We start from the raw sequence: 72,089 nt of genomic DNA on the forward strand, positions 1-72,089 counted from the left end.
GTGAGGGGAAGGGGTCCAAAAGGGAAAAACACAGGCCCAACCTAGAAAATTGCCAGGTTGTAGCAAGAAACTAGGGTTTGCGCGAAAATGAGAAATTTGGGGGATCTCAGTGATGAGAAGCATTTGATAAGGTACTTTAAGGATAGGGGAAAGTGTATGAACATCAAGATACAAGTTTTGCCAATGATTTGACCGTCCAAGAGAAATTGCCTTCAAAACCCTAGGAGAGGGAAATGACCTTAGCTAGGCGCAACTGAAGCATGAACAAGGTGTAAAATGTCTCATTAGACACTGACATGATAATGACAACGCTATGAATGATGATAGACTCAGGGGAACAGTGACATAGATTGGCATTTGGGCAATTTTGAAAAGAGTGAAAGCAAACCCTAGACCTAATGCATAGTGACCAAATTTTGCTTGATAACGCTTTGAGATGACAAAATTTGACCTGGACACTCTGAGACCACTTTGTAAGAGCATATTTGATCACTGGAGGAAGGCTGGAAAGACTGACACTAACACAGCCCACCTCGGTGACCCGTTGGCCCGTGGGGGTGGTGGGGTGATTCCGGGAATCACCCCGCCCTCCACCCCACCCCGACTGTTAGGACCTGCGGTCTATGCGACGAGCAGGGCGACTCCACCATGTGAAGGACATGTGAAATATGAAATGAAACGAACCTTGGACGAGTTTATAAGGTGTTGGGTGAGTGATGAGGGGGAGGTCCCACGAGTTGGGTGGGCCGACCTACCTCATGGGCGAGAGTTCTCATTATGAACGAGTCAGCTGGGCGTTTGGTGTGGGTCAGCCGGGTGACATAACCCGCCACCCGCCTGTATATATTGGAGGGCGTTTGGAGGCAAACAACCATCATTCGATCAACACGAGTTTGAACAAGGAGTTCTATATTGTGTGGATGAGCCCGCACGATGGGTGGAACTTGGGTGTAAAACTCGTTCAAGAAAGTCGTTCAGAAAAGTCGTTCAGGAAAGTCGTTCAGAAAACTCGGGCGAGGTCATCGGGCAGAACTCGGGTGAGGTCGTTCAGGCAGAACTCAGGTGATGTCGTCGGGCAGGAAACTCGGGCGAACCGGGTGAGGTCGTTAGGGCAAGCCGGGTGAGGTCGTCAGGCGACCCAGGTGAAGTCGTTCGAGCGACCTGGGTGAGGTCGTTTGGGCAACTCAGGTGAAGTCATGTGGTGACTCGGGTGAGGTCGTTCGGGCGAACTGGGTGAAGTTGTGTGGCGACCCTGGTGAAGTTGTGTGGCGACTCGTGTGAACAAGTTTGGGTGGACGAGTTGGGTGAATGGGTGAACGGGTGGACGTGCGGATGGGCGGCTGGGCGAGGGCGCACCGTGCACACCGAAACGAAGAATCGTGCAGATGGGCGACCGGGTGAGGGCACGCCGTGCACGACGAAACAGTGGAAACAGTGAAGTGTTGAGATTGTGAACGGAGGTGTGACTCGTGCGGAGGTGCCCATGTGTGGCGACTTGGTTACGACGAGGCACGCCCAAGTTGGGCAAACAACACGATCATGCGACAAGGTGAACAAAGGGTTGGTGAGTCGTGCGGTGACCGTGTGGAGGCACCGACGAGCTGGGCAACCGAGTTTGCTGAAGTTGGAAAATTGGCTAAGTGTAAATTTGGGGTTTCCCAAGATTTAACTTGTACTTGTAAAAGAAGATTATATATATTGATTCAAGTAGACTCATATTGCAAGGAGTTGCCCCTCCCTTTATACTGTTGTGCATTTCTCTTGTATAATGTTGTTTATGTGAATGTTATGGGCTTTCACTTGTATAAAGGAAACATAATAATACTTGGTAACGAAAATAAAACTAAGTATGGAATGTTAGGTGTAGTCTACAATCGTAAGTATTGGTGAAAAGAAAACGATTGGTAGTGCCGCACCTCGCTATAAGTGGTTGAAAGACTACCGCAGGTGTAGGGGCGTGACACCGACGGCCCAACGTCCCGCAGGGGTGGCGGGGTGATTCCTGGAATCACCCCACCCTCCGCCCCAGCCCGGCGGCCTAATGGCCCGCGAGGGTGGCAGTGTGATTTGAGGAATCACCCCACCCTCCACCCCACCCTGGCAGCCCAACGGCCCTCGGGGATGGTGGGATGATTCTAGGAATCACCCCGCCCTCTGCCCCACCCTGGCGGTCAAACAGCCCGTGGGGGTGGCGGGGTAATTCCCGGAATCACCCCGCCACCCCAGCGATCCGTTGGGCTGCTAGGGAAGGGCGGAGGCTATTGGTGCGACAATTACGAGAATCACCTTGCCACCCCCATGGGCCAGTTGGCAGCCAAGGTGGTGCGGAGGGCTGCAGACAGACTCTGCCCCACCCTGGCGACAAAATGGCCCACAGGGGTGGCCGGCTGATTTTGGGAATCACCCTGCCACCCCTGCGTGTCGTTGGGCTACTGGGGTGCGGTGGAGGGCTGCAGATAGCCTCCGCCCCACCCCGACTGTAACGCCCTACGGTTGTCACAACGGACGGGCGACATGGGCAACCTGCAAGGCGAGCTGCACAATGTGCGGACGAGCTGCGGTTGGCGGTGAGCGAGGGCAACCGAGCGAGGGCGCGGACAAACAAGCGAGCTGCAGGTCACGCGAAGCAAAACAAAAGTTATGCGATGGAGTTTAAGTGGTGAAACAATTATACCCGTGAGGGCGGTCCTAGGTGCCCCGACGGATGGGCGGGCCGATGGGTGAACCGACGAGCAGGCAGGTAGTCACACGTTATAAGGGTGGGCTGACCGTGATAAAACGAAGTGAAGCCGACAGAGTCGCATTTGGTGGAAGTTCGGCTGGGAAACCATACAACGAGCAGGCAACCATATATATGGGCGATGGCAAGTTAGATGGAGTCATTGAACTTGGAACTCGCAAGTCATACAAACACAAGTCTGAAGTGTGAAGAATAGGTGCGAAGTTCTGTGGTGCGGATGTGCCCGCACGACGAGCAGAACAGACGAAGGTAACTGGGCGAACAGTGCGTGCACGGAGGGTGACCCAACTTGGGCGTCAGGTGAACGATGGGTGGCCGGGTCAGAAGTGTAACCGGGTGGAGGCAGGCATGAACGGAGGGCGACCTGGTAGGGCATCGAGTGAATGCGGCAGCCGGGTGGAAACGCGCTGGGCATGTAGAGTCGAACCGGGCACGGGCAGGGCTGCAAGACGTGTGCCCCCGCCGAATGGAGGTACGACCGGGTGAACGAGCGACCCACAGGTGGGCGCACCCTGTTCGGGTGAACAATCGTGCGAGGCGACATGGAGGTGTGCCCGCCAACCGGTTGAAAGAAACGGAAGTGTTGTGCTTGGTGAACGAAGGTGTGACGAGGACGTGCGAAGGGCACCAACGCTGGGTGACACGGACATGGCAAGCATACCTGAGTTGGGAAAATGACACGGTTCATTCGAAGAGCTGAATGAAGTCCTTCGGGAGTAAACAGAGAGTTGGGTAGAATGTGCGGCGACTGTTCGGAGGTGCCAACGAGCTTGGAAACCGAGTTTGCTGATGAATGGAAATTTAGATAAGTGTAAATTTGGGGTTTCCTCCAAGATTTAACTTGTACTTTGAAAGTTGAAGATTTATATATATTGATTTGGGCAGACTCACATCAGGGAGTTGCCCCTCCCTTTATACTGTTGTGCATTTCCATATGTTAATGCTGTTATGATGAATGTTCATGGTTTTCATCTTGTATAAAGGATAAACTTAATACTTGGTAACAAAAAATAAACAAAGTACAAATTTTAGGCATAGTCCATGACCGTGAGTATTGGTGAAAAGAAAAGGGTCGGTGGTGCTACACCTCACTATAGTGTGGTTGGAAGATTACCGCCAGTGTAGGGTTGTGACAGTTGGTATTAGAGCTGATTCAGGTGAAGTGCAAGTGAAAGAAGCTGATCTCACTGTTACTTTGTAACAGGTGGTATCAAGAGTTGATTCAGTTTTGCAGGTGAACCTGGTGAATGGTGAAGAAATTTGAAGGGTGATTCAGGTTTGCAAGAAAGTGAATGGCAAAGATGGTGGAAGGACCTATGGCAGGTGAATCTAGCCATGATGCAGGTGAAGCTTTCCGGTACAAAGTGTTGGAACAGATGAGTAGATGGAGTTCTAAATGGGCTTCGATGAAGGCCGAGAATATAAAGATTCAGGAAGGCTGTTCGAAGATCAAAGAAGAGCTTGAACAACTCATGGACCAATGTGGAATTATGATGGAAGATGATGAACTCAGGAAACTTTATGAAGAGATCCAACAGAATGGTCTTAGTCTTCAAGAACTTTTGGATGAGAGAGTTCGACTAAGGAAGAAAAGTGCCATGGTGGAGACCAAAGTCAAGCAGCTTGAGGATGAGATGAAGAAGGACTTTCTTGGTAAGAAGGTCATTGTAATTGAGCAGGATGAGCTCGACTACATTGGCAGACTAGGGGACTACTACCAAAATAATCAGGAAAATGTTCGGAAGCTTAGTTCGATGGAAGCAATTATCAATGGGCACTTGGTTGGTGCACTTGAGCAGAATGCGATGGAGGAAAAGCTTGAAGGGAGTCAAGCTGAGCCAGGATCGAGTTGCTTAGAAGAGCCAAACAAGGAAGAGAAGTACCTTAAGAGAGATGTCGGGTTGGAACATAAGCCAATGGACACTTCTAAGGCTGAATTCTTGAGGAAGGTTGCTGATGTGAGACACAAGATAAAGCCGATAGAAGGAGGTAATGCCTTGAAGCTGAGTTTTGTGTAGGTAACTGTGAAAGGCCAGAGATTTGCAGCTTTGGTAGATACGGGAGCTACTCATAGCTTCTTAAGTAGGAAAGCAGCAAAGTCTTTTAGAAAGAAAGCTGAGATGGGGAAAGAGTGGAGTGCTTTCGAAACAGTCAACTCTACCATGAAGGCTGTTAGTGGTGTGATGGAGAACACTCAGGTGAGAGTGGGCTCGTGGTTTGGAAAGTTGGACTTGAGGATCTTTGACATGGATGATCATTCTATGGTGCTAGGGTAAGATTTCATGAAGCTTGCACAAGCCATACCAATGGTGGATCGGGACATTCTCTTGATCACAGCTGAAGGAAGAAATATGTTGGTTCCGATGAATAGGAGGAGTTGCTTGGGGTATAGAGCAAGGATGGCTTCTATGAATTTGTATCCCAAAGATCCAAATGTGAAGTATGAGGATGTGGAGCAAAGAGGACTTGGGAGTATGACTCAAACAACGAAGGAAGAGAAGTTTATTGACTTCATTGCAAGAGCAAGAAAGAAGGAAGGAAGTGGGAGATCAATCTCACAAATCCTGGAGCACTTGGCAGAGACATCTTCTACTGAAGATCTTCACAATGGAGTTGCAGATGAAGGGAGTGCGAATACTTCTTCAGAGGCAGTGGTTGGAGAAGATTATGTAGTTAGAGATCCGGCTAGCATAGCGGAGTTTTGCAGGTATGCTATGGGCATATATGACTTTCAGTTGACGAAAGATAAGCTCGAGAAGCTTGGGTGTACATGTGAGGAGGTTGAGGCTGTGCACATATACTTGAGGACACAACACCAATCTGATACATGGGTGGATGAGAGTCAGGGAGGAAACTTCCTGGCCCTTCTCTCTCAATAGACAACTTTGAAGATGGTTGGTGCAAGGACCTTGAGTGGAAGGGGCTGCACCACCTTGACAAGGGACCTTGGAGGAGGCTTCTTTATGATGATATATTTTCCGACTTGGATGCAGATGACCGATTGTTGTGATGGATAGAATGGACAACTTGAGTCATGGACATCAGGTTGGAGACATGGGGCATGGCAGTCTTATGCAGGGACATTGTGCAGGAGCACTTGTAGAGGTGCCACTCATGGGCATCCAATGAGGAGTGCCAAGGCAGGGATGTTGTGCAGATGGAATTGCTGGTGTGACATGGAGATGTTTTGTATGAGCCGATGGAGGTGTTGTGCACTCTTGTACAACAAGACCATGGACTGGATGGACATGTTGTAGATGGGATGGAGATTCCATGGACCTGAGCATGGGAGCGGATTCTTGTTCGATTCGATGTTGTGACAGAGGTCTAAGAAAAAACTGGTGATGGCATAAGGATGTGCATTCTTATGATTTGAGCATGACAGTTGGACTGATCAACTGACTAGTTCGAGTCATGGGGGTCGATAGTGTGCAGAGATGTGTTAGCATTATGTTGGAGTATCATGACATCAGTTCACATGATGGTGATACATGGTGGAGACTGTCATATTGTATATGTTGCAGGGATGTTTTCAATATATGGACTGGTTGATATCATGGATCAGGGATATGACTATTCTAATGGATTATGAGACATTGGATGGAAGCTATGGTGGATGGCCGGATTGTTGAGGATGACAATGACTTCTGGTGGGGGAGGATGTAACGCCCTGCGATTGTCACAACAGACGAGTGGCACAGGAGACCCGTCGAGCGACCTGCACGACGTGCGGACGAGCTGAAACAAGCAAGCTGTAGGTCACGTGAAGCAAAACAAAAGTTATGCGATGGAGTTTAAGTAGTGAAACACTTATACCCGTGAGGGAGGTCCCGGGTGCCCCAACGGATGGGCGGGCCTACGGGTGAACCAACGAGCAAGTGGGCGGTCACACGTTATAAGGGTGGGCCGATGGTGATAAAACGAAGTGAAGCCGATGGAGTCATGTTTGGTGGAAGGTCGGCTGGGCAACCATACAACGAGAAGGCAGCCATATATATGGGTGAGGGTGAGTTAGATGGAGGCATCGAACTTGGAACTCGCAAGTCATACAAACACAAGTGTGAAGTGCGAAGAACAGGTGCGAAGTTCTGTGATGCAGATGTGCTCGCACGACGGGCAAAATGGACAAAGGTAACCGGGCGGATAGTGCGTGCACGGAGGGCGACCCAGGTTGAGCGTCGGGTGAATGACGGGTGGCCGGGTGAGAACCGTGCAGAGGAAGGCATGAATGGAGGGCGACCAGGTAGGGCGTCGGGTGAACGCGGCAGCCGGGTGGAAACATGTTGGGCATGTGTGGTCGAACTGGGCTCGGGCAGGGCTGCATGACGTGTGCACCCGCCGAACGGAGGTGCGACCAGGTGAATGGGCGACCCGCGGGTGGGTGCACCTTGTTCGGGTGAACGATCGTGCGAGGCGACACGGAGGTGTGCCCGCTAACTGGTTTAACGAAACGAAAGTGTTGTGCTTGGTGAACAAAGGTGTGACGAGGACGTGCGAAGGGCGTCCAAGGTGGGTGACATGGACACGGCGAGCGAGCCCGAGTTGGGAAAACGACATGGTTCATTCGATGAGCTGAATGAAGTTGTTCGGGAGAAAATGGAGATTTGGGCAGAACGTGTGGCGACCATTCAGAGGTGCCGACGAGCTAGGCAACCAAGTTTTCCGATGAATGGAAATTTGGCTTAGTGTAAATTTGGGGTTTCCTCCAAGATTTAACTTGTACTTTGAAAGTTGAAGATTTATATATATTGATTCAGGCATACTCACATCGGGGAGTTTCCCCTCCCTTTATACTGTTGTGCATTTCCATATGTTAATGCTGTTATGATGAATGTTCATGGTTTTCATCTTGTATAAAGGATCAACTTAATACTTGGTAACGAAAAATAAACTAAGTACGAATGTTAGGCATAGTCCATGACCGTGAGTATTGGTTAAAAGAAAAGAGTCGGTGGTGCCACACCTCACTATAGTGCGGTTGTGAGATTACCACCAGTGTAGGGGCGTGACACCGACAGCCCAATAGTCTGCAGCTGTGGCGAGATGATTCCCAAAATCGCTGCACCAACCCCGCGGGTCGTTGGGCCACCAGGGTGGGGTGGAGGCTACCCGTAGCCCTCCGCTCGACCATGACGGCCCATGGAACCGAAATCACCCCGCCCTGTGCATCACCCTAACAGCCCAATGGCTCGCGGTGGTGGCGGGGTGATTTGGGTAGCCGGGTTGGGGCGGAGGTCGGGGTGATGTCGCCCCCACGAACCGTTGGGCCGCCGGGGTGGGGCAAAGGGCTACGGACAGCCTCCGCCCCACCCTGCAACCCAACAGCCCGCGGGGGTGGTCGGGTGATTCCAGAAATCACCCCGCCCTCCACCCCACCCTGGCGGCCCAACGTCCTGTGGGGGTGGTGGGGTGATTCCGGGAATAACTCCACCCTCCGCCCCACCTCAATGGCCCAATGGCCCGCTAGGTTGGCGGGGCAATTCCGTGAATCACCCCGCCACCCCCGTGGGTCGTCGGGCTGCCCGGGTTATTGTTATTGTCAATCTTCAAGGGGAAAATAACTTCAAGGATGAAGCTTACATGGTAAGACGTTTAAAATGTATATTTGATTAATGTTAAAAAATTCATTTATGTACAAGTTAATTGAAATTTTACTATTGCATGTTACAGGCAAAAATCAAATCTTCTTAACCATGAAAATCAACTATTTATAAATGATTGTGAGTTCATCCATATTGATAGTTGGGCAAAAGATGATAACTATATGTCTATGATTTTTAATCGGGTAGATGGAAAGAGTCATAGCCAAATACTGACTTATGATGTTGTTGTGAGAAAACTATCATATGAAGACAAAGAAGAAAAAGGAGAGATAGTTAACATTTATCAAAAACCATGGTTATTGATTAACTATATTATAGACATATGTTCAAATGAAGGAGATTAGGTTCTGGATTTATTTATTGGTTCAAGTAAGTTTTATTATATGGAATTGAATTTCAATATGTTATTTCTTAATTTATATGTCATTGTACTAATGTACTTCACTATTTCTTTTGTGCTTGATAATTAGGTACAACACTAGCATGTTGCCTTCAAAAAGGAAGAAATTGCATTGCCATTGAAAAAGATCCAATACAGTGCAATTTTATTCAGCAAAGAATTAATGCTCTTCAATTTCTTCCAGATGCAATGTAAGAAATTGGGTTGAAGAAAGGGGACTTTAGTGAATCACGTGTGGCAAAAAAGGCAAATGAACCCCAACCACCATTACACGGAATGATTGGAAAGGCATACATTGGGAGATTCACAGACATCAAAGATCCATTAGAAGAGGAAAATGAGCAAAATGAAGCAGAAAATATTGTGGAAGAAGACAATGGTGAAACTCTAGAGGATGAAGAGTTTGAATTACATGACATTGTTGATTAAATTTAAGTTATGCTTGGAAATCAAGCTCATTATTTGTAACTTTTGATTAGTTATACTTGTAATGTTTTGACTTTGACATTTTATGAGAAGAATAAGCACTCAATTAAGGTTGTTATGCATTCAATATTTGTATTATGTGATTTTCACATTAATTTTTATGTTAATCATTATTTAAAAAAAAAACAATGATTATTATTATTTTTTTGACATGAAATTCATAAAAAAAACTATTATTTAACCATTTTTAGTTAAAATTTTCCTATAAAAATTGTGATTTGGACATGTCATTTCTAGCAAAAAAATTGCAAAAAATTATCAAAACGTGTAGTTTTTTAGTTATATTTATGTTAAAAATGGTTTTTTTTGTCAATTGTTAAAAATTATTTTTTTTAGAGATAATTATTTCATGTGGATTAAAAAATTAATTAACGATGAATGAATATGTAGAATATGAAAAATTCAAAATATCGACCTTCTTTAAATATGCAAAACAATAAAAACCTCACTACAAAGAAAAATAAATAAAATAAAAACAAGAAAATATGAAAAAGAATACCACTTCAAAAATTATTAAATTTAGAAACAAATTATTTACATTTCATACATTAGAAAATTTAAATTCAAAAAATAGGTCTTTTAAAAAAGTGCCTGATGCAGAATACCACTTTTTTAAATCATCATGAAAATCACTACCATTCTAAAACACAATGTACATAGAAAAATTTAAAGTGCCAAAAACTATGCTTTTAAAAAAAATGTGTGTGTTCTGCATCACCCCTTTTAAAAATCGGGTCACTTTTTTGCTATCTCTAGGAAACGGGTAACAGTATCAGTTCCCATTTCAAAGTTTACACTGTTCTATTCTTATGATTGTCTTGCAGGTGAAATTAATGGCTTAGGCGGCTTCAAGGCTAGTTGTTTCACTGCACTACCTAAATCCGGATATTGATAAACCAATAAGTGCTCTCTTGTTTCAGGCTTTTGATGTCCTCCTTCAGTTTCCCCTTGTCCCTCGGTCCTAAAGTTCTGGTTACTAGTTTCCCCCTGTTGTTCTTGAATTAGATACTTAATATTGGGAGTACTTTTGCTAGAGTTAGAATGGTATGGCGCTGAGATAGAGGAGTCGGAAGTTTCTTTCCTTGTTATGGGAGTAACATCTTTTTGTGGCCCTGTTTTCCTTGCATCCCTTTGAGAACTTGATTGTTCTTTTTCTGCCTTTGAGATCAGTTCCTGGATAAATGTTTTCCTTTCCAAATCTACACTCTTCCTTTCCTTTTTATGACCCGTTTTTCCTGTGACTAATTAGAGTGGGGGGGTATTTTGGTATTTCTATAATTCCTACAGCTGCACACATGGACCCTATGTGTATTAATTCACACCCTAAGTGTCTTAGTCTTCGACAGTGGTGATCCCGCCCAGGTATGTGAGAGTGATGTGCAGGTTATTACCTCTCGTCTTACCACCCAGCAACTGAAGAGCTAAAGATATGCTTTAAGAAAACACCAAAATGCCACACCCTAAGTGCCCTAGTGATCACAACGATGATCCCTCCTAGGTATGTTAGAGCGATGCGCAGGTTCTTACCTCTCGTCTTACCACCCAACGATTATGGGCTAGGAGAACTCTATCATCAAACAAACAACTTGGTTGATTGTATCGTCAATTGCCATCCCCGGCAATGGCGCCAAAATGTAGTTTTGTTTTAATCAATCCTAATTGAACAAGACTGCAACCATTTAATTGTCAACCCAGGGTAGGTCTTGCTGTTTCAATGGATTTTGCACTATATGTGCCGATACACTACAACCAAGAATGAAAATAGAAAGAAACAGTAAAGAATGTCGCTAAATCAATTGCAGAAATTAAATCATTCATGCAAAAATTAAAACACTCTACAGAAATGAAATCACACTTCACAATTACCAGAGAAAGGGCGCGCCACACACTAAACCAATGACTACACCAACTAGTCAACTACCATTCTATTTAATCAAACCAGTGTAACAACATAATATAATTCTAGAACTGAAGCGAATATATTCTACAATTTATACAGAAATAGTAGAAAACCATACACACAATAAAAGAAATAATAATATATAACTACTTCTACTACTGCAGTCCCTGTTAAAGAGGAGGGCCCTTCCTCCCTAGCAAGGGCACAGGAATGGACACGAGATTAGTTTAAGAATCAAATGAGAAACAATAATAGCATCACCGCAGTGCCTTCAATATTAAAAATAATTAAAAGTTACAAGATTAGAGTAACGATGCTTTTCTCCATGACATTCCCATACATGAGAAATCGAGTTTCTTTTATAATTATTACATACCCAAAATTAGGAATAGATCGGTCATGAGAATCTCACAATTCTCATGCTGATCACAAAATAGAAATTGTTATAACATATTCCTAAATACAAATGCTATTCAGATACATTGGTTAAGATCTCAACTGTGTGGATCTATTGCTTCTAAATAAAAAATTCATAACTACTGACAGCTGTGTGTGGAATAGTACCCACGACTTTGCCAGTTTCGTTGCAACAATGTCCTACGGTTAAATGACGGTTTTGGGTGTAACAACAATCACTGGGTAACAGCATCCGAGGTGTAATAGCAGTCATCTTTAACATCACGTGGTGTAACAACAACACTTGTAACTACATACAGTGTGTAACAGCATACAGGGTGTAACAGCAATTTGCTCTACCCTGCTCTGAAACCAATCAGCGTGGCTTGTTCACTCCATAACCTCATTCTCACAAGCAGCACGTGAAAAACAGAATAGGATACAAAATACTTCTCCAATGCTTACCCCAGTTAGCCACAAAAAGGAATATTGTATTGTTATATTCAGCAAAACATGGCAAAATAACATGACGACGAAATAAGTTGTATAAATGAGAAAAAGGGTGATTAACATGTGAAGTTTCATTGGTCTGGAGGGAAAGAGGATCAAAAATGGGGAAAGAAAGTGTAGGAAATAGGTGTAAAAACCACACCCAACATGTGCTCTTCTTCATTTTTAGAATATACTAAAATGCCATCTATGAATACTAACACAAATCTATCAATATATATGTGGAGTACATTGTTTATTAAACCCATGAATGTTTTTGATGTAGTAGTGAGACCAAAGGGTAATAATACGAACTCATAGTGATCATATTTGGTTATGAAAGATGTCTTATGAACATCTTCATATTTTATTCCGAGTTGATGATAGCCGGTACTTCAATCAATTTTTGAAAATATAGTTTCTCCCCTCACTTGATCGAACATATCATCAATTCAGGGCAGTTGGTATTTATTATTTACAGTTAACTTATTAAATTGACGATAATCAATGCACATTCTAAAAGTGCCATCCTTTTTCTTAACAAATAGTACAGGGGCCCCCCTGTTACAGGGAAAAGTGTCTACACAGAACTACTTATCCCACTAAGGTGTGGTAGCTACCTTAGAAACAAACAAAGTAAAGCTACTTTCGTTTTTCCTTTATGAAATATAGATGAGAGAAGAACAAAGAAGACCAACCTCTATCTTGCGCTAATCTCTTAGTTTGATTCCTCTCTCTCTTGATAGTCTTTCGCTACTCTCTCCCTTTTACGCCCAGCTTCACAGAGTACCTATAGGATCACAGTAGCATAAAACTATACAAGAACATGGATCTATAATAATAAACAATCTAGGATCAAATGTAAATTGACCATACAAATGCATAAAACATAAATGACACAAGAGTATGGAGGAAAACTTGAATAGCTTTTATTGATAAACAAGAAAGAGACAAGGGAGTTACAACCAGTTGTTCTGACCCAACATCATCCTCTCAGCAAGTAAGCCCTTCTTCACCTCATACAAAGCTTAGATCACCCAACACTCTGATGTTGTCTCAAGAAACCAACAGCAATTCCTTACAATGTGCAAAATTCCAGCCTCTGGATCTCTGGGATGAGGGATCCATATATAGATATCTGAAGGGGGATGAGTCAGCTTGTGATTTGATTAGTGTCTTCCCTCTAATAGTTCTTGCTTCCACTTGGAGATTGTTGATCTCTTACTCATCCTTGGTCGAATTCAGAGAGGCAAGTGTCACAGGAGAAGTTTCTAGAAGATTCCATGCCTCTCCACCTCGCGGAATGACACTGCCATTTGTCATTTCTTGCCCATCGCACCCCATAGAAGGGCTTTTTGAAATGCAACGCACCCAAACAATGTATTTAGGTGAGATGCAACGCAATTTGCCTATGGAGCAGCTGAAATGATCCTGTTTTGACCAATTCTGAGTAGTTTTTCATGGAGAACTTCTGGGAGAAGCTATAATCAGTTGACCTTGTTCCTTTAGGGGTTAGAACAACACTTTTAGGGACTTAGGATTCCTTGGTTTATGGACATTTTATGCCTGGGGTTGCAGTGCCCAAAAATGTCTATAACAGTTGCCCCCTAAAGCATGAGGTCATTAATCTTTTGATGTCGGGTGAAATGCTTTATTATGGGGATCCGAAGTTCTTTCAAGCTGAGAGGAGACCTGTAATAAGATACAATACAATACATTATCTTCATAATATTTTCATGATCTAGCTGAGGCGGGCATTCCCATGCTCAACTTTATAAATTCATTTTCATGTACATAGGACAGACAATCGTCTGAGTGTAGACTAATGATTCTGGTAGAGTCATCATCCCTTTGATTGGATGATTATCTGTGCAGCAATAATGTACATTTGATGTCTTTATTTCCCTGAATATATATATCGCAGCCCGGATGGATGAAACTAGATCCGGGGTCTTCAATCTCGTTCGATCTTCACTCGAAGTACAAGTCTATCCATGTGAGAGATGTTCTGGAGTCGAACATGGAAAGACATCGCCTGATTACCAGCCAATGATGTAAGTTGTTAACAGGCATGAGAGGAATCACCGATAATGATAATGACCCTCAAGGTACTGCAGTACAATTCACGTGGTGTGAATAAAGGACTTGGCATCGAACACCACGCAAAATCTTTCGGTCGAAGGCCATTGATGTAAACCTGTCGCCGGAAGTGAGAAACTTGCCATTGAGGCATGCAAGCTTCAAAGTACTGAACGGGGTGTTCCTAGATCGACTTCTTGGATAATGAGCTGATGTCGACAAGAAGCGATCCGTCATAGGAGGGCCTTAATGAATCCCACATCAATGACACGGAACGGAGCAAATGATTTTAATGGAGGTGAAAACGATCTGATGACATAAGGTTCAGGGTGGCGGTCATGAAAGAATGGAGTGTAAATGTATTGTAGCGGGTGAGACACAAGTGAATTCTCTAAATGACTTCTCTTGAACATATCAGCGACACTGACATGATGGATTGGTAGCATTAACCCCAAATGTGGATGGTGTGATGGGACCATGGTGATGTGACCGGTGAATGAAACAACCCAACCCGACTTGGATGCGGAGTGAAAGTGTCATGTTCAAGAGCGATTTGCTACCAACAAAGTTTCTTCAAGTTTTCTTCCCAATTTTTCCCCAGTCATTGCTGACCAGTACCTCTTTATTTTTGTCAAGCTTGAGGAGGATAACATATGCTTGTTCTATAATTTGCCCTTCGGGCAAACCCATCACTATGTTTTAACGAGCCTAGCGATAGTGAAACTCGTTCTTGTCTATTATGGACAAGTTTGTCGCTATTAAGTTTTAACAAGTTTAATGACAAAGATAACTCGGTCCTTTTCAATTTTAGAGAGTCTGAAAAGGGACGTAAAGTAAACTCCAAAATTCCTTTTTCGTCATCTAATCCCTTAAGTCCGAAAAAGTATAAAACAATACAGAAGGGATGAATTTTCGATACTTTTAACGAGCCGAACAAAGCAAGCGCTCGATCTTTTTGTGTAATAATCCCTCAGGTCCAAAAAGATTAGAATTTAGAGGAGGGATAGCACTTTCGATCCCTTTAACGAGCTGGAGAGGCCAATGGCTCGACAATCTTTTCATATTTTACGAGTCAGTTGAAAAGAGCTTAAAGGAGACTTGTCTTTTGAGGAACGAGTGATAAAATTGGGTAGCAGCTGATTCCAGGTAAGGTTTGGAATTTTCCAATCACGGCAGTGTTACAAGGATGGCTAGTGAGATCACTCTTCGCAGCTGTTCCTCAAAAGGGGTAAACAATCAAATGGAGGTGAATGATCGGCCAATACAGAGTGGAGCTGATGATGAGAACACGACCAAGGCTTTTAAAGGCTAAAGTACTACATTCACGATGGTTATTTACCGGGAAAATAGTTTATTTTTTAATGAGCTTAAACGCAGGGAGAAACATTTGCTCATGACTTATGTTTATTTTTTAACAAGCTTGAACTATGTGCTAAAACTGCTCGATACAACGGTCATTTCTTGACTTTACCATAAATAGCTTTGTTCTTTCAGAGATTGTACTGCATTTTCAATTGCTTCATCAAACTAGTTAGAAATGAACAATATATGTTTGAAAAATGAGTTAGAACACTAATATTTTACTCGAATTACGTAAAAGGTAATGTAAAAGTGCTTTTACCTCTCATTTTACCATTTCATTTGAACTTTGGTTTGTTGGAGCTTTGGAGGTGCTTTCCCCCCTTGATTTTCATCAGCTGATTCCGGGAGATTCTGTGGACGATTCTCGGCACCGTCTGGACCAGGTAGGAGCTAAACTTGAGCTCTTCCATTTCATGCTTTCCATTTTTCATTCTGAGCTTGATTCCTGGTTTTTCTGAGCCTCTAGGGTTTGAAAAACTCGCCCTGGCTTCAGCGCACCCCTTGTGTATCGAAAGGTGCATTGGATGTTGGCCTGTCTACTAGCCATCTGACATGCAACACACCCAGAGCACTACTATAGGTGTAATGGGCGCAAGGAAGGAACTTTATGCACAGTTTTTGATGAAAATTTTGCCTATTTCTCACCAAAATCAGGATCTAACTCTTCCCTTGTTTGTTTTCAGAGATTTTTTGGAGCAAGATGACTATTACATGGTGAGAACGTGAGCATGAAGAAGAGGACATGCTTGCTTTACATGATCCGATTACAGTAAACGCACTGCGGAACTGTGGCTTGCTGAAGTTTTTCCGCATTTCTAGCATGAGACAACAAATCAACTTGTTGCAGTATTTGCTCGATGCTTGGGATCCTACCAACCAGGTGTTCCAGATTAGGGGCAAATCCATCCCCTTGACTGTAGTGGACATCTATTTCTTGACTGGCTTGTCGAGGCGGGGTGCCCCCATCTCTTTATCAGGTTCGGCTCGAGGAGGTGAATCTGTGAGAGATTATGTTCGCCGGTATTGCAGAGAGGGATCTCAGCCGAGTAAAGACGGCAAGATCATCATCCGTGATGTCACTGACAGGTCCCTCAGGACTATTCTGTTTACTTTTGGTAGGATGGCTGGTGGTGCGGCTCTTCATGTAGCCAACCGATCTTATATGCAGTATGCCTTGGAATGTCTCCAACCGAAGGTGTTCAACTGGTGCGACGCAGTACTTCTTGTGATGAAAGAACAGTTGACCAAGGTGAAGAGTGGGAGGTTGAATAACTTTGGGTATGGTTCTATTTTGACCGCCTTTGCCTTGGAAAAGATACCATTGATGCAGCCGCAGTATATTGCACTCGATTTACCTTCACCGACTGAACCACGTATGCAGAGATGGGTCGACCATATGTCTAGGCATGCTGGTTAGTCTCAAATTTCCTTTTCTGATACCTTCTTCGGGTGGTTTGATCATCAGGAGATGGTTTATTCCGAGTATCCATATGCTGGTATGGACTTCCGGGGTGATCCAGATTTAGTACTACCGGCTGGCGAACAGTGGGGCGCCATTGGTAAATTCTTTGACCATATTCTTGTTTATCGTTTTTCTTTCATAATGCTCTTGTGCTTTATTCTATCAAGGCTAATCAAACTCATGTGTTCATGCAGATGTCAGTCCCATTTGGCCATTAGTACGCCTGAGAGTGCCAGCTGCTGCCCTAGCAGGAGAGGCTGTTGGAAGGGCTATCCTTCACGACCTCGATGTGGCCGAGACTCTCACAGCATTACAGGAACAGGTTGAGGGTTTCACTCTTGGTATCCCAGATGTGAGGACTGAAGAGTTGCCCTTGAGGTTGCAGCGACATACTACTGGTGTGCCAAGACGATGGACTCGCTTCTTACGCATGATCGCACAGGCTGTGACTTGCTATCACGAGCATCATTAGACTAGGGTGTCCCCTAGTGTTTTGAGTTTTGGGTCAGTTGACCAATTTTGTCTTGGTTACAGAACATTATGCGTAAACCATAAACAGTTATGTATATATTTTTTATTTTCGAAGTTTTATTTTGGTTAAGTTACATGATCCAAATGCAAATATTGATGGTATTCTTATTTTTATAAATGTTGTAAATGTCTATCTAACACATAATTCGCCAATGAGTCAGTTAATGTGTTTAAGGTTCTGGAAATATGTTGATATTGAATAAAATCAAATTGCCTTTCCAAAATCCTAACCCTTAGGAACATGCGATAAATAGCTTGATTTCAGACAAAGTAGATACCAGTGAGTTGTAGTATGACGAGCTGTGATTCTAGCCTGACAATCAGTCGGCGTATACCATGTGTGATGGCATCAGAGAGAAGTTCTATCAACGCGCTATATTCAGCGATGTTATTTGTTGATCGACCAATACATACCCCTCTGAAACTTACTAACTCGCCGCTTGGATCAAAAATGGCCCAGGCCGCGAAAGATAGGTTCCGCGAACTACGACTCGCTCCATCGGCATATCCAACACATGATTCCAATAGGTTTGACATCTAAAATAAATGTAAAAAGTGGATTACTTGACAAAAACAAATACTTTAGCGAAAACAAAAACATAACAAAAGCATATAGGTTACTATACTGAATCACACATAGTAACGCTTGAGGTAGAGCCTGTTACGAGGTTGTGCCAGTGGAATCTCGTCATAATCCATTAACTCGTAGGCTCCTTTTGCTAACACTCGCTTAAAAACATAGGGGCCCATCCATAAAGATTTGAATTTACCTGCCCCCAATTTAACGGATTCTTGGTCATAAAGCAAGACCAAGTCACCTTCTGAGAAGACACGGGGTTTGACATTCTTGTCGAACTACGCCTTGACTCGTTTCTTATGGGCTTCGTTAGCCAAAGAGGCATCACGATGGGTTTCATCCAATTGGATTAGTTCCAAGAAATGGGCCTCCTCTTCTGAAGTCCCGGGGAGAAGGTCAATTGTGAGTTTGAGGGATGAGATTTCACACTGGATTGGTAAGACTGCTTCCAGGCCATATACCAGTTGGAAAGGTGTAAACCCAGTTTCATTCCTTACCGATGTTCGGTAAGCCCACAAGGCTGAGTACAGGATTAGGTGCCAACTTCTTTTGTGAACTCCAATCATCCTTTGCAGCATGCGCTTCAGGACTTTGTTGATTGCTTCAACTTGTCCGTTGGCTTGCGGGTAATATGGAGTAGAGCTGTCGTGAGACAACCCTAGTTTGGCAGCTAATTCGACCATCATGTGATTGCGAAAATGCGATCCATGATCTGTGACTATAGCTTGTGGGACGCTGAATCTGGCGACTACATGATTGAAAAAGAAAAGGGCAGTTGTTTCACCAGTATTATCTAATGTAGGCATCGCCTCGGCCCATTTGGTAAAATAGTCAACTGCGACTATGATATACCCATGCCCCCCGATCGAGGTGGGGTTACATGTCATGAAATCGATGCCCCATTTGGCGAATGGCCCGACAGCAACTATTGGCTGCAGAGGTGCGGGTGGTCTTCTAGTTTTGCTATCGAAAATTTGACAGGCATGGCAACTTTTGACTGCGTTTATGCAATCTTTGAACATTGTTGGCTAGAAGTATCCTGCTCGTAAAAAATTTTGTGCTGTAGCATAACCGGATTGATGCCCCCCACACGCGCCCGAATGGCAATCATTTTTTTGGCCTCCTCATGGGTGAGGCACCTTCTCAGAACTATATCAACACCACAACGGTAAAGTGTATCACCGATGATCATGTAGTCTTTTGATTGGTATCGAATACGTTTTTGTTCGGAGCGAGAGGTATTGGGCCTATATTTTTGGGTTTGGAGATAAATGATTATATCCCCATACCACTGATCACTTGAAGATATCAGAAACAAATTTTTGTCCATGATCGTTTCTTCGGATGTTTCATCGTTGGACAACGATGGGAGATCACACAATAATTCTGCGAAAACTAGAGCTTTCTTTGACTTGGATTTTACAAATTCCAGATCAAACTCTTGTAGAATTGCTATCCATTTTGAATATTTGCCCCCCAGCAACTGTCGTGACAATATATAAGTCATGGGGTTGCAATCTGACAGAATGGTAGTTTTTCGAAAGAGGACGTAGTGTCGAAATCTCTGTATCGCTTGAACAGCTGCGAGCGCTAGCTTTTGAACATACGAATATTTTCTTTCTGTATCATTTAAGTTTTTACTTAAATAATATATAGGATGTTCAATTCCGATGTCTTCTTGAACTAAAACCATTGCGATGGTTGTATCCGCTGCAGCCAGATACAGGTTAAAGTCTTTTTAATAATCAGGAGCGTACATTAATGATGCTTTCATTAGGGATTCTTTTAAAGCATCAAAGGAAGCTTGCGCAACCTGATCCCAAACAAAGGGTACTTCCTTTTTCAAAAGACGTGTATAACCTTTAGCAAGTTCGGCGTAATTTGGAATGAACCTCCTCAGAAAGTTTGCTTTCCCTTGGAGTTTCTAAATCTGAAGCAAATTCGAAGGTGGAGGCAAATTTATGATTTCCTGAACATTACATGGGTTGAGATGAATCCGTCTTTCGAGACTACAAAGCCAAGTAAAGGACCCGAACTGACACAAAATACACATTTGTGTGGATTGAGTCGTATCTTGTAGTGTCGGCAACGTAGAAATATCGCTCTTAAATGCTGCGGATGATCAGTCCGCTTTCGCGAATGAGCCGGAAGGTCGTCGAGGTATGGTTGAACGATGTTTTTGATGTCATGGAAGGCATAATTCATTGCCCTCTGAAATGTTGCCCCTGTGTTCTTTAAACCAAAGGGTAATTTTTGATATGCGAATGTGCCCCACGAACAAATAAATGCAGTCTTTGACTGGTCCTGTGGGTGGATATTTATTTGATTATACCCAGAGAATCCATCCATAAATGAAAAAATTTCACATTAGGCGCATTCATCAATTATCTGGTTGATGAAGGGTGTAGGGTAGTTGCCTTTTTGAAAAGCTTGATTTACATCCCTATAATCGACGCACACTCTAATTGTTCCTTGTTTTTTCATAATAGGAACAATGTTCGATACCCAATCAGTTAGAGGAACCGGGTAAATGAAACTAGCATGGAGAATTTTTTCAACTTCTGCCTTGATGGCAGCGGCTTTCTTGGGGTGCACCTGCCGTAGCCGTTGTCATACTGGTTTGACATCTCGATACATCTTGATTTCGTGTTCACCGATACTCGAGTCAATGCCTGACATTTCATTATATGACCAAGCAAAGACATATCTGAATTCGCAAAAAAGAGCGTTATATATTTCCAGTTCTGAAGGAGAACAACATTTGCCAACATAAATATTCTCTACAACATCTGCTTTGGTTGAGATATTTATGGCGATAGTCTCTTCAATGTTGGACAAGTTTCACTCGGAATCTACCGTGTTTACAGTATTTGATAGAAAATCAAAAACTGAAGGATGGCAAAGGTCATCAGGAGTATTTTCTTCACAATCTGGAAGAAGGGAACGATGGTGGTAATCTTTCCTTGGTGCCCCTTCAATTATCATTGATTGAACAATTCCTTTGACGGTGACATGCACTCGCGACCAAGGATCTGAAGGGGTGCCACATTCCTTAGACCTATCTATCCAAACGCTTGATGAGCGTTGATTTGGGTTTGCCTCCCATGCTAGGAACATTGATTGCTACAATATTTCTGTTGGGCTTGGAGGCAAAACATGCGCATGATCCATGTCGATATCGTTTTCTGAGATCTTTTTAGAAGATATCATATTGTAGGTTCCTACCAACACTACTTCCGCCAAATTGATTGGAGGTGGAAGGGCGAAAGTTCCCATTAATATAGGATCTTTTAGTAGGCATACTTCGATATTTTGAAGCAAATGGGGGCTCCCATGGATCATTGGAATGCTTCCCATAACTTGAGAACCATTGGGGAGGAAGTTTTGTTGATCGACGATTGTAATACCTCCTTGAAAGGGAAATGCAATCTTCCTAAAATAGGTCGACACAACAGCAGCCATAGCATATATCCATGGTCTTCCCAGTAGGATGTTGTAATCGAGATTTCCGTCGATTACCTCAACATCTATTTCTACTGTTTTCCCTCCTAGTTCAACCTTCAAGTTATTTAGAATACCATATGGGGTATATTTTCGTCCGTCAAATGCTTTTAATGTCATCGAAGATCACGACAAGGTTGGAGATCCTAAAGTTTTCCAGCAACTCATCGACATAATACATGTAGATGCCCCCTCATCAATAATTGTTCGATGAACAGTTTTGTTGAGGGGTTTCACTTGAACGAGGAAAGCTAGTTGAGCTGGTAACTGAGGATCGTATCCTCTATGATCAAAGGATACAAGATTGGAATCCTTTGGGTCTATCCCACCGATGGCTGATAATAAAGCTTTCTTTTGGGATGGGCAATTTTGTAGTACCTCGAGAGTCAACATAGCAGATGGCGATTGGGCCAAATCTTCCACTATATTATAATGTTGTGCCGCTCTAGTGCGGGGATTAAACGTCGACTTGTGTACTACTCCCTTTGGCGGTTTTATTGTCAACTCGGGAATGATGGGTGGTGCAACTTCTGTCGAAGTTGTTGTCGAACTACTAGGTTGATCTTTATCCTTGTTGTTCGACAGCTGTGGATTCCCATAATCTTTATTCCTTGTCGATATCAAAGCATCATTTTGCTGCTTGGAAACCGACAACATCAGCACTTGAGACGGGGAAGCATTTCCATTGTCAACCAGATTTGTTCCTGGATTGGGAAACAGAACAGTTAATACTGCTGAGGTCTTTGTATTCTTGAAGAATTTTTTAAGCTCAGCTCTGTGTGGACAATCTGCGGTCCAATGATCCTCATCGCATATAAAGCATGGATTTCTTGGTTTCCTATTTCCAGGAGGGTTTGCAGAAGATTTTTCAGGTGATGATTCTTCCTGTTTCTTCTTCTTCCCTTTGCCTTTCTTCTTGCCCCCTGGTTGCTTGGTTTCTTTTCCTTTATCTGTCGATACGACATTTACTTCCGAGGCAAGAAGTTCCTCTTTTGCATTTTGACTGGAAATCTTACGGGCCTTTTTAGATGTAGCCTTTGTCGATTTCGTGTCTGTTGCGCCAATCACGCCATCGCTGGCATGAGAGTCATTGTTTGATTTAGGAGGAGGAGGGACTGAGAATTCCGGTCTAGGAGCATCAGGTATTTTATCGTAGAGCGTGCCAGACTGAGTGTAAATCAAGTCCAAATATTGCGCACGAGCGATAACCTGCTCTTCGGTGACGACTCCCCCTTTTTCCACATCTTCCGTGATGGAAGGCAATAATGAATTAATAAACCATTCAACTAAAAGTTGATCGGGAACATACGTTTTCACCATTCTACGACGACGTCACCACTCATGTATATGATCAGATATATGAGTGGTCGTCGTTTGTTTGAAATTGGTAAGAAGTTCTGTTCCTGTTTCGTACCTTATCGATAACTGAAAATGGGTTAAAAAGGTTGTGGCTAGGGTACTGAAGTTGTCAAATGAAGCTCTAGGCAATTCGATATAACATTTTGCTGCTGGACCAGTTAACGTCCTCTGAAACAGGCGAAGCCTAATCGAATCATCGTTTAGGGTGTTTGATGAACACCACAAATGAAAGGTCATCACATGATTCGACGGATCTTCACCCGGATTTCCATTAAATTTAGGAATATCTGATGGAAGTTTATGCGGAATCGTTGGCCACTAAGGGGCGTAAGCAATTGGATCGTTTGTTAACCTATTTAAATCAAGTAACTCTAAAGTCGCCACGAAGGGTAACTGTTGATTCAGGTTAGGCGAAGCATACCCAGGATAAGATGGGATTGCCTTAGCAGTTGGTCTTTGCATACCAGCATAACGCATTTGATGCTGGTAACTTTGGTAAGGTTGGTGGGCATGACCATTGTAAAATGGTTGATTTTGATTGTTTTGAATATACGGCTGCCCACTATTTGCAAAGATTTGTTGCTCAGAACTTTGGTATACTTGTTGGAACTGCGGTTGTTGGTATTGCACTGGCCATGGTTGTGAAGCCATGTGCTGTTGCCCGATATTGACTGTTTGACCAAGATGAGGGGTAATTGTACCCGTTTGAACCTGTGTCATTCCACCAATCGGCGATTGTGGTTGAGTTGCATGGTCAAGGGGCTGTTGCATTACAACCTGAGATACCTGAGGTTGGCATACAACAGGCAACGCTTGAACTTGCAACACCATCACAATAGCTGGCGTAGTTGGTATACTTGACATAGGTAAGCATTGTTGCATCGAATATACAACGCTTGGTTGTTGAGGTAGTATCGTACCCAACCGATTGACGTAATTCCAGCATAACCCGAATTTTGTTGTGAACTCCCATATGGTTGTCCTCCCGGAGCGGACAATGAAAGGGTATAATGCCCCCCATACGGTGGTAATCCAGTACTTAAGGGAATGGTTTTCCCTTGAGGGCCGGACTACCCAAATTGACCTCCAAACGGATCAATTTGTTGAGACTCAACATAAGAGTTTCTGGATATCATTCCGGATGAACAAACGGGAACAGACCATACTGTCGAAATAGCCCTTGAGTGGGCTCCTTCTAGCGATTGAGAACTAGTTGGGACAGATGGTATACCGGCAAACATTGTTGGAGTGATAGCAGGAAGTTCTGCTGTCGCTGTGTCAGATGACACAGTCCTAGATGTTGACGGTTGTTCAGACATTTCTAGTCTATCCAAAAGATTACCTAGCGATTCTACAGGAGCTTTCGCTGGCAATAGACTAATTTCTGATGAAGAAGGATACAGAGTGATCCCAACTCCAAATTGCGATGGAGTACTAGATGGAGGATCTTCCACAATCTCTTCTATAGCAATCAGACCAGGTGGAAGAGGTAGACCGTCAGGTCCGTAGAATATTTCTGGTGCCGAAGAAGGTATGAAATCTGTAGTGACAGATGTTTGGGGAACAACACTCTCTAAACCGGTCATAGACGAAACTGGTTCAGTGATACAAGTGTTTATCCTCAGACTAGGATTAGTACTACTGTCCTTCGGTGGCTGCTGAACTTCTTCTGTAAAGTCAGGGATATCAGAAATGTTTGGAGTAACCGGAGTCTCTGATGTTGTTGGAACACTTGTTCTAACTTTACTAGGATATTTGGAACCTGTTAAACGAGTTCACTTTGTCCATAATAGCTTCGATTCCAGAGACAAAGACGGTTGACTCGTAAGCCTCCGCGAACGACGGGGTTTCAATTTACTTTCTTCCACGATTGCGGATTACTCGATCAACTAAAAATAAAGGGGAAGTATGTTTCCGAATTAGATGAATTTTAGACGCTTTGACACCACTTGTTTTTTCAATTTTTAAGAGTCGAGAAAAAAACAAAAGATGACTCTAGTCGCCTTCGATTTTTAATGAGCTTGAAGTGACAAGTGCTTAGATGGACCTTTTCTGTTAAGGAGTCTGAAAAGGAACGAAAGGGACTGCTTTGGAAATCTAGGTAGAGGGATTACCAAACCAATCGCAAAACTACAAAATACTTTTTACGGTATGGCAGTCAATCTTCCCGAATGTTGTGTTCAATGCATTGCGATCGATAGGGTGGCAGACACGGCATCCTATGGATAAAGGATTAAGCCTATTGTGGTCTCCCAAAATATACTCGATGGTACATGGGAGCACAAGTCCGTACTGGCACTTATCGTCTCAAAGTGGAGGAATCACCCAACCATCAGTGAGAACAACAGTTACCAGGCTTTACGACGTCGGAATACGTCTCTAGCCTAGACTTCTAGATGTTGTGCGTTAGGTTCCAAAGCGTTTTTAGATTCATTGAATTTATTTTATAGTTGATCTTGTTTAAGAAATTTTCCTTTCAAGTTCACCGCGAGATGTAGATGTATAATTCCTAAAATGCAATCTAAGATGATAAACAGTCTTTTATCTTCTTTGTGCAATGAAAATCCTAGCTACTAAGGAAAGAGAGACAATATTCTTTCACAAAGAGGAAAGAGCACACTCTAAGTGCACTGTCCTAAATCAAACCAATCAAACAGTCTAAATGCAAATGCACATGCATGTATTTGTTTTCGGCTTTCTTAGTGTGTGAATGGTAAAAAGAAAGCTAATGCACAAATCTGAATTACTTTTCAGGTGACAATTATTAACAAGTTTCTTTTCAAAATAAAAATTGGAGACAATCACAACATTTTACGATTTGGAAACAAATACTTGTTTTTGACACTAGAAAAACTACAAATTTAGACCAAATACAATAGTAACAGGATAATCGACTATCAATAGCAACTAAATTCTTTCCTATGACTGAAAACGACACTTGCGACACTTTCAAATCAAAGGACGGCAGTACGATTACGTTACTTTTTGCAAAGGAGAACTGAAAATGACTCAACAAATACACAAAAACATTTACATTTCCTTTGCACAACGGAGGCGGAATATCAGCAAGGAAAAGGGGTTTCAAACAGAGATATATTGATTACAGGCAGCAAAATTGATGAATAGAACTGAAAAGAATGAATCATAGAAACCAAAACTAAACAATGCCTAGTATGATCAGCGCACCTGTAACACAGGGAATTTGAAATGCAGCGCACCTACTACACTCGGGAAGTGCGCTGAATTTCAGATTCACAGAACAGTACCTGCATTGGGCCAGAGACGAGACTTTGCTTGGGTTCCGGGTCACAGTTTGCAGTTTAGTTCATGGGTTTTGGCCGAGTAAATGGTAATATGTAATGCAACAATCAGTGGTAGATCTAAGGAGGTTCTAAGAGCTACCACGAGGTCAATCAGAGAGTTTTTGAATCATTTGTTTAAGTCATAAACAAATCCCGGAGATTGACTGAAGCGGCATTAATCTGCTTTGCATTTGCATAGCAAATGCAGTTCAAAAGCTATTTGGCTCGACTTCAAGCTCCATCTGTAAGTTTATAAAATAAACAACAAGGAAGATAAACAAACAAACTAATTCGTCCCCAGTGGAGTCGCCATTTTGTTACAGGGAAAAGTGTCTACACAGAACTACTTATCCCACTAAGGTGTGGTAGCTACCTTAGAAACAAACAAAGTAAAGCTACTTTCGTTTTTCCTTTATGAAATATAGATGAGAGAAGAACAAAGAAGACCAACCTTTGTCTTGCGCTAATCTCCTAGTTCGATTCCTCTCTCTCTTGATAGTCTTTCGCTACTCGCTCCCTTGTATGCCCAGCTTCACAGAGTACCTGCAGGATCACAGTAGCATAAAAATATACAAGAACATGGATCTATAATCATAAACAATCTAGGATCAGATGTAAATTGACCATACAAATGCATAAAACATAAATGACACAAGAGTATGGAGGAAAGCTTGAATAGCTTTTATTGATAAACAAGAAAGAGCCAAGGGAGTTACAACTAGTTGTTCTGACCCAGCATCATCCTCTCAGCAAGTAAGCCCTTCTTCACCTCATACAAATCTTAGATCACCCAACACTCTGATGTTGTCTCGAGAAACCAACAGTAATTCCTTACAATGTGCAAAATTCTAGCCTCTAGATCTCTGGGATGAGGGATCCAAATATAGATATCTGTAAGGGGGATGAGTCAGCTTGTGATTTGATTAGTGTCTTCCCTCTGATAGTTCTTGCTTCCACTTGGATATTGTTGATCTCTTACTCATCCTTGGTCGAATTCAGAGAGGCAAGTGTCACAGGAGAAGTTTCTAGAAGATTCCATGCCTCTCCACCTCGCGGAATGACACTACCATTTGTCATTTCTCGCCCATCACACCCCATAGAAGGGCTTTTTGAAATGAAACGCACCCACACAGTGTATTTAGGTGAGATGCAACGAACTTTGCCTATGGAGCAGCTGAAATGATCCTGTTTTGACCAGTTCTGAGCAGTTTTTCATGGAGAACTTCTGGGAGAAGCTGTAATCAGTTGACCTTGTTCCTTTAGGGGTTAGAACAAAACTTTTAGGGACTTAGGAGCCCTTGGTTTATGGACATTTTATGCCTGGGGTTGCAGTGCCCAAAAATGTCTATAACACCCCCATGGTAAGATACTAGGGCTAATGTAACCTTTGTTTAGTAGTTCCTTCACTCTACTTTTGGTTCTAGTAACTTGGTATGTTCATTTGGTAAGGAGATCTAGACAAGGGTGTGGCACCTGGTACTAAATCGATGGAGAAATATATGTCTCTATGAGGGGGTAAACCTAGAATTTCCTCTGGAAAAACATCTTGGAATTCACGAATGACTCGTAAGGTCTCTAAATTTTCCTTTTCTGTTTGTTGTTTATTTGTTTCCACCTACACCATGTATATCTGACATCCTTTCCTTACATTCATTTTTCAGCTATAAAGCTGAAATTTGTCAGACTAATATTGATTTTGGTTTACCTCTAATTAATCGGGTTTTCTCATCTTGGCCTATACAACTCACTATTTTCTCCAAATAGTTTATAACAACTCCCTATTTATCAACTAGTCCATTCCTATTAATAAATCATAGGATCATAAAGGAAGAATGTTTAAATTTTCTTCTGTGGGATAACTATTTAAGTCAATTTGACACTATCTTTTTTGATTGGTTACTCTTCTTTTGGTACCGGTCACTAACTCTAACAACCATGCATTCTTGAATTTTTCAGATTTTGATTTACATTTTTCCATAATTTGGGGACTAAAATAACTTAAACTAGCCCTCGAATAAATTAAAACAAAAAATGATTGGTTTAGGATGGTACCTTCAATCTCAATCTTAGTAGATTGATGCTCAGCCTGTTTGTCTTCTAGTGCTGCACTGATCATGGGAATATTTCTGGCAACATAATTCACAGTCATTGCTTCCTGGACTACTTGAATATTCTGAACAGAGCACAGATTATGTGGCTAGTCACATAATAATTTTGGTTCACCACAACGCCGACACTTCAAGGGTTCTCTTCCCTTGACTCCACTGCCCTTTTTTTTGTTCAATTCCATGGGATTTGACCCAATGTAAAACTGTGCAAGCTAATTTACATTTCCCTTGCTGAATTTCTTCCTTTGATGATCCTTTCCAAAATTCTTAATATAAGGAGGTTTTTGTCTTTTTATATTCATTACAGACTTGGTTCTGTCCTTACTTTTCCATGGTTTTAAACCTTTACTTCTAGTTTTGAACTGTTGGTAGCATAATATGGCTTTTCTTACTGCCTCATCCAGTGACTTAGGATTGTCAAAGTCAATCCTTTCTTTGTAAGGTGATGATAAACAATTCAGAAATCCATGTACTGTGTCTTTCTCTTCTTTAATATAGGGAACATACCATAATAAGTTTGTAATTTTTGATACAAACTCATCCATAGTTATTTTTCCTAGCCTTAACTCATGGAATTCCTTAGCACAATCATCATATTAATGCTCACTTAGGCACCGAGATTTAAACTGTTTATGGAATTACTCCCAAGAAATTGTCTTCTCCTCCAAAAAGTGTATACATTTGGCCTCTTCCCACCAAAGAGTAGCTTTACCCTATAGCTAGTAAATATCCATTCAGGTCTTTGATTCACTTTCGTACTCGTATACCTTAAAGTATTTGATCATGATAAGAAGTCACGCTTCCGCATCTTCTTCCTTTTCCCCATCAAAGTAGGGGGTTTTATTTTCCTAAGCTATCCTTGTAACTCCATTTTCTTCTTTTCTTTCTGTGATTTTGGATATGTTTTATCAGACTCGCCCCCACTTTCAGATTTCTTTGATTCTGTTTCCACCTTTTTGCTTTTCGACAATCCCGATTCTATACTTCTGTGGCTAGAATTTTCAATCAATTCTCTTATCATTATTTATTGCTCTACACTAGCCTTTAATAGGTGTTCATTACTACTCCTGAGATGAGCCAAATCTTATTGCATATTTTTGATGACATCCATAAACTGAGAGGTTGGTGGGGTACTACCATCTCCCAACTCAACATATAGTTCTTCATCACCTGTTATGGATGGATGGAAATTCGTCGCCATTCTGTTGTAGCCTTCTTCAATCAAGTACCTTATAAACAACACAACCTTCTATCAGTATTTCATAATGATATTTCTGAACATATTTTCTTTTATTGTGATGGTTCCTTGGAGGCCCAGTGCTGAACCCTGAGCTTTGGTACCATTTTTCATAGACCCAATTTTACATGCCAATCCTTACAATTCCTTTTTCATCAAAAACCATTACTTATACTTGAAACAATACTCACTTGGTAATCTCATTTATTTTACGAACTATTCTTCTATGATCTGAGCATAAAATCAACATTGAAATGTATACCTTCTGGTGACCACTCAAACACTTGATCTCTTTTACTTTACTGAGACCAAATAATTATGAAGTGGATGTATGTATATGGGTGGTGTTAGTACTAAAATAAACTATGGAAGATATGACCATAATTATTGTTATATAGTTTTATTACATGGTTTTCTTGCGAGAGGTGCTACAACTAGAGTGCATTTATCTAACTCATGCCTTGAAATTTGTATTACCTTAATGTGTTTTATTGTCCTCTTTATCATAATGTAACCCTTATTGTACTCCATGATGGGGTTTATTTTTCCACACGATTATAATCAGTGCAATTAACATCTACATTGTTCCCATTTAGTTTCACTTGTCAAGTCCTTGACCTGTCCTATGTACCCAGTAGGAGAATTATTTGATCAGTCTAAAACTCAGGTTAACTATTGACATTGGGTTATGGACGCCTACTAAATTCACAAGTTTCATGCCCCACTCTGGAATAGCCACGTCCTATGTGACCACGTGATGGTCAGGTGACCTGTATTGATCAAGAAAATTGAACAGAAATGATTTTGGGTGGGTGAATCAAGAGTCTAAATTCAATGTCTAAATCCTAAGTTTATTGTCTAGAAAATATGACATTTCATTTTTCTACTTAACTTCCACCTGAGTTTCTTCTGCTGCATCACCCCTACCTAGATTTCTTCTAATTCATCGTTTGGCATTTGAGTTTATGTCGTAAGTTCCTCGTGGTGAAAACCAGCCCGTTCAATTTTTAGATGTCTATACCTCTTTTACAGGTTTGTTTTTTTTCTTGTTAAACCTGAAATTCCTCACCGTGGTTATAATAACTATCAGTATTTTCCATTCCATTATTTGTTTCCTTGTGCTAATTCCATTTTGGATGTTATTTTAGGGGTTCCTCTTCATATTAAAGAAATTGGGGAATTCGTATTCATAATGAAACCCTCTTCTGCTTGTGGGTTTCAATGTTCATATTCATTTCCACACCGATAGTATGGAGTGCTTTGGCTTCATTCTAGAACACCTCTCTCGCTGGTCTTGCTATAGGTAAATTCAATAGACTCTTCAGTCTTTTTCTCTACAGACTCTCTATTATGATATTAGTTCAGAGTATACCCTCAGTGATAATAGGTCTCCTTTTTCCTTAAATTTCTTGTACTCTGTTGCGTTCCAAAAAATGGAAATCGAATGACTCTCTATTATGATATTAGTTCAGAGTATACCCTCAGTGATAATAGGTCTCCTTTTTCCTTAAATTTCTTGTACTCTGTTGCGTTCCAAAAAATGGAAATCGAATGAGGGAGGAAACTTTGAATTCAATTTATATGTCAAATTGGTTGTATAGGTAAGTTCCGAAATACTATGATTCCACATATTCAGATGTTTTCTTGAGACATTCTTAACTATCAAAGGTAATCATTAATTGCTAATTTTCTTCCCTTCTTGTTGTGTGTAGTTTGGTGTGCATAGGTAAAGGGTTGGAACATGTATGTATTTTGTTTTTCTCTATTTATTGTTTTTTTCCTAAAAAAAAAAACTTCACTTCAACCCATAATTGATTCTTACGTCTTCTATGTTCTTTGTGTGTGTGTTTAAGTACAGTGTTATGTTTGAGTTTTTTTCTTTTCCTTTCCCTCTTCTCATAATTGGGGTTCAATGTCATGGCACTAACTTATATTCACTTGTCTTCCAATTCGGTCATGTTGCACTCCTGTTGGCTCCATTTGGAATGAGACTCTTATGGAATCTTTTTTTTTAATTGTGAAACAATGGTCCTAGAGTCCCTATGAGGACCGTTTACACATTAGTCATTGTTTCTTGTGTTTATTTCTACCTATATTTATATAGTTCCTGTACAGGGAAAAACTGTTAGTTACTGACTCTATTGTGGTTGAGAATATTTTCATTTTTCCATGGTCTTAGCACCAGGAGGTTAAAACGTTGTATTTCTTAGATAATTGGAAGTCGCCTAATATGTAGTGACTTGTTAAAATACGTCATTCTTCGTTTATAAAGTAAAAGTGTAACCCAAGGTGAAATTTGTGTCAAGGCTCATCTAGGTACTTTAATTCCTTTTTTATTCTGAGTTGGTTGTGCTCATCCACACTTAGCATCCTTATTTAATTTCTTGACTATTATGATATAAATGTTCACTATTTTGTGAGATTTAGTTTGCACAATTTACTATGACTTTGTTAACTTTCTTATACTGGGTAAAAGCTTATAATACTCATATAAAATATATTTCTTCATTTCAGAAATGATTCTGTTATTTGTTTTTGCTTATCCTTTATATATTATGGATTTCTGGAAAAATAGTTGGCCTCTATAATTTCTTTTCCAAAATTTCGAGCCTGCTCGTTTTCTGGGTGAATAATATTTGAATTAATTTATCATGTTCGGGATACCACAAAAATTTCTCACTTAAAGAGGAAAATAAGGAACTTAGTGTGTTCGACTTAGAATAAAAGGAGTCTCAATAACCCTCTTTATCACTCCCTTAGAAAATATGAGGTTTAAATTTCTCATTCGATGGTCTTTTATTCCATAACTCAAGTCCTCACCCTTCCCTAATACACATTTTCTTTCTATTTTCTTACAATATAGTAAACATATTCAACAGTAACAGATCATCATCGTCGATTTGATTTACAGATAATAATACCTATGCATTCAAATATCATGCATATTTTTTTCTCAAAATGACAGTTACAAAAAATTTATATCACATTAATTAAAATAAATAAACAAATCACTAGCGCTTCTATATATATTCGCTGCTATCATATGTTTTTTTTATTTCCTAGCTCACAACTACAACAATGAGATGTCAGAATTCATAAACCTAAGTAAAATATAGAACATACATATTTTGTGCATGTGCGCACGACTAACACTAATACGATTGTAAACATAGAATAAATCCATACCTTCAAATATTGATTATACATACACTCTAACCATAAATCAGAGACGAAACTGCACTTGGGCGAAACACCTTCCTCCCAACTTTGAACTAATCCTCTAGCTCCCCCCGAGGAGAGATCTGTTGGCCATAGAATCAACAACCTATTGTGATTCCAATTAAGGTAGTTTTATGCCTTACTTTCCTAGAAGATTTTTCCTTAGCGAGATCCCTCTTTTTGGGGTCTACTAAACCTCTAGCCTAAGCTTTCTTTCTTTTTTCCTTAAAGCCCACTTTTCTCTCCTGCGACGCTTTATTCCACCTTTTACTCTATGTTTTTCTACAATTAAGTGATTTAATAGATTTTCTCTCTCATCATATTAAATCCTGCTAATCAACTCTAAGGGATTTTTAGGAGTTATTTAAGGGAAGATTAGTTTGATCTCATCCACCAACTCCAGATTTTGAATATTGGCAAGAATCTCCTAACTCTATTGTTTCTTTCCAAAGTAATTTCCAAATTTTCCCATTAATAAAATTCATTTAATACATCATCATATTTTATTTTTCACTTGACTCAAATCTACCATGGTTTCATAGCCATCACATCTATAATCAATTCAATCTAAAAATAGAAAATATTTGCATAGAAATAGAGGGGTATTACATATGAATAAGAAAAAAATTGATTAACTTAAAGTCAATCTAATGATCCTTGGAAATGGAAAGAATCTCTATTTAACCCTAGTCATACTATAATATTTTGTTAACAAAGGACACATCATATATCTTCCAATCATTGAAAAACATTGGATTTTCCTACTTGTTTTCCACCTTTCCAATTGAAATAGAGGAAAATGTTAACAATACTAGTTCCTTTCATGTACCTGGTCAATGTTCATAGATTTCTTCTTGCTGACTATGGAATTATGAATTGTGCAGGATTCTCTCAAACCCCTATCACCAGAGAGTAAACCAATGAAAAACATGATAACTATGATATTGATGGCGATATTAGTTATACTCTTCTCTGTTCATAGATTCAAAATCCAAAAATGTTTGTTACTCATTTTTCCCTTCTATTTTGATATGGTTGTTATTCATTGCTTTCACTGGAGTACTTCCAAAGATGATACAAGCATCTTCAAATATTTTTATCCCAAAAATATATTTGATTACTTTGAAAAAAAACCAAAACACCTTGAATTTTACTTGGAGGAATAGTTCTACGCATAACAGGTATGTAATATGGTTCCAATTGCCTAAATAATTTAGTTGGATATTATCAAACATAGTCTACATTAGTACGTTAATTATGAAACGTGTAAACAATTATCTAGAAATTACCAAAACTAGCCTTCATTGCTAGCTTCAAGTAACTAGAATATAAAAAAATTATTTAGACACTTCCAAATCCAGTCTTTATTACTAATATTAAGTAAGTAACACACAAGAGCTAAAGCTATAATTGCATATGTGAGTCCTTTTTCGTTCTCATGTGTACTTAACACATTAGCATAAATTAATTGAACACAAGAGAAATAAAAAGGACTTGTGTTATTGCTAATGTTGTTTCTGATTCGAAATCAAAATCCAATACTCGTTCATTCCATGACCCATATTGTGTAATGTGTTTAATATCAAACATATAATTTAAAAATTCACGGAATAATTTTCATTCCTGTTACAAGTTTACAAGAACCTTTTTTCTTTTGTCCATCACAAAATGAATAAAATCAAAAGCCTTAAACATTTTTTTTTCTTTTTGGAGACTTAAGTCAGAATTTGGATCGAGAAAGATTTTGTAAGAAAACTTTTAGCCTCCTAACTACCCAACCTTCCGACCACCCAACTACCAAGTCAGGGTGACTACATTTTCTTTTTTATAAATAATTCACCTGACCTCCTAACCTCAACATTGCCCGAATGTGTAACTTCCTAACCTAATGAAACACTAAACTATGGTATAGTCATAGTCCTAATAGAATAAATGAATCATAAAACAAAAAAATGGCCGACTGTTTGACCTCCCACCTTTATGATCAACGCAATAAAAAAAAAATCCCTTGAGTTTTTTTGCAATGTTCTTTTTTATATAGTAATTCAAAAAACATTGTTTCATGTTCAATTGATTCTTTGTTAAGACAATAATAAATTTCCTCATGCTTTCTCGATTTAGGAAAAGAATAATAGTTCACTTTCTTATGAGAAATTAATGAACATGTTTAGTTGTGATCTTTTCATATTTTAAGAAAAAATTTAATAGTTTAGAGTGCTTCCCCTGCATGTTGTTTTCCTAAATCTCATTGAAAGAAATGTTGAATTAAGGAAATATAGTACCAATTTCAAAAAACCCTGTGTGACCATAATATCATTTTACAAATTCCTAAATTCAATTTCAAATTTTAAATAAGAAAAACATACATATATTGTGTTACTATTCACATGTGATTAAATGTGGAAAAACCACCTAACTGCCCAATCGACCGACTGCCCAAGTACTCATCCTAAAGACAAAAGTTGAATATGGTACAATCAAAGTTGTGAAAGAAGAAATCAATCATAAAATAAAATAAAATGTCTGACTACCTGACTCACCGACCTCCCAACCATATGATCATCTGAATAAAATACTATTTTTGTTAATTTGCGTGAAGTGCTCTTTTTAATGAAGATTTTCAAAATTTCCAGTTTCACATTCAAATGATTATTTGTTAAATCAATAATATATTTTCTAATGCTTTCTCGATCTTGAAAAAAAAAACAATTGCCCTATTTACATGAAATTAATTAACACGTTCAATTATGATTTTGAATTTTTCTAAAGAAAATCTTATGATTTTAGGCTTTTCTGCTTGCATGCTCATTTCTTAAGTCTTTTTGGAAGAAAAAATGAATTAACGAAACTTTGTGTAAGCATAGCGTTATTCTTTTTTAGAAATTCTTGTGTAATTTCAAATTTTAAATAAGCCCCACTTGGGGTAGCTCAATTGGCAATGTCCATGGAAATGAAGTCTCACCGAACCATAAGTCTTCGATTGAAATCTTGTGTTATCCCACCAATCGGGGTGATAAGTTGGACACGATGAAGATGTAGTCCTACCAAGCTTACAAAAAATAAATAAATAAAATAAGAAAAACTTATATATGCTCTATTAGTGTTTACAGGTCACAAAATCGCAAGAAAAGGGAAACTCTCTAGTGACAAATTTAATATTTTAGGGTCTTTTGCCTGCATGCTCTTTTCTTAACTCTTGTTCAAAGAAGAATTGAATTAAGGAAACACAGTGCCAGTCTCAAAAATTGTGTGTAAGGATAGTGCTGTTTTTTATAGAAATTCATGAATTCAATTCAAAAGTTTGAATAATCAAAACTTATATATGCTCTCTTGGTGTTTACAACTCATAAAATGCCAAAAAACAGAAAATCTCCAACCGCAGATTTAATATTTTAGCGCCTGCTAGTTGCATGCTCTTTTCTTAAGTCTTGTTCGAAGAAACACTGAATTAAGGAAATATGGTACGCGGTTTAAAAAAAATGTGTAAGCATAATTCTATTTCTTTTAGAAATTCTAGAATTCAATTTCAAATGTTAAATAAGGAAAAGTTATATATCCTTTGTTATTGTTTACAAGTTATAAAATGGGAAAAAAGGGAAAATCTGCAGCAGCAAGGCAACAAATGGAGAAAATTAGAGAAAACATTAAGGGGATGGATGATCCACCAGTAGAGCAACTCAACTTCAACGGATAACTCATCTCATATTCAACCTAAAAAAACACAAAAAGTAGGTATGATGAGCGGGGAGGAGATATTTGCATTCTTTGAGCAAAGGCAATGGTTAGAAAACACAAAAGCTTTTGAAACAAAGAACAATTGGTTTGAAGCAATTAGAGCAACAGAGTTACATAAAGTAGCAACTAGGGCCAATTGTTTTCCCTATTATGACATGGTTTCATGTACTCTCTCTCGCGTTGGTTTTCACGTTGATTTTAAAACCACGAACAATATCAGATCATCAAGAAATTGTCATGGGCTATATGAAAATTAAACTCTTATCACCCATATAAAGCTCCATCTCCTAGAATCCATCTTAATACTGACTTCCTTTATAAGTTTCGAATTGCAGTCTTGAAGAAATATCAAGACAATTGTGATATAGTAATTGAAGACGAGTTGACAGAAGAAGCAAAAGGTTTCAAGCTCAAATAAAAAAATAAGTATCTTATAGCTATTTTTACGAAGCGTTTTAGATTTCTTATTAAAATGCTAATGATATTATATGGGCAACAAGATTATGATAATTTCAAAATTAAATGGATTCCAATAATCCATAGCATTTTGAATGAGGGAAAACACCTAAACTAGGCCGACATGTTGTCCGAGAATATCACGGATTCAATAAGAATGTCATTATCATCCCCCCCCGGGTTCAAATATATTTTTTGTATGTTTTCCTATTTGATAGATGTTGTTATTGCCTCAGTTCCATTCCCACTCATGAAATGGAATTACCCGTCTGACCAACAACCATCGATTCAAAATTATGCTCCTATTCTATGGGTGTCTAATTTTAAATACCATTTTCATGATATTTTCCATTATGTTTTGATTCATTAACATGAAATCTTGTTTGGAACAATACCTCCCAGAATAAGTGATAATTTGAAAGAAGGCCTAGATAATAGGTCACTGGTTTATTAAAGAATCATTTTCTTACGTCAGAGTTTTTGGAAGTGAAGTTTCTCCCCATCTTTTGCCTTGATATATCGCAAAAATACTTTTTTTCAAAAATGTGGCCAATCAAGTTGTTTTGAATGGGAAAGCCAAAAACTTGAGTAAAGTGCAAAATAATCTCTAACCTAATTTTCTAATCAATTTTGGTGACATCAATATCCGAGAAAAACGGCACATAATCAAAGAAGTTGAAGATCTTGAGGAAATTTAGTTATTTCCTTTTCCTCATTTTAACTATGACCCTGAAGATGTTATTGGTATTTAATTATATAACAGTCAGTTATATACAAAGTTTTATTCATCAAAAACCCCCTTTTGATAATATTTTTATAAACATTAATGATTTTCAGCAAGTCGTTCAAAGAGCCAAACTCTTAGATAGTTAAACAACACAACAATTGCAAGAATTTAGGGAGACCTGTTCAAAAATTTCCTAAAGGAAAAGGCTCTCCACCTCAACATTTCATTCGAACATTTAAATTCTATTAAATTTTTGCAGTTTAACTTCAACGAACTCACTTTAGAACTTTCTATTGTTTCTCAAAAGGAAAAGGGGGTAGAAATTGAAAAAAAAGGTTTTGGTTTCACAGGTAAAGAAGTTGAAGTCACAACAATAAAAAAAAATATGAAAGAGCAGTAAGAAATTACAAGAACATAAAAAAATGCAAAGAAAAAAGAAAAACTAGTTGAACAAGAGATTATTGTCACTAATTCTCCAGAGAAAATAGAGTAAACGAAACCAGAAACAACATAATTCAAACAAATGCAAGTAGATAAGGAGAAATAAAAAAGGGTATCCACTGAAACCAACACCAAAGAAAGTGAAGAAAATATGGAATCATATAACAAGTTGGATAATATATCCATTGTATCTCTGAAGCATCAGTAACACCAATTTCTACTAGGATTCCTTGGGAATCATTCTTGTTTAAACCAGTCTCTGAGTTAGAGCCAATTGCAAACACCATCCATTCTTTGACAAATTATTATTTTAATACTCAAACAAAATCAGTTGTCAGAAGAATAAAGAAAATGAAACATGATACTATGGAGATTGTATCTAAATTGAACTTACAGGCCCAGGGAGATGTAAAAGAAAAAGCTCAAGAATCTTCTCAAGCATTAGGAGCTTTTTTTGGTTACAATCAATATCATGTGAATGAGATTGCAACTTCATATGATGACAGTTTGCAGAAAAATAAATTTTTGGAGGAAAAAATGAAGAAAAATGAGTTTTTCAATGAAGAAAATTGGCAGCGGAATTCTACTACTTTAGTTCAAGGATTTGTTGTAGAAAGAGAAAACCTGCAAAATAACTTTCAAAAACAATCAAAAGAAGAAACTGCAAAACATAAATAGGATATTCGGGAATTGAGAAAATTACATGAAGATCAAACTCGCATCTGGAAGAAAGAAGCATAAAACACTTCTTCCATTATTGTCACAACATTGGAAGAGAAAATTGAATCTCTTAAATATCAACTCAATGAGAATCAACAAGAAAAACAGATTCTCGAAGTTTTCAAGGATCAAGCTTTAAAAATTTGTCTAATTTTAAGGAAGAATGAATCAAACTTCTATAAAAAAGATGGATAAAATCTCAAGATTCTATCAAGAAATTACAAATTTAAATGAAAGAATTGACTCATTGGTAGAAGAACACAAATCAATTAAAAAAAAAAATTGTCTATTCTTGACTTGGAAAATGAATTTCAATCTACTAAAATTCCAAAAGTTATAAGAGAGATAAAAAGTTGATGCGTGAATCCTTAAGTTTTAGGGAGAAAGAGAAAAAAGAAATCAAAGCATGAATACAAATGGCATATGAGCAATGTTTATCGATTGAGAAAAAGCAACAGACTTTATAGAAGAATTTGACCTATAAGGTGGAAAGTCATTAAAGGAAGTAGTTCCAGGAGAGTTAAAACAGTCTACAGAAGATCTTGTTGTTGAGGACCAGGTAGAAATAAAAAACATGAAATTTTGGAAACAACAACGTTTCCAGAAGTTTATGCAACTTTGTTTTAAACAAGTCAAGCTTACTCAAAATTTTGAGATCAAATATCAGAAGAAGAAGAAAAAGGTACAAGGATTAATTGCCACTTGCCATATCAACATAAATCAATTTCCTTCCATTTATTTCTCTGCACTGTACGAGATATATTTGTAATGGGATGCTTATATCCAAGTACATGCACCTCACCTGCTACTTAGTATTAATTACGAACATTCTGAAGAAGAGGAAAGGATGTTTGCCTTCCTGCGAGATATCAATTAAACAAACATATTTTTAGAGTTGAGTATTTACTTTTAGAAAAATTGTTGATTTTCACATCTCAAGACCTATTTTATTAATTTTTGGCATGTATAGACCTTTATAGATCGGTGCAAAGGGTCTAGAATTAGTGAAGACTACAAACTTTAATGTTTTTAATCAATTTTGAAGTACCGGGTTTTTTCAAAACCATTTTTAGTGTTCATGTGTGATGACCTATGGCATTTATGTTAGTACATGATTTTAATTACTTAATAAATGCCTCTAATTTTACTCTATGACTTATGCTCTTTGATTCTGAATGAATATTTGATAATTCTATTTACGATTCCTTCTGACAATTTTGCAATTTATATCTTTTTATGAATTTGAATTAAAAATTGTAGATTTACTTATTGCTAGTTGATCATTCCAATCCAATATTCAAATATAGGCACATTTTCTCTTCTCTATCAAATAGAAATTGTTATTTATTTAGTTTAATTGTGAATGTCTATATATTCCATAAAATACCAACAAACTTGTTTCAATAGTATGAAAATCCGAAATTATTTTTAAAGTTTCTATTTAAATCTTCAGGCAAAACTTATATGTTCAATTTTTTGTATTCAATCACAGTTAGGATTTTATATCTTATAATTTTATGTGTGGTGTTATGCTCATTTAAATCCTTTAATTATTGCTATTTAGATTGGTTAAATCATTAGTTAAATGTGCATGTGATGTGGCTATTGATACATTCATAAGGTGCAAGACTTTGGAGCAAGTGTTTGATGAATAAAATCTCAAGAAAATATATTTCGTTTATGTATTCCAAATATATATGTTAAAATCAATTAGTTCACATATGCATTGTATTGTATAATATTTTCCCTCTATATGTCCATATGCATATGGCATTAACAATTTTATAATATAAGCTTGTCAATCATTGATACATTGCTCTTGTTCAATGTTTCTAGCATTCACGTGTTGTTCTAAGCAATTGGTAGCTCTATTGTTATTGCAAATAAAACAATTATAAAAATTTTGTGCAATCGTTTTTCTCATATTAGACATATCAAAACATTGTGCAAGTGTAAAAACAGACTCAAACAAAGAGTCATAACAAACATTGATATTTTATCCATAGATCAACAAGCCTTGTTCAAATAAGATTTTCTCAATTGACAATATGTCAAAGTGTGCAAGTGATAATTGGTATCAAAAAATGCATGGGCCAATTGCTTTATCTATTAAAGCTACAATATCTATTGTGTTATGTAATAGGAGTAGCTGAAAATGTCCACATGCAAAATTTTGGTTATGTTGCAAAATATTATATTCATAGCCATCAATGTCTCTATTGAACTATATATCTTAGTTTAATTTTAGTTTTAGATAAGAAATCACACCTTTGTTACAGGGGGGTATACAACCATATGAAACAGAATATATCTATATATATATATATATATATATATATATATATATATATATATATATATATATATATATATATATATATATAATTGGAGCTTTGATTGGCCAAATAATGGCTTCTTGCAAGAGCATTTTTTCCACCTCTCAACATATCCTTACATAAATTGGATGCAAGCATAGTAATTCTTGCAATCATAATTGTTCCTTGATCCATGTTCACATTGGTAACTCTTATAGAATACTAGAATCGTCTACTTCTTTTTGTAATGTTTATCATTTTATATGGAACAATAAAGTTACTATTCTTTTCAGCATTGTTGTACAAGTTTCCTCAGCAAGGTACATTCCATTAATTTTTGCTACAATATTGTTTCTTGTAATGCATGTGTGTCATTATATCCATGAAAAAAGTTATACCTATGAGATGAAGCACAATGTGACAACAGATTCCATGTTGAACCTAGGTTCGGCACTGCTTGTGCTCACAAGTCCAGCAGAAAAGTTATTATACACAAAACCGGCACAGGGAGTTGGAACAATACTTGCACATTTTGTCAAAAATATTCTTTGTCATTTACTATGTTCTTGTATTCATCTGCGTTAATTATTCACCTCTGAATACAAAAACAACTAGAGGATGCATAGTTATAGCATTATTGTTCTAACAAAATAGGTCTTTTTAGAACATATGTTTGTTTTTCAGCTAGAGCAATGTTAATGAAAATTGTTTTCCTAGAAGTTGAATACAAAATAAATTACACAGAAATGTAGAGTATTTGTCAATTGGACATTTATTGCATATTTAACAATGTGTTTGCAAGTTTCTGAATACTTTCAATTTTGTTGTGTCCACAAGATAGTGAATTTTCTCGAATTTGTTTTAATATAGTTGTCATAGAGAGATCCATTTTTGGTCATATAAGAGCTACAATATGTTGTTGTAGTATAGGCATCTAAATTAAATTGAGAATCTGTGTTTCTTGCCACACTATGCTCTTATATTCATCTGTATCAAGTATTTATCTCTAAATACAACTGAAACTAAATATTTTTTCTTATTTAGCTCTATTGATACCAAAGGAAACAGATGCAGAAATCTATTGTTAAGTATGCATGTAGATACAAACAGACAAAAAATATGGGATTTGACAATCAATTACTAAAATTCTAGAAATGCTTTAGAGTGTCACATAACATGTACACTCATGAAATGAATAATTGACCTGAGAGTCAAGGAAATAATTGCAACTGTGCACACAGTATAGTATTTTCATAGCCTGTTGGATAGAGCCAAGTCTAGTCTTCTTTATTTGTTTTTTTCTCTAATTTCTTGATATGAAACATATATTTTAAAAACTCATGGAATAATTTTCATTCCTATTATAAATTTTACAAGAAACTGTTTTTCTTTTATGCATCACAAAATGAATAAAAACAAAAGCCTTAAACAAATATTTTCTTTTTTGAAGACTTAAGAGGTAGGTTGGATCCAAAAAGTTCTTGTAAAAAAAAAATATAGCCTCCCGACTGCTCAACCTTCCAACCACCAAACTAATAAGTCGGGGTGACTATGTTTTTTTCTTATAAGTAATCTGATTGACCTCCCGACCTTAGCATTGCCCGACTGTCAAACTACCCGACCCAATGAAACCACTATACTAGGGTATAGTTGGGGTTGTGATATAATAAATGAACCATAAAATAAAATAAAAACCTTTTGACTATCCGAACTCCTGATTGTACGATCAACCCAATTAAAAAACAAAACAAAGAAATCGCTTATAGTCTAGACAATAATTTTAAACTTTTCGCCAAATCAATTTAAAAATAAATAGTTTACACTCTGGGCAGTAACATGAAGGATTGATAGAGGGAGCTCCTAGTCTATATTTTCCTTAAAGGAAAATTTAGTCTATAGTTTCTATGATACATAAAATCCATTTACATTCTTTCCTTTCACGCTTAGAGAGAATAGTGATCACCAATTGTATATTTCCACGCGACAGTACACCACGGGGCCACCAATACAACATATAGGTGAGTGGTCAGGGCATTGATCCGAACTTAAACAGGAATACAAAAAATTATAGATATAACCAAAAATACATAGATGTAGCAGAAATAACACTTCATTTCATTAATATCAAATACTGAAATATTCTTACGAACAGAATGGAAATAAAACTATCTCTGACGATGGTAGCTTACCTCTGAGAAGAGATGTCACAACTACATCACTCTAAACTTTTTTACAACGAGGCTCAAAGGAATATTTATCATTGATAAATAATGGAAAACCATAAACATCTAAAAACCTAACCCTATGAGATTAAACACCAAAACTCTGGGCCCCATTTGGGTAAATTGGTACATCAACTTCTCGGGGTTGTAACTTTGGCATACAATCTTTGTTTAACGCGCACAATACCTCGTTAGAAATATTTATTCGAGGACTACAAATTTTTAATGTAAAAAATAAAGAGTGAATCATGTTTTCCCTATTTTCCCAAAAAATGTCATTTAGCATCTCAAAACAGCTTCGGAAGTTCACGACCTGAAAAACTGCCAAAAACAGTACACTGTGCTACAATTAAGGAAACTGAAAATCTAAAAGATACATTGTTGGGGGATCAAGTGGAATAGGCGGGTGGCCACTAATATCCACCTGTATTAGTCCTCCCCCCTTAGGAAGAAATGGTCCCCATTGAGTTCAGTGCATCCATGAGATGGGAGAACTTCTATTAAACTTGGTCCCTAGTGAGCGACTTGCCTTAGTGCAGGAGTTGGCCAACCTTGACAGCCTAATACATTTGGATCTTTTGCTGGTGAGTGTTCTTGATCTATGTGTCCATGATATGATCAGATGTGGCTTGTTCCATGAAGTTTGTGTTTAGCTCTATTGGTGTGAGGTGTTCTGCAATGTCACATGTATCCAACAATGGTTGAAAGTATGGCCGAAGGTGGTCTACATTGGACACCACATGCAAACCAATGAATGATGGAATACTAAGCTCGAAGGAAATTTCCCCTTAAACCTTAGTGATGGTGTATGGCCCATATCGGAGTGGGTGAAGCTTCTGGTGGGGTATGGCCCATACCTGGAACTTGTGCAACACCCGATGTTAATCATGGCACTGCTTGTACTTAACATTGGCTTTATCTAATATATCATGGACCTGATGTCAGATGTCTTGAATTTGCCCAATGAAGTTGTTAGCCTTGTCAACTCTGGATAGGATGTGAGCTGAATCTACCTAAGTGGCTGCAAATAGTATGGCCACATCAATGGGACATAATGGCTGAAATCCTAGCCCTACCTGAAATGGGTTGTGGCCTGTTGAGCTATGGAGAGCTTTGTTGTAGATGTTTTGGACAAAGGGGGGGTTTTAATCCCATGTACGTGGATTCTTTTAGTTGTACATGCATAGAATGTGTACGATTATCGTGTTTACAACCTCTATTTGACCATCAGTTTGGGGGTGGAAAGCCATGGACTTAGTAAGTTTGGTATCCAGCATCGACCAAAGACTTGACCCAAATGCACTTAGGAATCTGTTGTCCCGATCTGAGATAATGGACTGTGGGATCCCAAAGTGTACCCACACCTTTTCAAAGAAGAGCTTAGAAGTGGCCTCTATTGTGATACTCTTCTTACAAGATGCCATACTGACCATCTTAGAGAATCTGTTGACGACCATTAAAGTGTTGTTGTTATCATGCTTAATAGAAGGAAGGCCCGACATGTAATCCATGGAGATGGATTCCCAAGGTTGACTAGGAGTAGGCAGAGAAGTATATAGGCCTTTCTTCTCGATGGTTGGTTTAGCAATGATGCATGCAGTACAGGATCGAATGTACTTTGCAACATGATGATGAAGGTTCAGCCAATAAAATTAATTATGCAATACTACCACTATTTTCTCTAATCCAAAAGGTCTAGCGACTCGATTGTAGTGCACCTCCCAAATCATCTTGGCATGCTCACCTGAATGAATATAGATGCGTCCAAGGTGGCATAACAATGCATCTTGGAGGTGAAAATTTGGAACTTTCTTACCTTTCAGGAATATCTGTTATGTGCTACCATATTTTGGATCACGTTTGTAAAGATGCGGCCATCCTGAAGTCTCATGCCCACAGAAGTCGAGCACATTGATCAATTCCATGACTGGTGGTTGGTTGAGGCAGTTTGCAACATTATTGGTGCTTCCCTTCTTGTACTTAATGTTCAAATGGAACTATTGTAGGTATGTGGACCATTTCTTATGGCGACCGTTCTACACCTTCCCTTGTGTGTGTATGAATTATAGGGGTTGGTGGTATGTATGGATGATTGTTTGCTTCCCCATAATGTAATGCTTCCATTGGCGGTAGGCTTGCACAATGGAATGATTTTCTTTGTCATAGGTGAGATACTTTCAGACTGTTTCTGAAAGCGTCTCACTGTGGTAAGACATTGGATGCCCCTGCTGGGTAAGAATTACACCAATAGCATACTCAAAGGCATCTGACTCAATCTCAAATGGTTCTTGCAAGTCGGGTAATGTGAGCACTAGTGTAGAGAAGAGGAAATGCTTCAACTCGAAAAATTCCTTATTTTGGGTTTCAGACAAAATAAATTTTATTTTGCTTCGCCCTTGGTGACTTGACTTAAAGGCCAAGTGATATGAGAGAACCCCAACACAAACCTGCGGTAGAAATTAGCAAGACCCAGAAAATTACGGAGCTCTATAAGAGTGGTTGGGGCTGGCAAATCTTGAATAACTTGTATCTTGGTTGGGTCCACATGCACACCCTTCTCATCAATGATGCACCCCAGATATTGAACTTGGGTCATGCCAAAAGTGCATTTCTCCAAATTGGCACACAACTTGTGTTGACGTAGGGTTTGAAGGACTTGTCGAATATGGTGGAGATGCTCTTCCCAACTCTAGCTAAAGATCAATATGTCATCTAAATACACCACCATGAATGCATTGGTGAAGGGTCACAATATGTCGTCCATCAATATCATGAAGGTTGCAGGGGTATTCGTCAACCCAAAAGGCATGACCAACCATTTAAAAAGGCCTTCCTTGGATTTGAAGGTTGTCTTCCACACATCGGAGGGTTTCATATGTACCTGGTTATAATCAGACTTCAAATCAATCTTACTTAAATATATGTCCACCCTTGAGTTGATCCAGAAGGTCATCAATCCACAAGATTGGGAACCTATTCCATACAGTGATCTTGTTCAGTACCCGATAGTCAATACAGAGTCTCCAAGTGCCATCCTTCTTTTGTACCAATACAATCAGGCTCACACATGGTGATGAGCTTGGATTGATGTGCCCTTTCTAAAACAACTCATGTATATGCCTCTTCTTCTCATCATTCTCCAATACAGAGTGTCGATAGATTAATCCATTGGGTAGCAGCACGCCTAGGGTCAAATCAATGGAGTGCTTGGCCTGACAGTGTAGAGGCACCTCCATAGGTGAGGAGAAAATGTCCATGTACTCCTCCATGACCTTGTTCATTTGTTGTTGTTGAGCAGAGGAGCCTTGTCTAGAAGTCATGGCCACAATCTTCTTCCTGCCCTGAGGGAAAATCATAAGGAAAACAAATTTCATGTTCGGTGAAATGATCTTTCCACATTTCTTTTTAGTGATCAAAGAGATGGTGATAGGTGGGGCTACCTTCAGTATCTAGTACAACTTATTGTCCAGGGTAATAATCACAGATCGAGGTATAGACTCATATAAAACATGCCACTTCCACAAGTATGGTTGTCCTAATAATACATCACAAAATTCAAGAGGGGAAACATTACATAGTGCCTCATATGTGAAGGGCTTGATGGCAACACTATTGGTTGATGCAAAGATCTCATCCTTGGTGAAGCCACCTGATGGTGTATGATTGTGGATGTGTTTAGTTGGTAGGCCCAGTTTTTTCACGTCCTCTGCTGAAATGAGGTTCTTTTGGCTCCCATTGTTGACAGTGAGTTGCAGCAGAGAACCCTTCACCCACATCTGTGAGTGGAAGAGGTGTTCCTCCTCCTCTAGATCTTCTGTCTCATTCTGTTGGATGTTGGTGGTAGCCACGGTGGCACTGGGCTCCGCATCAATGATCTACTCCCTTTGTCATTCCCCTAGTTGGGTTCCGACTCATAGTCAGAACATGTGTTTGATTCGGAAGCCTTCATCTCAACCACCAGTGACTGCTTGGCCCGACACTCACTCGTGTTGTGAGTGGAGCTCTTATGGAACTCACACCATTTTCCCATGTCCTTATTTGTCTTCATGGTGTTGTTCTTTGCTTATGGTTTTGGCGGGTTTTCCTGGGTCACCCCACCTTGGATTTGTTCTTTGCTCTACGGTTTGGGGGTGCATTTCCCTTGCTTCGTATTCACAAATCCAAAGTCTCGCTTCTTTTGTTAAAACTTCTTCTCAATCTTGACAGCATACTGGTATGTCATGTTGAGCGAGGGGATGTCCAGGAACTCCATCTCATCCTGGATGTACCTGCATAGGCAGTCATGGTACTTGAGTACCAAATGTCGCTTAGAATCCTTGATACCCAACTTCGTGCAAAGGGTATGAAAAGCATTTGTAAACTTTATCTATTTATCCTCATAGCTCCCAACAATGTAGTATTGTTGTTAGGTCCCTATACTACGAGTTTAACCCCTAATTATTATTAGTGAAGCCCCCTTATTGTATTATTGTTCCCCATAGAAGCCCACTATTGTTATTGTTGTGCCCATACAACATTATTGTTATGTAGGTTATGATGCCAAATGTTATGCAACCAGCTCACAAAATAGAATAAAAGATAGATCAACGACCTCAAAACCAGCCTCTTCGAGGGGGGAACCTCATTTACATTACACAAATGAAAAATTATTGGATGATACAAATGACAAGACCTCCTTTATATATATAGGAGTCTAAGGGGTCCCATTACAATCAGAGCCTACATAGCAATAATATTGTAGGGGTACAACAATAACAATAGTGGGCTTATATCGAGCAAAATAATAACAACATGGGGACTACATGGGCACAATAATACAATAAGGGGGTTGCACTAATAACAATAAGGGGTTACACTCATAGTTTAGGGACCTAACAGTCAACTTGTGATTAATTTGATCTATCTATTGAACCTAATCCAAGATTCTAGTGCGGTCCATTTTTGTCATTATTTTGGACACTCTGATCACGACTAAATCGCATTCTTCAAGGGCTATGGATTTGTATATTTTGGATAAAAGCTCCACTGAACCAATGTGTCCACTTTTGCCTCCTTTTGGCAACAAATCTTTGATATTTTAGAGACACCATGTAAGGCTTTAGGAAGAATTTTTATGCACAAGTGAAACTCTCTATTGGGAAGATTTCAACCTTCTCAAAGCATATATTGTTGATATACTTGGCACTAGAGAGGATCATTTCTTAAGCTTGATTTCTGAACTCAATTTGAAATATATTTTTTTCTGTTCACATCAGAACTTAATGACTATAATGTTTCTTCTAGCCCTCTATATATGAGCTCAAATTACTAAGTCTTTTGGAGGATCTATCTAGACTGTAAACCCAACATATATATTGTCTTATTGAGAAGAGTTAAGTTCAAGCTTTGATCACTTTTTTATTCGTTCATTGCACTTAGAGAATAGATATTTGGCACTAAATTTTTGACCTAATATATGAAATCAAAATGACATTGATATTCAGCAGCAACACTGTCATGTAACATCTTTTCAGCATTCTTCAATATGATATATTGAATCATTTATAAAGCATTTTTAGAGTGCAATATTGGCAACGGGTACCTATGTTTTTTCCTTCTAGTTTAAGAATTCCTTGAATTTAATTACTCAGTCCGTCAAGTGTTGAAATATGTCTATCTAGTTGTATCACCAATTAAGCTTACAGTTATCATCTATTCAGTGATCAGACCTGATTGTGATGTCTACATTTTACCCTTTTCTAAGATCTGCCATAATGGTTAAGACTTCATCTACAATAGTATATACATGAAAAAATAAGGTATAGGTAAGAACAGTTGTGAAGACATCTTGAGGCATGTCTAGGTACAACAATGATTTTCTCTTCTTCAACACACCTAAGGTAAGACATATACAAACACCTCAGGTATGGATTATCTTCACTACTTTATAAACTAAAAGTTGCATATACTTAATATCTATAGAAAAGGGAGTCTCAGAATTGAAGGATTGACATAGTCTGACTTACCACTGCATATCTGAATTATTCATCAGAAATATTCAGGTTTTTGAAGAACTAAGAGTGTAAGTTTTGCCAATCCTCCACATGGATGCCAAGGTAATGTATGTTTAGTTGTTGGTGCTTATATATGACCAAGTAAAGAATGTAGAGGCTATATATGGCTACTATAAGTTGTTTGTATCATTTAGAAGCGAGAAGGTATTGTATTGAGAAGAGATAATTGCCAATAGAGCAGAGTAAAGACAAAATTACTGATACCTAATGAGCAGAGAGTGTTAGATGTCGCTCCATTCTCCAACTAAGGTCTCGTATTAATATTGAATAGATGAGTAGATTTATTTTTTAATTAGGGCTTGATGGAAATTCTTGTGCATTATTGGAATATGTTGTGTTCCATGGTCTACAATTTTTATGTCAATGGTGATATGGTTGGATAGTCATTGACATGCTTGTATGTTTGATGCACATTAAAAGTATTTGATGCAAGGATGAATATTGAAAAGAGAAGTTTTATTTACTGTAAGGATTTTGTATTTGATTAGAAGTATACTTTTTTAAGAAGAAACAATATTGAATTTTGTTCTTTTTGTTGATTATGAGCACATCAGGATCTAGTCTGAAAATTTTGAAATATAGTTAGCTAATGTGAGATAAAGGTTGGAGCAATCAAGGTAAGTGGCAGCTTTTTGAACAGGGTGCCAAGGTGCTACAAGGTAAGAGAGTGGAGTCTCCTTCAAGTCGAAGCCTGAGAACATTTTAGGGTAGCGGGGTGTTGCTAAGGCAGGTTGGAGACTGCACATTATGTTGGAACATCCTTCTAAGTGGAGTTGGTAAATAGGGTGTTGGAGCATCCTTTTAGTTGGATCTCATAAATTTGGAAGTTACAACTTCCTATTGATGCAAATAAATGAAGAGAAATATTAAGAAGTGTTTGGTGGTTTTTCTCCTAGAAGGGTTTCCACCCAAAAATATATTGTCTATGGTATTGATGTTTGTTCATTGATTAATGGTGTTGTTTACTGTTCATATGATGTGATGTAATTTAATATTAATGTGAATTTAATTCTCTATGAAGTTTCATACATACTAATTGAAGAGAAATATTGATTCACCCCCCCTCAGTATTTCCAATAATTGGTATCAAAGCGGGTTCCTTCAATTGCAACTTAATAGTTTGAAGGAAGATCTTAGGTGAACTAAGATGTGAAGATCAAGGAAGCAAGCCACCAAGAATTATAAGGAAGAAAATGAAATCATTGGCGTTGAAATAATTTCAAAACCTATTACATTTGAAAAATAGAAATAGGTTGTTCCAATTCCTCTATTCAGTCAATAAATCTTTGAATTTTGGAAAGGGAAAATGGAAGATTATTTGGGATCTATTGGATATGATTTATGGTATTCAGTTGTTTCTAGAGACACGTCTATCGATGAATCTAGAAGAAACAATACAGAATCCTTTAGTATCATTTTAAGTGCCATGCTAGATTCTTTGAAATCCATTGTAGTTCAGTGCTCATCAACAAAACATATTTGGGAGAAACTTAAAAATATCTATATAGGTCAAGAACATCCAAGTTAATATAAAGATGATGATAATCGTGTTTCAAATCAACAAGATTCTTGGCTAGAAGAATCTAACAATGTTGAAGAAGGAAAAGGAGTAGTTGACATGAAGTCAGAATTGATTTGTGCCTTATGTGAGCTTATCAAAGCAAGGAAGAGAAATTAGATATTTGAAGAAGAAGTTTCCCTTATGAGAAATCAACTGTAGGAAGTAGAAATGGAAGAGGAAATTTTAACAAGCCAATTAAAAGATTATTTTCAAAAGCATGAGGTAGAAATCAGTCAAAAGTAAAATGAACTTAACACAACTCTAACAAAAATTAACTATTTCAAGGAATGAAAATAGTAACATTTGTAGGATATCTAAAGGAAAGATCAAGAAATGGCTCAGGTGAAGATGAAATTAAAATAAATAAGTAAATCTCCATGTGATGAAGGAACAAGCTACAAGTCCCATAGAGAAAAATTGATGAGAAGTGAGGCCAAATCGAAATGAAGGACAAAACAAGGTTAAAAATGTCAAAGCTCCAAGAAGCAATATTGAAGGATTCAAGGACAATGATCAACGAAAGGATGTACCACCTCCAAAAAAAAATGTTTGTAGAAGGTCATCAAGACAGGACATCTCATCCAAGTACCCCAAATTGTTTAATGTTTATTGCTTCTCATGCTCTAACTTCAGGCATATGGCCAGGGATTGCAGAATGTAGGACGGGGTAGATTATCAAAGACATTATCAAAAACATACTATAAGAAAGTTTCATTTGCTCCATTATTCAAGCCCAACATTGAATTTTGAAAATTCCATAACTAATGGCATATAGATCATGATTGTAGGCACAAGATGTAATCATTCATGAAGCACAACCCTAATATTTGGTACAAGAAGGTATAGAGAAGAAAACAAATGTAAGAAAATCAAGAAAATGGAAAAGTCTCTGCAGTCATGCTTTCATGTTTTATAAAATCGAAAGGTCATGATGAATATACAACAAAAGATGATAAGGTTCAGGATGACCCAACCAAAGAGTTGCTTATACATTATTCTAAGTAATCTAGTTTGTTGACTCCTTGTGACTATTGAAGAGGTGGAGTCTATGTTGCAGCGGTTGTAGATTTTAAGATTTATCTTTTAGCATACTGATAGATGGGAGATAGGAAGAAGTTAGCTTTGTGGAGCAATAGGCTTATGGAAACAAATTCAGAAGGACTCAGGTGGAATTAGTTGTGGTAACCCATGTGACGCATACCATGTCAATAAAATAAATGTGGTCTAAGGAGGACAAGCGCTTTGTAGGAAGATAGAAGAAGATATTTCATCAGGGGGGTAACCCTTTTCCATTGATGTCAAAGGGGGGGACAAATCGAGAAAAGAATATTTGAAGCATGAAGTTAGGATGGGTAGTGATCGCAGGGGGAGTATGTGTTTCCATCAATGACAAAGGGGAATATTGTTGAAATGTGTTGTCATTAATTCCAACATCGATTCTAGAATTATCTTAATATTTGTCTAGATTGTAGTGATTGAAGATGCGTAGAAGCCCTAAACTCGTTGAATTTTCTTAGGATGAAGATTAGTTATGATTCTCTTAAGATCACCATATTCTGATTCCTTTCATCGTGCCGATTCCAACAATATATAGCATGCCATGACATTCCTCACATTTTGGGGAATATATGCAATCAAAGAGGATGCCCCCATATTGTGGTCAAAAGCCACAAAGGGAGATGATTTGGAAACATGTTGTTGGCTAGATTATGGCTCAAGGATGCTTTGTTGAAATTAAAATTTAATTTTTGAAGACAAGAGAAATTATATTTATTCCACATTACCTTGGTCCAAATCTTGGAGGGAAAGTCAAGTTCAAATTCATTGTGGTCCAAAATGAGTAGGAAATTCTGGCTCCAATATTCAATTTTTAAATTAAATTTGTTCACTCTTCGTTGGTGAAGTAGGCCCTCTAAGAGTCCTATCCTCCACTATATAAGGTGCTCGACATCCTCCATAAAGGAAATCTTCTCAATTCCTAATGTTCTGTGCAAGCTTTGCAACCAAGTTTGAGGATATGGAGGTTGAATGTTTGAAGTGTTTTAGGATGATTCTTTTCCTATTATTTGTGTTATTGTTTTCACTGGTATTTGAGTGTTTTCTAAGAACCTTTGGCCTCCTATAAGGCATTCCTAAGGCATGTGTGAAGGCAGATTGTAGAGGAACGTTTGAAGAAGAATTGTCCAGTCCCTATTTGGAAGATCCACACTCTTTCATGGAAATATATGACGGTTTCTTCCATCAACTTTAGTACTGAGTGGGTCAGCCTTTTTTAGGGAACAAATTTTTTGATCAAACTAAGGAAGAACCTCAACCCTTAACTAAAAGTTTCTTGCGAACTTGTTGACATAACTAGGGCTCATCTCTACATCAACCTGTTGACTCATTCGATCTATCTCTTGAATTTGGTCCAAGAGTCTGGTGTGGTCCCTTTTTGTCATGATTTTGGGATTGTTATCATATATAATGTGCATTATTCAAGAGCTATGGATATGTATATTTGGGATAAGGGATTTTTTGAACCAATGTGGTTGCTCGACCCTCCATTTCGCAACAAAGCTTTGATATTTCTGGGGCATTGTACAAGGGTTTAAGATGAAGTCTGATGCATAGGTGTAACTCTCTATTGGTAATATTTTTACCTTATTAAGGCATAAATTATTGGCATACATGGAAAAGGAGAAGATTTTTGGTGAAGCTTGATTTATGAACTCAATTTGAAATCTTTTGTTTCCATTCATATCGCAACTAAGCAATTGTAATGTTTCTTTTGGCCCTCTATATCTGAGATTTAATTACTAACTATTTTGGACTATCATTGAGAACTATAAACACAACATATATCTTTTCTGGTTGAAAAGGGTTCTGTGTAAGTTTCAATACGTTTTTTATTGGTTAACTTGTTCCAGTTAATGATGTCTTAGGGAGGTTGGTGTAGTTACTTCTCAGTCCTTCCTTAGTATAGGGTCCTTGGTAGTTTCATCCCCTCAAGCATATTAGCTTTTAGAAGGTACCACTATAGTTGGTTTTCTTGTTGCATCTCTTATGCCTTTTATAGTGCATGTTATTTGGTCCAAGTATAGTTGGAAATAAGGGTTTTGTAATTAATCAATTAATGAAACTCATATGTTTATTATGTCTGACCAAATTATTCATCAATATTTATGGTTGAGAAACCCTTCTGCTAAAGAGGAGAGTCCAGTGCCAAAGATATATAAGATCAATCCATCATTGTGGAGATTAGAACAAACCATATTTGGGAGTGTTATATTTAGCTTAGATGGTGAATACCAGTTATCCTTGAAGTAGTAGGCAAAACTCCACCACCACATGTCAACCCACCTTTGACTAATCCTCTCAACCCCGTAATTGTACAAGTGAGAACCTATTTCACTGAACCTTTTTCCTTGTTCTCTCATCAAATGGTTGGTGAAAGTGGTGCATCCACCATGATAAATATGGTGTCTTCATCACAACACATGTCAATAGTTTCATTTGCAATGTCTTCATTGCCATCGAATAGTGTGATAGGTTCCACTCCTATTTAAAAAACACCTCTTTCCTTGTAACTTCAAGTAATTTCTAAGCCTATTTGTATCCCTCCCTCCATTTAGTTTCATTTTTCATATGGGGACAAGACAAACTCAACCTACAGGATTTGGGTGGTTCCAACTTAGTTCTTCTATCCCTATAATCACAATCTCTAGCATACAACAAACTTCTTTAGGGAATATTTTGAGGAGTTCTACATTTGTTCCTAGTTAATCTAGGTGAAATAATGGTTTTAAAGGGAAATGAAATCCATGGAGTAGCTCTATCCTAGGAGGAATTTCTTTCTCTAGATATTTTAATGCATTTGGAGGGGTTTGGTTATTTGGGGAAAATTCCCCTGCTAGTACCATTTTTCCTACAATTATTCCTACTTAAGGCGGTGCTTTTGTACCAAGAGGCCATCCTTATAATGTTGGGTATAACCCCATTAATAACCATTATTTTGGAGTTTGTTTGTCCTTAGGGGAAATCCCCTAGGGAGAAATAATTTGGTTCGCTATAAAAACTAATCTAAAAGTACAACACCATAGGTCTAATAATCCCTTTGGTTATTATCCCCCTTCTTGAAATAATGTTATGGGGATACCTCAAGCTCTATCTAATGGTTCATATTTACCTCTAGACCCATTCAACCAACATCAAATTCCTTTTCTAGCGTCACTTTATTTTCCAGATTTGGATAAATTGACTAATGACCACATATGCCACAACCCTCAATGCGCTTCAATGCCTATTGAGCTTCCTTCTAATATCCAAAAATTAGATGAAATCCTAGAAGAGAATCCAACCACCCATATTTTCACCTACCATCTATGGTTCTCTTCAAATTATTTGATGGATGATAGTATCACTTTGAGACTCTTCCAACGAGCCCTAACCAGGGATGCCACCAAATGGTACATCAAAATTTACATGGAATCCTATCATGATTATGCCTCCTTAGCACGAACATTCTTGAACCACTTTAAACTACCTTCGTGGAAAGAGATAGACACTAATCTCCTATCTAATTTCAACAAATACACGTATACCCACATCTATGACCATAATCACATGTGGATGAAACGTAAGTGATTTATTAGGACCAAGATTACTGGCCAATTAACGAAAAATTAGCTTGCATAATCCTCGCTATCACATATTTCCAATGATGTATCCATGACTAAAGAAGCTATAGGGAAGTAGGCCATCTTACATGCCTAAAATCTTGACTTATTTTACTCATAGTTAGGTAACATGTGTAGAATTATTCCTAATGCTCCTCTAATATTTCCCAATTCACAAAGACCTAAAGCAGGACTAGATTATGATGGTGGGATTGATTCTATATCAACTAATGTTTTGAGATATTTAACTACTCAATTGAGGAAACTAATTTCTACATTGAAAGCCCATGCAACCATATCGAGTTCTCAACAAGAAGTATCTCTTGAGAAAACCTTCAACATTCACTTTGTGTAGTCCATGCAACCAAATAATTCTCAACAAACTAGTAGTAAAAAGAAGAAAAACATGCAAAAGAATACTTCCAAACCTACTCAAGAGTCTCAACAAACCCAACCCAACATGGGTGGGGGAATAAATGAACTATGATGTAAATTCAAGCTTCCTTGCAAAATTTTCCAAGATGGCCACCTTACTCATTAGTGCCCTTGGATGGATAAGTGTTACATGGAATTTGCATCTATGGATAAACACATCTTCCCTAGGTGGGTGGCTACACCTATAACAACAGAAATAAGGTAGTTTAACCTTTTCTTATAGAAGATAGATGAGATGGAGGAACTTACTTGTTTCCTTTCTCTTCCTAAATCTCTTTTGAATTGCTCCCATCGCTCCCACTTGAACTAAATCACTCAAAACGTACCTATATCAAGAGAAATAGAAACAAGAAATGATCAAAGCATACATAATCTATCAACTATAAAACAATGGAATCCAATACATTGAAGCACATAATCATCATAGATATGAAAAATCATATGAGAAAAGGAATAAGCTATTTATTAATGTAGTAGGAAGAGTATCACCCAATATAGTTCGATTCTCTGCCACTCCTCCTACTTCAGTTCAACCCTCGCCACATCAAAATCACAACACTCCAACAACATAACATTGCTTAACATAAACTCAGTCCTCAAACCAATAGAATTTACTTACAAACTTTAGATTCTAGCCCCTTGATCACTATGGTGAGTGCTCAATTTATAGGGAAATGGAGGTGGTTTTCTCACAAATGAGGGTATTGAATGGCTTTCCAAACTTGGAGTTATTTTCCATGGAGTACGGGATGAGAGGATAGGAGGTTAATGGATCCTTAGCCTATCCAATTTCGAGCTCATAAGAGGAGATAAGAGTTGGGATCCTTCTAGAATCATCTATAATGAAGGAATATTCTTAGAACCCTATGTAAATTTCGCTCAATCTCACCCAGCGCAGGCTAAAGAGGGCCTAAGTGCACTGCAGTGCAGGCCATAGTGGGCCTGCCTACTCTGTAGTGCACTATCTCAAGGAATGGGCTGCGCTAGTGTCCCAATGAGGCATTTCAGGAGGGCTTCAGGCCAGGAAACTTCCATACAAGGAAGCATTCAATGAGTTGACTTGTCTAGGGCATGTAACAACTGAATTGGGGTTTGATGAGCCCTAATGGTACTGATCTAAATGTCAAGAGTGATGTGCCCAAATAGACCTGTAATAGTTTCCCCTAAAGCAGGAAATCGAAAATGATAATGTTGAGTGATATGCTTTACGATGTGATGGAGAGGAACTGAAGCAGATGGTGACCTGCATCGATTACAATACATAACATCATTATATTTTATAATTTTTTCATGAATTGTTGAGGGAAGGCATACCCATACTCAGCATATAAAATTTTCATTACATGTACATAGATAGTCGTCTACATATATAGATCCATGATGGGATCACTATCAGTGTAAATCCATCGTACAGATGATTTAGTACTCTCTTGAAATCGCAACCCAGATGACTGAAACTAGATCCGTGGTCTTCTATCTCATCCAATCGTTCAGTCAAGTGCAAGTCTAACCATGTGAATATGTGATCTGAAGTCGAACATGGGAAGACACCGTTTGGTTACCAGCCAATGATGTAAGCTGTTAACAGATGCGAGAGGGATCACCGATAATGATAATGATTCTCAAGGTACTATAGTACATTCTGCATGGTGTGAATAGATGTTTTGATGTCGAACATCACACAAATTCTTTCATTCGAAGGCCAGTGATGTCAACCTGTCACCGGAAGAAACTTTCCATTGATGTATGCAAGCCCCAAGGTACTGAAAGGGTGTTTCTAAGTCAACTTCTTAGATAATGTGTTGATGTCAACAAGAATCGATTCGTTGCAAGAGGGCCTTGATGTATCCCACATCAAGGACATGAAACGAGTATAATGATTTTGGAGACAGAATGTGACTGATGACAAAAGGTTCAGGAATGGCGGTCATGAAAATAAAGGTTTATGAGTATTGCAAAGGATGAGTTTTACTGAGTGACTTCTCTTGAACATGTCAATGACACTGAATGAATTAGCAACATTGACCCAAAACCAAAGTGATGGATGGTGTGATAACCATCAAGCAGATAACCCAACCCATATAGTCAAGGAGATGAAGTGAAAGGGTCATGTTCAAGAGCGACTTGCTACCATCAAGTGATTTATCCCTTTTCCCATTTTCCCTAGTCATTACTAACCAGTACCTCTTTATTTTTTAACAAGCTTGAGGAGGATAACATATTATTGTAGTATAATTCCACCCTTCGGATGAATCCATCTCTATGTGATGTTTTAATGAGCCTAGCAAAGGTGAAACTCGATCTTGTCATGATGGACAAGTTTGTCACTATTTGATGTTTTAACAAGTTTAATGACAATGAGAACTTTTTCATTTTCATGTTTAGAGAGTTTGAAAAGGGAAAAAAAGAAAACTCCACAAGTTTTTTTTCTTAAGTTTGTCTCTCACGTCCGAAAAAGTGTAAAATAATACAAGAGAGAACCTATTGACCATGTTTGATAAACGTATTCCTTTTTCATAAATAATCTATCTCAGTCTAGAAAAGGGTTAAAATTATACTGAGTAGATGTTGTTTCCAATCCATTTACAAGCTGAAAAGGACAATCACTCGACAATCTTTTCATATTTCGAGAGTTTGAAAAGAGCTTAAATAGGACTCCACTTAGAGGAACGAGTGGTGTCTAGGATAGAAACTGGTTTCAGTGATGTTGGAACTTCTCAAAACATGTTAATTTCTGTGAAGAGGTTGGCTAATAAGACCACTCATTGCAACTATTCCTCAAAAAAGATAAAACAACCCAGTGAAAGTGTATGATCGGCCAAGCAGATAGTGACGATGGAAGGAGAAAAACCAAAGCTCATATGATGGAAGAGGCTGAGACAATGGCAATCAAGAGGGTTAAAATGGAGATGGGTTCATTTTTACACAAGCTTGAACCATAGGGAACTATGCTTGGATTCAGTTTCATGTTTACACAAGCTTGAAATGAAAAACTATGCTTGGATTCAGTTTCATGTTTAGACAAGCTTGAAATGAAAAATTATGCTTGGATTGAGTTTCATGTTTACACAAGCTTGAAACAAGAAAAACTATTCTTGAGATTGGTTTACATACCCCCAACATGATGCCTCGATTCTAGGTGCATGCCGACCAAGCTTTATTACTTTCACCTAAGTAGACTACTTGTGGCTATCAGCTGGATGGAATGAAGGTTCTTTTACGAGATCAAGTGAAAGACTCGACTTGGATTTTACGATATCTAATCGAAGACTCGAATTGGAAATTTTCTCCGGGGGACCTTGTTTCATTTTTTTAATGAGCTTGACACAAGACAAGGAACTCTGCTCAGATTCCTTGTTTCATTTTTTAACGAGCTTGACAAAAGACAACGAACTATGCTCTGGGACCTGTTTCATTTTCTAATGAGGTTGACACAATAAAAGAATAATCCTTATATTCCTTGTTTCATTTTTTAATGAGCTTGACACAAGACAAGGAACTATGCTCATATTCCTTGTTTTATTTTTTAACGAGGTTGACACAAGACCAAGAACTATCCTCATATTCCTTGATCATGACCCATAAGCGATCATGACCTCCAAGAGGTTCTCATCAGATGGGATAAAAATGCTCTCAAAGGGATACGTAGCAAGGAAACCATTAGAGATTTGGTTCCAATGCCCCCAATACAAAATGCACAACATCACAGAATTCATCGTCAAATGATGTAGCCATGGAACGGTTTTCCACATAATTGACCCATGGCGGGGAAGATACCATTGGGATAAAAGGACCATTTAGGGAAGATGGTTGACTGGAAGCCATATTTGAACCAAGAAATGAAAGCTGGTCAACGATGACAATTCTTCCTTCATGCAAGAAACACATCACTCAAAAGAGTGTTGAAACAATAGCTCCCATGCCATAAACATAGTGACGCCAAAGAAGTAAATTGTAATCTAAAGGGCTTGGGACTACCATCACATTGAGATAAACAAATTTTCCTACCAAAGTAATAGGAAATTGAGGAAGGATCCCTAATGGTTGACTAGTTCCTCTGTTAAAATCCAATGGATTCTAGGTAACAGGCACAAGTGGCGGTGAACCAAGCACCTGCCAAGCAATGGAGGAAAGGATACTCACAGATGCACCTTCATCTATAATAGTGCCAGATACAAACATATTACAAACTTGTACTATGATCTGGAAAGGAACATAAGAAGGAAGACGACATCCTGCCAGTCGATCCCAATAAAATGAAGTGACCAGACTACTTGGAGGGGGTACCGTAAGAACGGGAGAATTGCCTCATTGAATTACGAGAATGGGAGGATTTTTCTCCTGTCTTGATGGAACAGGAGGGTTTCCTCCAAGCTCATTGGAATCTGAAGAAACGAAAAGAACCTGAGTGGTATCATATTCACTCTCTATGGGAAAGGTACGATTAACTGAAGGTGAAATCGGGTCAACTATTTCCTCGACCTGTGATTGGTCAGGTATAGACTCATGGGATTCACATTCAGAGAGAGTGGGTTTGACCAACGGTTGATTTGGGTCAGTCACTTCATTAACTAGTGAAGGATTAAGGGAGAGTCTCCTGTAACCAGATGGAATTCGTTGCGGAGAAGTAGGATGGTTATCCAACACTTTTTTGGCTTCATCCAGATAGGTACAAAGGTGAATGGGGTGATTCCCTTTGCATAACCTAGAGGTAAAATTAACTTTACCCTTCTTTTCATGAACTTTACTACCACTAGTTGATGGTGTGTCACGAGCATGATCTCCAGACATTGATAACACAGGATGATGTGAATGAGAAGACCATTCTTCTAAGATCTGAGGAATGCTAGAACAATTTCGAAGAAGATGGTCTCCCATAAAAAGTTTGTAGGGATATCAAAGTTTGTGAGGCATATCGAATGATTTCTCATCAGAAGTTGCACTTGAAGCAATTGTTGCTTGGTTGTCCCCCTCCTAAATGTTCTTCTTCTTCTCCTTCTTCTTCCCTTTCTTCTTCTTCTTATCCACCTAGTTACTAGGGTCAATACTTTCACGAGGCGAAGAGGAAGAAGGGGAGGAAGAAACAACCGACGAAGAAGGTAAAGGATTAACTTTAGGATCAACTGGATGTTTATTTTTTCCAGTTGTAGGAATATTTAGTTGCGAGGCCAAGGAGGTTGAGAACAACTAGATTGGAAAGCCAATGGTAAATCCCGGAAGGCATAATGTAGCCATATATGGAGCACCAGTCACTACAAGAAAAAAGGTCATTGGTGAGGGTCATGCCTGTGACAGACATTTAAGGTCTGTCACCAATGTCGCATATGGCAACGGTCTTTAAAAAAGCGTTGTCGTAAGTATATATAGTGATGGTCCTTTAAGGTTTGTCACCAAAGCCATTTTCAATGACACTTTTGGTGAGGGTTGTTAAAGGCCCATCACTAATTCTCTCTTTGGTGACACTTTTGGTGAGGGTAATTAAAGGCCCATCACTAATTCTCCCTTTGGTGACACTTCTAGTGACGATCTTTTATTGACCATCGCCAATGATATTTTTGGTTACTTTTGGTGATGGTAAATAAATGTTCGGTTTTTTATGACACTTAATCCTTGTGACGGACCTTTAAGGTCCGTCACCAATGTCGCATATGGTGATGGTATTTAAAAAATCATTGTTGTAAGTGTATATAGTGATGTTACTTTAAGGTTTGTCACCAAAGCTATTTTCAATGACACTTTTGGTGAGGGTCGTTAAAGGCCCGTCACTAACTCTCTCTTTAGTGACACTTTTGGTGAGGGTCATTAAAGGCCCATCACTAATTCTCTTTTTAGTGACACTTCTAGTGACGATATTTTATTGACCCTCACCAATGCTCTTTTTGGTTACTTTTGGTGACGATCAAAAATTGTTTGTCATCATTGATCATTCCAATGAGTTTTTTATGATGCTATGTACCTGTTACTATATTTTTTGTCAAAAGATAACGATTTAAGACCATTGTTGTGGAGTCTTTTTCATTATTTGTCCAAGGCCATAGTGATTATAATAGTTATTCAATTTGTTAAGAAGTAATTAGTGTGAATCATTTCCCTCAAGTCATAAGAATATAGTTTTCCTATGAGTCAACACATGATTCATCTCTATTAGGTTTATTATCTAGAAAATTTCATTTAAATAAAGCTCCACTAGTGTGTGTAGGAACTATATTATTTAATACATAATCAAGCTTTGTCATTTCTATTAATGAGAGAGACCTATCACTCCTAAACACTCATGGCACACCTTAACATGCTTTGGAACATTACACTAACATTCCTTGGCACCTCGCATGTCTTGGAACATCTTTGTACCTAGAACATCTTTCCATGAGTAGGACGCCCAAGCACATGTTGGCATGCCCTAGCATAGCATAGCACTCCCCTATCATGTGTTGGCATTCCCTGTAGTCCCTAGCATGCCTTGGAACACCTTGGCATAATATTGCATTGACAAACATTAGAACTTGGCACACGTTGGCACTTGGCATGTATTGGAACATATTATTAGTGTGCCTAGCATGCCCCTTTTGAAAGATATAAAGTATCGACTTATTAACCCTCTTATGTGTTCATTTCCTTTCATTTTAGCTTGGTTATTCCTTTTGTTGCATTGAAACTCCTTGACTCATATTGGCATACCCTAGCACCATGTGCATCCTAGCATGTCTTAGCACATGGCATGCCTTGACACTATTTGGCACATGTTAGCACACCCTAGAACTACCTAGCACACTCTATCACTTCTTGACATTCCCTGATATTCCCTGGCATGCCTTACCCGTGCTTAGCATACCTTGTCACTCCCTCCTTGGCATGACAACTAGCACTCATTGACACTCCCCGACACACCCTCATATTCATTCACTTCCATGCATTTTGACCTAGTGCTCCCTTGTGTTTTCCTAGTACTCCCTAACACTCCTCAGCATGCATTGGCACTCTCTAGCACACCTTAGCACTCTTTGATATGGTCTGCCACTTCATAGCATGCATCACACTCCCTGACGCACATTGGCACTTCGCAAGTCTTAGCATGTTTGGTATGCATTGAGATGACTTGGTATGCTTTGGCATGGTTTAATATTAAAGTTATTTGAGATCAATTATTGGAAACTAGATGAGAAGAAATGGAGGAATATTTGGCACTTAGAATGCATTGACACTTGGCACTTGGCACCTATTGGCACCTAGTGTTGGTGTGCCTAGCATGCCCCTCCTAGAAAAGGTAAATTGATGACTTATTAACCCTATTATGTGCTCATTTCCTTGTAGTTTAATGTGTTCTTCCATTTTGTTGCCTTGACAGTCCCTGGAATGCATTGTCACACCCTTGTACATATTGGCACGCCTTAGCACTTAGCACATCTTATCTTGTTTGACATGTCTTCGTACTATCTAGCACATGTTAGCATGCTCTAGCATTCCCTAACAAACCTTGGCTGTCATGACCTCACAACTAGAATTACATTTTTCCATGACTTGGGAACCTTACATTCATTAGAACAACTTGGCACTCCCTAGTTTTCATTCCCTCTGTTATCCTCCACAATGTCCCAGGCTGATGAGGATATTGATGGAGGTAACCACAGACCAAGCTTTTAGTTTGGTAGCTAGCCCTACCAAACCAGAGAGTGATCTCTCTATGAAATCACAACCAAGAGATGACTAGAATGTAAAGGATTTTAGGCTAGATAGCTAGGCTCAGGTGGGTTTTGGAAAATTTAGGGTTTTGTTGCTGGATAAGGGAGAAAAACCAGGTAGCTAGGTTGGAGGATCAAAGGTTTACAGCAGTAAAGATATAAAGGGGCAAGGTAGCATTACTTTTTGATGGATATTAGGTTTTGTCGATGTAGTGTAGTTTTTAGAAGAAGCAAAATGTCTTAATGAGAGTGGAACATGAATTCATTAAGCAAGAAAGAAAGTAACACATAATGATTTTTCCATCTAAACAGAGCTTTATGCAAAGAATTTTGTCTATAAACTGCAAGGAAAACCATTGAAGAATTGATGAATGGAAAGATAAGATGAATATCTTTCATATAAATCTATAACAGAGAAAAAACAACATCACAAACTTACTGCAGATGAATTCCTAGATAATAGTTGCAAATTGTGTCCTTTGATTTCCAGAAAATGTCCCAGTACAAGCTACAATAGTTCTCTCTAAAATCAAACCCATTTTATCACTGAGAAATTGATATATAAAGACAAAAACAATATCTCCCCACTCTTAGGGGTTGAATCCATGACTCTAGGAATTGTTCCATGAGGTGTTCTAACCAAACCCTAATGTTTAGGGAAGTTTAAAACAACTTCTACAATTAACTTTGACTCCAACCTCTCTCATAAATGAGGTTAAATTTACATCAAAATAGCTTATAAAGAATAAACACTCATTATTTACATTTACTTTTACCCCTCACATTCATCTAATTCACCCTTTTTACTTTTACCAAAGTGAAACTAGGAATTACAAAAAATTACACAATGAAAATTTTACAAAAATCTCAGAAATTTTCAGGTGTACAACGAGTTTTTGCAGGTCATTTTTGTGTTCCTTTCTGAAGTCCAAATCCATATATGAAGCCATTTAGGGAACTATGGGAGAGTGTACATGTATTTAGAGTATTTTTTCACTCAAAATGAACCATTTTTGGCTGAGATATGGCCATTCTCCCAAGAATCTCCAGGTGCGCAGTGAAATGGAAAAAGACGGGTAGAAAGGTGAGTTTTTGCCTATTTTTTGCAAATTTCTCAAAAACTGAGCTCTAGACCAAGAAAGTGGGAAAATTGGTTTTGAGAGGAGGTCATAATATTTCCAAAAATTCTGTGTTTCCATCATTTGGAGCCTTGAGGAAGAAGCACAGCGTGAGCTCGCTGCGCTCCTAGACAGAAAATTGCCAAAAAATTGCAAACCTGCATGAGTCTGCACCAAAACAAAAAAATTTCTCTAAATCCTCCCAAAATTTATCTAGATATGCCTAATTAGGTATGTTATGCAATAATGGATGCATAAGAAATAAACTCTAACTTACCCTTCTCCTCTTGGCTGATTAGGGTTTCCTTGAGTTTTTCCTTCAACTGCTTGATTTTGACCTTGGCAACCTGATTCCTTATGTAATAATGGATGGCCATTTTATTTTGAAACTTGTTATCCCTGTTGGTCTTTTCAAGGAGATTCTCAAGGTGGCAATTTACTTTGTGAAGACAAAACTCCCTCTCCTCATTTATTTCCATGGAAATCCTCTCTTCAAAGGTCAATTCTTCCATTGGTGGCTTTTGTTCTCTTTCCCTTTGAAGTGCCTTCCTAAGACCCATTTTCCTTGGTCTCTTCCTTTCCACATGTACTTCATGCTGCTGAGTGTCCTCATGGTCCACCACTACCTTGCGTTTCATCTCTTGTTTCTTGGCTTTGAATTTCTCTTTCTCCATGACTAGTTGTTTTGCCTTAAGTTGATTATTTTATTGCTCAAGGAATGAAATGATGAATGTGACCCTTTCCAAATTTTTCTTGAGCTCCGTGATCTAATGATCCTTGTCTTTGATGACTTGTTCCAGGTTTTTATTCTCATCATGTGCCTCCAAGTCAACTAGGTCAAATTCATGCTCAATGGGATCCTCATCATGCAAAGAAGCCTCATGATGTGATGGTGATCCCTGTTCTGCTAATGTAGTAGGCTTGGCCTCTTCCTTAATTTGAGGAGAAAACACAAGGCTTCTGCCTCTCTGATATTTCTTGGTCACCTCAGACCTAGGTGTCTTGGAAACCTCATCATGTTTTCTTGATGACCCCACCTCCATGGGTTGTACTGACATGGTTTGGTGCTAGCTTGGTGAAGTGGTTATATGCATTTTCAAGGCTGCCTCAATGAAGGTGTCCCATGTCATGTTCTTCTCTTTCAACTGATGGAGTACTATAACCTTTATTAGGCTATGGTGAAAGAGGCTGGGATAATGCACTTTTCCTTTTAATTTCACCCTTTCAGACATTTTGGTTAGGCTCCTATACAAGTAGTTGGACAAATTTAGAGACTTGGCAACTGTAAAGTGCATGAGAAGTCTTATGTGGTATTGATATAGCCTAGAAAATATGCCCTCACATGTGAAGAACTTCATGAAAACCTTCATCAATGATGCATATCTCTCCAACAAGTATCTAAATGGGAAAACATGTGAGTGATCTCCTTTGTATTGTGATTTCAAGTAGGGTTTGTATTCTTCTAGGTCTAGGTTCATGCCTTTGAACTAGTTTTCACCATTGTTTGGTATTCCTATAGCTTGAGAGATGCCATCCACTGAAAACATGAAATCAGTGCTTGCAATGGTGATCTTGTATTCCTTTAAGGTGAGGGAAAATATACCTGTGAAATTGAAGCAAAAACATGTCTTCCATCAAATGCATCGGCTGCTACAAAGAACAAATACACCAAGGGTGAAGTCAAAGCGAAGAAGATTATCAGAGATTCCATTGACAAGCGTCTGGTGGCCTACATCTCTGATCTAAACACCTCCAAGGAAATCTACGACAGATTGGTAAGCATGTTAATGCACTAGTGCTCATAATTAACTATGCCATGTAGTCCCTAGCATTCCCTGGAACACTTTGGCATGCATTAACATACATTAGCACTTGGCATACATTGGAACTTGGCATGTATTGGAACCTATTATTAGTGTTCCTACCATGCCCCTTTTGAAAAATATAAATTCTTGACTTATTAACCCTCTTATGTGTTCATTTCCTTGCATTTTAACTTGGTTCTTCCTTATGTTTCCTTGAAACTCCTTGACACATATTTGCATACCCTGGCACCCTACACATCCTAGCATGCCTTAGCATCTATCATGTCTTGGCATGCCTTGGAACTATTTGGCACATGTTAACACACACTAGAACTCCCTAGAACACTCTGGCACTTCTTGAAATGCCATTATATTCCCTAGCATGCCTTACCAATGCTTAGTATACCTTTTCGCTTCCTCCTTGGCATGTCAGGCACTCATTGACACTCGTTGACACACCCTCATATTCATTCACTTCCATTAATTTTGACCTAGTTCTCCCTTATGTTTCCCTAGTACTCCCTAGCACTCGATATGAATTAGCACTCTCTGGCATACCTTAGCCTCTTTGACATGCCCTGCCACTTTGGAACATGTGTATCACTCCCTAACACACATTGGCACGTGTTGGCACTTGGAAAGTCTTAGCATGTCTAGCATTTGTTGAGATTCCTTGGTATGCTTTGGCATGGTTTAATATTAAAATTTATTTGAGATCAACTATTGGCAAGTAGATGAGAAGTAACAGAGGAATATTTGGCACTTAAAATGCAGTAACACTTGGAACATGGCACCTATCGGAACCTAGTGTTGGTGTGCCTAGCATGACCCTCTTGGAAAAGGTAAATTGATGACTTATTAACCCTATTATGTGTTCATTTCCTTGTATTTTAAATTATTTCTCCTTTTTGTTGCCTTGATAGTCCCTGGTGCATATTGTGACACCCTTACACATCTTGGCATGCCTTAGCACTTGGCACATCTTAGCATATTTGACATGTCTTCGTACTATCAAGAACATGTTATGATTCCCTAGAATACCTTGGCACTCACACCCTCCCAACTAGCCTTACATTTTCTCATGACTTGGGAACCCAATAACTTGGCCAATTGAAACTATTACAGGTAGATTGTGCCTTGTTCACCTAAGAACTGCCTATAACTCATCTTAGGCCACTCATGTCAAAACTCAAATTGTCCCACTTAAGAACTTACCAAGGCAAGGATCACATCTAGCCACGACCATAAAATAACTAAGCAACATAGATTACACACACAATATTTCACGTGTATGTCCAGTTCATATAAACAATAAAGCATTAACTAAGAGTTTGCAAGAAACACAATATGCACAAGGCACATGTGATATAAGCCAGCACAAGCCGAGTGCCCCAAAACTTATACATAACAATGTACAATATGCAATTGTCTAAAATAGTTTTACACATGAGCATTTGGAAAAAATGTGCCACATGTCATATAAAAATAATAGCTAAAGGAAAAATAGTGTTGTGCCTAGCAAAAAGTCTCCCTTGATCTAAAACTATTTTGTCGATCCCCTTATCACAACCGTAGGATTTCCTCTCGTAAATCCTATTATGAACTTCTCCTAACACACTTCATCCTTGGCACACTTGAATTCATTAACACTCCCTGGCACACACTCTTATTTCTTCATTTCCATATATTTTGATCTAGTTCTCCCTTGTGATTCCTCAACACTCCTTAACACTCCTCAACATGCATTAATATTGTTCAACATGTGTTAGCGTTCCTTTTCATTCCTTGTCATTCCCTGGCCCTCCCTATCTATCATGCCCTCACAATTACCCTTACTTAATTTGCAACTTGGGAACCCAACCAAGTCCTCGCTTGACTACAAGAGCTTGAACAAGTTACAATTACTACAACTAGACTATGTTGTTGAATTGTGTAGCTTGGGAGGTACTCCACAAGCCTAGTGAGATGGGTTTGTGTGAGTTTGGTCACAAAAGTCTTTGTGGGAAAAGAAACCAAGTGAAGGGGTTTTGGACCCAAGATGGGGTTTAAAATCTAAAAGAAAATTAAAAAGGAAAATTAATATTTCCTAAGGTCTAAGTGGATAAAACTCGTAAGTTCTAGAGGGTTCCTAAGAGGCCTAGCTAGGAAAATCTATTTAAGGAGGAATTAGTATGAAGGAAATAACATCAAGTGAGAAGGAGCTCATTTGATCAAGGAGGCCAGGAGAGATGTAGTCCTAAAGTAGGTCGAGTTAGAGGGATGAGTAAGGGTTGCTAAAGGGAGGCCATGATCATCCACCAAGAGAAATATCATCATGTGAGGGTTCACAAGAATGTCACATACCTTAATGGGTTCGAGCTAGGAAGTAGGATGAAATATTGTTGGTTCTTTTCTGCTAGATCGATCTCAAGAGAGGCAGCTCACGAGAATTTGGGCATGTGATTTTAGTGTTGTTTTTATATGAAGGTTGCATCAAATTATGAAATAACAGAGAGGGTTGACACTCTGTCTTGTGGTTGTTAGTAGGTTGCAAGGTCTGTGATAAAGAACAACACAAATGGAGGAGGGCCTGCACTGAAATTTAGGGCCAGAATAGAAGTAGTTTCAAGTGTAATATTGAATGAGGTAACCATAGTTTGAGGTTCATACAGATCTGAAGTTCAGGTCAAGATTCAGTAAAAGAAATGCCCAAAATATATGGATCCATATGAGCTATGTCAAGTCTCTTATGGAGGCAAGAGTTGTTTTTTCTGCTATGGGTGGATAGGCTTTGTTCTAAAGAAATTATAATATAAGTACAATGCCCTAGTTAGGGTGGTTTCCTAGCATGTTCAGTCCATAAGGTTGCCCTTAAGACTATGACAAATCTGTGTAGAAGAAGAGGGGTCATGACCCTTAGAGCAAGTTTTATCTCTGCAATATAGACCACAAATCTGGAAGATGGTTTGCAGAAATATGTGTGGAGATAATAGATCCAAAGGAGGGTGGAACCTAAGTAGAAGATTAAACAGAAGAAATGTGCCATATGAGGAATGGATTGACATGAAGAGGAGTTTATTTTGGTGGATTATCCATAGAGTTTTGGACAAAGATATGAAGGAACCTATAAACAATTAGTTAATGGACTGTTAGTGGATGATTTGTGACCCTAGTTTAGTCATCTACAGATTGTTAGAAGGATGATAAGAGGAGTAGTTCAGATTTTTTCATAGATTGGACAAAAAATAAATTGGTACACAAGAATAGTGATTTTGAGAGGACTCAAATCACTATTAGGTGGTAGATTTGAAGAGCCCTAGATGAGGGCAGTGTTGTGGGACCTAGATTGGTAAATAATTGACTGTGGTTGGGAAAATTGATGGTAGTTCTAGTACAGTTGGAGGGTTGTTAGGTGATTGTCAAAGAAGATCCCTAAGTCTTGTACTTGTGAAGGACAACAACACTGGTAGAAGGGCATGTGTATTGGGCCTAAGGATGTGCGGACTTTGAAGAACTAAAGTAGCAGTCAAGTGGGCTATCCAACTAGCCCTAATTCATTGTATTGTATAGGATTGAGTTAGTGAGAAGAAGGTTGACCTCCATAGCCCTAAGCTTGTCATCTTGGAGCAAAAATATGGAAAAAATGGGTAAACCAAAGAGTTGTTCACAATGGAGTTGTGAACAAATGATCGAAGACCCTAAGTGTTGCAGAGCTTGAAGAAAAAAGGAGGTATCTAGAGGGAAATTTTTGTTGAGTCGAGTTCAGTAACATAAAGGAGTTGAGTTCATTGATTAAGGCAGATTGAGGAGTTGCAAAATGGGAGGCAAGAGGACCTGCTAGATGTGTTCAGGACACGTGGAATGAAATGGTTGTGTGTGGCCACCATCAACGAGTAGGTCAAGTGTTGTCTTGTTCAATTTAGATTGGTTGTTAAAGGACTAACAACAAGCCTTAGTTGTATTCCTTGTATCAGTGTGATTGTAAATGGACATGATCCCTAGTACATGAGCTCTATCCTGTTCTATTATAGTTTGTAATATAATGAAGAAGAGTTTGAAAAAGTTAAAAATTTTCATGTGCATTAGTTTATTCCTTGATGTGTGTAGATTTCGTTTTGTAAAGTAGATGTGTTATGGCACTTGAGTGTGTTTGCATCAAATATTCTAAGACCAAACCCAGATTCTCATGTGTTGTGGAAATTCAACATATGCCTTGTTCACCTAAGAACTACCTGTAACTCATCTTAGGCTACTCATGTTCAATCTCAACTCATCCCACTTAACAAGTTACGAAGACAAGGCTCATAACATCCAACTGTTGCCATAAAACAACTAAGTAACACATTTTACATCTTGACATGCCATAGCAACTGACATATCTTAGAATGCCTTAGCACTATGTGGCATGTGTTAGCATCCCCTACATTCCTTGGCATGCTTTAACACTCCCTAACATACCCTAGAACTTCCTAACATGCCTTGGTAGTTTAGCATACCTTGGCACTACCTAGCATATAAACTTGTCACTCCCTCCTTAACACACCTAGAACTCGTTGACACTCCCTGTCACACACTCTTAATCATTCATTTCCATGAATTTTGATCTAGTGCTTCCTTGTGTTTCCCTGACACTCCCTAGTATGCGTTGGCATACCCTAGGACCTGGCACATCTTGGCATGTCACCCTAGCACTATAGCATTCCCTGGCACTACCTAGCATACCTTGTAACTCTCTCCTTATCACACTTAGAGCTTGTTAACACTCTTAGTCACAAACTCTTATTCAATATTCATTTCCATGCATTTTAACCTGGTTCTCCCTTGTGTTTCCCTACTACTCCTTAACACTCCTTGGCACATGTTGGTACACCCTAGCACCTAGGACATATTGGAATGTTGCCCTGGCTTCTAGCATGCCTTAACATTTCCTAATATACCTTGTCTCACACTCCTAAACACACCTGGAACTTACTGACACTTCCAATCACAAACTCCTATTTGTTCATTTCCATGCATTTTGACGTAGTTCTCCCTTTTGTTTCCCTGACACTCCCAGATAACACTTCCTTGCACATGTTGGCACATCTCATCGCACTCTAACATTCCTTTTCACTACCAAGCATGCCTTGACACTCCTCCTTAGCACCCTTGGAACTCACTGACACTCCCTTTCACACACTCTTATTCATTCATTTCCATGCATTATGACCTAGCGCTCCATTGTGCTTCCCTAACACTCCTTAACACTCCTTGGCACACATTGGCACACCCTCGCACTTGGCACATCTCGACATGCTTTCCTAGCACTCTATCATGCCTTGGCACTACCTAACATACCTTGTCCACCCCTCCTAAGCACACCCAAAACTTTTTAACACTCCCTATCACACACTTTTATTCATTCATTTCCATGCAATTGAAACTAGTCCTCCCT

The sequence above is a fragment of the Pinus tabuliformis genome, chromosome 3_1, assembly GCF_031772625.1.
Source record: "Pinus tabuliformis cultivar Carrire ecotype Pingquan chromosome 3_1, CPIR1, whole genome shotgun sequence".
Taxonomy (NCBI): Eukaryota; Viridiplantae; Streptophyta; class Pinopsida; order Pinales; family Pinaceae; genus Pinus; species Pinus tabuliformis.